Source organism: Bos indicus x Bos taurus, chromosome 16 (assembly GCF_003369695.1).
Source record: "Bos indicus x Bos taurus breed Angus x Brahman F1 hybrid chromosome 16, Bos_hybrid_MaternalHap_v2.0, whole genome shotgun sequence".
Classification (NCBI taxonomy): domain Eukaryota; kingdom Metazoa; phylum Chordata; class Mammalia; order Artiodactyla; family Bovidae; genus Bos; species Bos indicus x Bos taurus.
In genome coordinates, this window is record NC_040091.1 from 21,986,851 (window position 1) to 22,058,939 (window position 72,089).

Here is a 72,089-nt window from a genome sequence, read left to right on the forward strand (position 1 = left end):
AACGAATGGCTTAAAGACAATGATGAGATTTGAGTCTGTGTGTGTGTGTGTTGAAGGAAACTCAGAATTTACTTTCTCTAGCCCCATTCTACCAAGTTTTCCCTGAATAAGCAACAAATTGGTGGTAGCTATTACCCCAAGTGGTTTCCAGATGTTAACCATGTGACTGAGCAGAAATGTTCTCTGACTAGAGAGGTAAGTGATGGGAATTGTTAGTATATGTGATGATTTTCATAACCATGAAGCACACTTTTTTGTCTATCAACTCCACCTGCATGATGTAAAAAACCTACATAAATGGGATACTTTTCGTGGAGAAGAGGAAGATTTAAATCTATATAGCATATGTGAATCTTTTTTTAAAACAGGAAATAAACAATGAAAGCTGGTTATTCCTTATCTTTTAAATTTTAGATTTAAAATTTTATGTTTGTGCTCTATACAAAGGGATATACATTCTTACAGTCTATGTTATGACAAGCCTTTTTGATGTCTTTCATAGTCTAGTTAAAATTTGCTGCTAAATTGTTTTCAGCTAACGTTGAACACTGATGTGCTTTATATTTTTTTTGTTAAGAAAAATAAATAATTCACACTTTTGCAAGTGGAAGGTATGTACTTTTTTCTGGCTTTCATGAAATTATATTATTATTAGAAGCAAGTGCCAGCTAACTTTATGGGTGGCATTTCTCACAGAGAAGGAAGACATGAATCAATATTTTTATTAGAGTCAACCCACTTGTGTTCATAAACAGAATATTATTAATGTTTTTCCATTTAGACTTCCATGCTAGTAAGAAGAATATACAAATTGTTAGAAGAAAGAAATAAACTACCCGGATAAACAGTTTTTCAAAGACCATCACTGTTGCAAATTGAAGCAAGAAGTTGTGATTTTTGCCAGTGAAAGTTCCAAAAGCTAGTGTTCAGTGTTTTTAAAAATGGAAATTATTAAGTAGATTGCTTATTTCTCTCTTATGCTTTTCCTAATGACACAGCTGTAGTGAATGATATTTGCGAACATCCTTTGTCTATTACACATTCTATAATAATTGCGTAAATATAAACTAATGGGGAGAATGGGAAAAAAACTTAAACAACAGTTCTATCCCCACATGTGCGGATGCGTGTGCACATGCCCACACGCGCGCGCACACACACACACACACACACAAATACACAACTGCAGCCTGCCTTCAAGTGAAGAATCATTGCACAGGTTTTAGCACAGTGGCAACATTAAATGGAAGCTCTTTATTTTTTGACTTAAAAATTACAGCCATTTATTAAGTCAGAAGTCTAGGCACAGCATGGCTCAGCTGGCTCTTTGCTCTATGATTCAAAAATCAAGGTTTTCTCAAGGTTTTGAGGATAAACCTACTTTGAAGCTCATTCAGGCTGTGGGGCAGAGTTCAGTTCCACGTGTTTGTAAGACTGAGTTTCCCAGTTTCTTGTCAGCTATTTTCACATTCTGGCGGCTGCCTGCATTCTCTGGCTTACAGTCCCCTGCCTCCAGCTTGAAAGCCAGCAACGGGGAGTCAAGTCATTCTCAAGGTTTGCATCATCCCTTCTGCATCATCCATCCACCGGGTCTTTTGCCTTCCTCGTCTGTTTTCGAAGGCTCCGGTGATCACACAGCAACCAGGCTAGACAAGATCTTTATTTTCATCGGTATTTTAGGGCCATCATGGGGGAGTGGGAAGTGGGAGACAGGAAAGTAAATGGTCTAATGTGTAAATGTGGGGTTTGTGGTGGCCATGCGTACCAGAGGAGCAGGTAGGTGGGGCATTTGGGCTCCATAAGGATCAGACAAAGGAAGAGAAGATAGATTTGAGATTTGAAGAATGAATGAGCAAGTAAAGGAGGGGAGAGATATCCCTGGCTGAGAGATTAGAAGGGGAAAAGGGGAAGGGGCGCAGCGTGGGCACAGCACATCGGGAGAACTCTTCCTGTTCAACACGATGAAAAGAGTAGGACAGACTGGTTGTCTCCAGGAATAAACAGGGAAATAAATAGAGAGTGTTCCTGAAGAGTGTTTTGAAAACTCCTTTTGTAAAAGCAAACTTTATATTAGATGTAAAAGCACCTCTGAAAGAAAGAATTGTGAGGAATCTTTTTACTATCGAGGCACTGGGAAGAGAAAGATGGAAAAAACCCAATGTGTCTTCCAAAAGGTCAAAGAAACAGACACTCATTGAAATACAAATTATACCATATTTAATTTGTCTGATATATATAGACTTGAAGATGTATATCACGCTTTCTTAAAATGAAGCATTCCCATAAAAATGACCTCATTTCCTTGTTCTTGCTATGCTCAGATATGCAAGTATCATCTTCCAGAAAAAGAGTTTTCTAAATAGGGTAACTTGATCTCAAGAGTTTACAGGATAGTCCTTTGGATTGCAGAAAGAAGATATTAAAATTGTTTATATCTTATTTTTATCCCAAGCTTTCAGATTTCTACTTTTATTTATGTTGCATATGCATATACTGAAGTACTAAATAATACATTATATAACATACATAAATATAAGAGATATGCTAAAATCTTTTTAGTGATAGAGTACATATAATGAAAAAATTCTGGAGACAATCTCTATAGAAGTTAATCATGTTTCTCCTACCAATGAAGCTGGATGATATGGTAGCTAGCGCGAGGTGGACAGTGCTAAGGTTTAGCTGAGGATTTAAGCAGAGGCTTCTCATAAGCCCTGCTTGTTGGGAACAGGATGGATATTGTCAACATTAATCTCATAATTAAACACAGAAGAGCATGGAGCACCTGAGGTCCACACTTTTCTAGGGAGTCGTTTGGTGGATTCAGAAAACCCCCAAAGTGCACTGGGGTATGTTTGTCTCCCTTTCACTTGAGGTGGCCCATAACTTTAAGCTGAATCACAATCTCTTAAAAGAGACCATGACCATCCCCTCTCCAACATGACCATCAATTTAACAGCCTTGTCACAGGACAACGTCCTATCTTCACAGGCTGGTTGACCTGTGTGCTCCAATCACATATGCCACATTTTAAGCAACCACCCTTTCTGGATTATGGCTCATTCTTTTCCTTGTCCTTATGACCTAGTTCTTCTTTTCACTCAGGTTCATATCTTAGGTTTGCTTTATTCCCACTACAGAATTTCTTGACAAGGCATTTTGTGATTTTTCAAAAAGTTCTGCTTTCCAAGTGAAGCTGGAGACTGGTCTTTATTGTGATCCTGGCTTCGGCCTTGTCTGGTTGTCCACATTTCTGGCTCTTCCTGGCTACTGCCAATATGACCAACACCAGGTATATTTCTACTGGGTTGTTGAGTTTTACCCCTCCTTCATACTTTTTCTTCAAAATATAACTCAATTAAAAGTATAATTCAATTCCAACAAGTAATATTTAGGATTCCATTCTAGGCATCTCAGGAAGATGAGTAAAATAGGTCTCGCAAGTAAAATAGGTCTTGCACCTAAGGAAATTATGGTTTAGCAGGTAACAGGGTTGGAGAAGGAAATGGCAACCCACTCCAGTGTTCTTGCCTGGAGAATCCCAGGAATGGGGGAGCCTGGTGGGCTGCCGTCTATGGGGTTGCACAGAGTCGGACACGACTTAAGCCACTTAGCAGCGGCAGGTAACAGGGCTGAGAGGAAAACTATTTAAATTTAGGTTTTGTACCTCAAACCAAATGCACCTTTCACCACACAACACTGACAATTTGGTCTAAATTAGTTGAAACTGTGTGTGGATTTGTAGATTTTCAACACTGTTTAATAAAAATGTATCTTTTCACATAAACTCTTAGATTCTCTTAAACTCTGTGAAGGCAAATGAAACAAAATCATACAAATGAAAATACATAATGAGTGCCAAATTAACTTTCTGAATAATCACTGCCTAAAACTCCTGTTTTGTCCCTTGTCTATTTACCTAAATAATGACAGTAGCACATAACATAACATTTACCCTCTTACCCATTTTTAAGTGTACAGTTCAGAAGTGCTAAGTATAGTCACATTGCTGTGAAGTAAGTCTCCAGAGCTTTCTCATCTTTTAAATGTGAAATTCTATACACATTAAGGGTTCCCAGGTGGCGCTACTGGTAAAGAACCTGCCTGCCAATGCAGGAGACATAAGAACTGCAAGTTCCATCCCTGGGTTGGGAAGATCCCCTGGAGAAGGAAACGGCACCCCACACCAGTAATCTTGCCTGGAGAAGTCCATGGTCAGAGAGGCCTGGCAGGCTATGTCTGTGGGGTCACAAAGAGTCGGACACGACTGAAGCGACTTAGCACAGCACAGCACGCTTAAGCAGCAATGCTTCTTTTCTCACTTGCCCTGGCCCCTGGCAACCATCATTCTAATCTCTGTTTCTATGAATTTGACCACTCTAGGTACTTCATATGTGAAATCATAGAGTATGTGTCCCCTTGTAACTGGCTTATTTCACTCACCGTAATGTCCTCAAGGTCCTCTCATGTTATAGCATGTAACAGGATTTCTTTCCTTTTTAAGGCTGAATAATATTCCATTGTATTATATACATTACTTTGTCTTCACTCATCTCTTGATGGACATTTGGGCTGCTTCCATCTCTTGACCATTTTGAATATTACTACTATAAACATAGGAGTACAACTATCTCTTCAAGACCCTGCTTTCAGTTTTTTTTTTTAATATATTTACTTGTATCCATTTTTAACCTATACAAAGAAAATTTTCCCTTAAAGGCTCACATTTTGCCAGCATTTTGTTAAAAAATTCTCTGAAAGTATAATTAGACAAAGGAATGGTATTTGCCTTTAGAATATGAATTAAAGAGGAATTTACAGTTTCTGTATATTCTAATAAAATATAGATATGACAATAGAAAATCCATTGTCATACTTTTACATAAATATTTTCCATTGATCAATGATAGAGATATATAGATAACTAGAAAGTAGTTCACTTCAGAATAAATTGCACTTACTTTATAAATTGCAAAGATGGATTGGTATGATCTGATTGTTTTTTTAAAAGATCCTTTAAACTCTCTTTTTCCTGGTTTTTAGAAACCATCAGGAAGAAAGTAGAGACTAAAGGTACTAAAATCAGCCACACAAGGAAGAAGGAAAATTATATTTGCTGATATTTCTGACACTACTCAACAAAAGTATGTGCAGTATAATAAAGAGTTTTGAGCCATAATATTAAAAGCATAATTAAATATATTTATAGAAGTGGCATGTGTCACAAATTTAAATTCCTTCATGATCATAGAATCACAGAACTTGAGAGCTTACCAAGCCCTACTCCTTGATTTCATAGTTGGAAAAATTGGTCCAAAGAGACTAAATGGCCTGTATAATGTTACATAGCTTGTTACTCCTGAAGTTGGAATATCACTTCAATACTCTGCTCATTGCATGCTATTATGATTACATCTATATTTCATCTGTTCTTAAATGAATGTGCAGGATATAAACGTTCAGACTGTATTAATAGGGAAATTGCTCTTTTTACTTTCCTTTTTTTTTTTCTCAAAAAATATACATGTATGGCATGCATCATCTTCCCCCCCAGCCCATGGGACAGTCTGAAGACTGAGCCTTCCCTGCCCTCAAGGGAGTAGTATCTGGCTAGGCATTGCTAATAACTCTTTCTCTGAAATTGAGGAGCCATCAGGATCTGTCATGCAAGAGTAAAGAATGGATGGGAGAGTCCACAGACATTATGAAGATCAATAGAGGGATTCCCAAGAGGAGTATAAGGACTTAGAGGAAGTTGACTAGGAGGTGTTTCCAGAAAGTAGCCTAGAAATACGGAAACTCATCACAGAAAGAGCTCAAAAGAGAGATGATCCCTTTCCTAAAGAAGAGTCATATGGCAATGCAGAGAACACTGTTCCAGTGTCCAGTCACATAGACTGACACCTAGCCTATGTTTGAGGCAGAAACTTCCACTGTCCTCACCCAAGGCCTAGACACTGCTTTGATGTGAATCACTCTGACTGTCAACAATACAGCAGGAGAGGTAAGTGCCCATACTCCAGGACTGTATTTAGTCCACATTTGAGTAAGTCATGTATCATCCCCACCATGCTGCCTCAGCCCAATAGACAATGCCCCCGCTGACCTCCTGGTCTGCAAAGACCCCATGTATGTATGCCATGTATATCTAGCAGGAATAGTGGGGTAAAGTAGGAGGACTCCTCACATCTATATCCAGAAGCACTAAACTGAAAAAATTTAAGGTCCCTAGAATTGAGAAGATAACTATACTAAAGTTTATAATCTCATATAGCCATTCATTTAAAAGTTCAGTTTTATTGTTTAATAAGAATTCAAGACCTTTAAGTGTTTTCTAGTTTTTCTTTCATAAAACATAAGGAGAAAGTATAAAGGAATTTACTTTGCTAACTTACAAAATTTACAAAGTTACCTAATGTTGAGACATTCTGTCCACTATGTATCAGTTATATATGTGTGTGTGTGTGTGTGTGTGTGTGTGTGTGTGTGTGTATGTGTTTCTCTGTCCCTTGGAATAATGCAACAGATAAAAACCAACCAATGGAGAGGGTAAGATTTGATGCTCTAGAATGATGAAAGCAAATATAAAAACTGTCTTGTCTTCATGACTAAAGTGATTCCATTTAACTGTCATCATTTGAAACTACCAAATGGAAATACAAAAAACCTCAAATAGCCAAGCTATCTTGAGAAAGAAGAATGGAACTGGAGGAATCAACCTACCTGACTTCAGGCTCTACTACAAAGCCACAGTCATCAAGACAGTATGGCACTGGCACAAAGACAGAAATATAGATCAATGGAACAAAACAGAAAGCCCAGAGATAAATCCACGCACATATGGACACCTTATCTTTGACAAAGGAGGCAAGAACATACAATAGATTAAAGACAATCTCTTTAACAAGTGGTGCTGGGAAAACTGGTCAACCACTTGTAAAAGAATGAAACTAGAACACTTTCTAACACCATACACAAAAATAAATTCAAAATGGATTAAAGATCTCAACGTAAGACCAGAAACTATAAAGAGGAGAACATAGGCAAAACACTCTCTGACAAACATCACAGCAGGATCCTCTAAGACCCACCTCCCAGAATATTGGAAATAAAAGCAAAAATAAACAAATGGGACCTAATTAAACTTAAAAGCTTCTGCACAACAAAGGAAACTATTAGCAAGGTGAAAAGACAGCCTTCAGAATTGGATAAAATAACAGCAAATGAAGCAACTGACAAACAATTATACTCAAAAATATACAAGCAACTCCTACAGCTCAACTCCAGAAAAATAAATGACCCAATCAAAAAATGGGCCAAAGAACTAAATAGACATTTCTCCAAAGAAGACATACAGATGGCTAACAAACACATGGAAAGATGCTCAACATCACTCATTATCAGAGAAATGCAAATCAAAACCACTATGAGGTACCATTTCACACCAGTCAGAATAGCTGCGATCCAAAAGTCTACAAGCAATAAATGCTGGAGAGGGTGTGGAGAAAAGGGAACCCTCTTACGCTGTTGGTGGGAATGCAAAGTAGTACAGCCACTATGGAGAACAGTGTGGAGATTCCTTAAAAAACTGGAAATAAAACTACCTTATGATCCAGCAATCCCACTGCTGGGCATACACACTGAGGAAACCAGAAGGGAAAGAGACACATGTACCCCAATGTTCATCGCAGCACTGTTTATAATAGCCAGGACATGGAAGCAACCTAGATGTCCATCAGCAGATGAATGGATAAGAAAGCTGTGGTACATATACACAATGGAGTATTACTCAGCCATTAAAAAGAATACATTTGAATCAGTTCTAATGAGGTGGATGAAACTGGAGCCTATTATACAGAGTGAAGTAAGCCAGAAAGAAAAACACCAATACAGTATACTAATGCATATATATGGAATTTAGAAAGATGGTAACAGACAGCAAAAGAGACACTGATGTATAGAACAGTCTTATGGACTCTGTGGGAGAGGGAGAGGGTGGGAAGATTTGGGAGAATGGCATTGAAGCATGTATAATATCATGTATGAAACGAGTCGCCAGTCCAGGTTCGATGCACGATACTGGATGCTTGGGGCTGGTGCACTGGGACGACCCAGAGGGATGGTATGGGGAGGGAGAAGGGAGGAGGGTTCAGGATGGGGAACACATGTATACCTATGGCAGATTCATTTCGATATTTGGCAAAACTAATACTGTAAAGTTTAAAAATAAAATAAAATTTAAAAAAAATGAAACTACCAAATATACTACTCTAAATGGCTAATTTTTCAATCTATTTTTTTAAAACTAATAAATATGTTCTTAAGGATTTCTAAATATATAGCAGCAAACTAAATTCCAACACTACCATTTATATCTTTAGATCCAAATTGGGCTTAAAACCCTGCAAAAAGGGAGGGTTGGTTATTGGTTTTTTGTTTTTACTTTGTTTTTGCTTTTATTTACCTGTTCTTCTGAGTTTAAGCAATGAAGTTACCAAAAGGGTATCAGCAAAAGGCATATAGATCAGCTGAGAGGAAATGAGTAACAACAACAACGAAAAGAAGAGATCCACAAAGAGTAAAAGAGTGTATGAACAAAAATCTCCCAAGGATAACTCTTCCCCCAAGTTCAAAAGGGCAAAAGATCCACCATAAAAAGAAGCAAACAACCATCCTGAAACTTAATTACATTTCAAAGTAATGGATGAAAAGACCATGAAAGTTACAAAACAAAGTTACATGAAAGGCACAAAACATTATTTTTTTTCAGTAGTTGCCTACCAGATGGCATTTCTAAATACAGTAATCTAAAACCTTCTGTTTGTTCTATAAATAAAGATGAAAGGAATAGCAACAATAGCTAAGCATTGAAATCACTGGAAACAAAGGGGTATTTTGATTAGGTTTGGAAAAATCTGGCTTATTCCAATAATGATCCTAAATCTGGGAAGGCTCAAGTTTTAGGTGAAACTCAGAATCCCAGCACATTCAGGTACCTGCTTAAACTAATGCTCCTTCAAGGTGAACTGATGCTCATTCAAGGTATACGAGCAAATCAGGAATTAAAACCAGGACATTTGGGGATATCTGAAGAAACACAGGAACTCCTAATTGATTAAGACTCTGAAGAGCTATAGTTTAATTCCCAGAAGCACTTTTTTTTTTCTAAAATAAAATAGTTGGAACATACACTGATTTTTGTGAACTCATGTATAAAATGTATGTAACAGTTAAAGTCCCGGACTTTGGAGTCAGGTCGGGAAGATCTTCTAGAGAAGGAAATGGCAACCCACTCTGTCCATGGGATCCTGGAGAATCCCATGGACAGAGGAGCCTGCTGGGCTACAGTCCATGGGGTCGCAAAGAGTTGGACACGACTGAGCGACTTCACTATCTATCTAGAACCAATATATGAATTCAGGCTCTACAAATGACTAGCAGTATGACCTTGAGCCAAGTTCTTTAGCCCTCTGAGCCTCACTGGCCAAAACAGATAGTAATAGTACGCAGTTTTGTTACCAACCAGGTTTTGTGGGCTCCTTAATCAACAGGAACTGATAAGAGGCTGGACAAAAAATTCAGACAAGGCTTTATTGGAGGCCCTGCTGCAGCAGAGGGGAGGAAGAACAAGCAACAGGTTTCCTTACTCCCTTGCTCACCTGGGGGTAGGGGGAGGGTCGGTGGAGGTGAACTAGCTCATTATATATGGAGAGGGTAGGGGTGTGCCCAGGGGTTGGGCTGGAGGCGTGGCTTAACTGGTTCGCCTACTGCTTTGATAGTGCTATGTGCAGGAAGCATATGCAATCCCCTGCTTTAACTCCTAGCTCTTCATAAGTGGCAGTTGGTCTTTCTTTATCTTGTTTTCCATAATTTTCCCCAACTGCACATGCACACAGTTATTTTTAGTCCCTTATAGTTTCTTTGTATTAATATTTTGCTGCTGGAGGAGGTATCTATCCAGGTGCAAGCACTGCAGCAAAGGGTCCCAGGCTCCAGGTTCCAGCTTGTCACAGTTTTACAGGAATTTACTTATGATAGTGCTTCACGCTTAGTAAGTCCCAATGAATTTCAGGAGTTTATTACTATCATTAGCAACAATAATCATCATAATTATGTTTCTGATTTTTCTTGTCATTTCAAAAGCATGGGGGTAGGGCACAGCAAAGTTTTTCAGGCAGTAAATGGAGTTCTAAGAGTAGAGCTCAAAGCCTTACCTGGCATATATCCAGTGGTCTCTCCTATAACACCACCCTTTTCTCACCTGGCTCTTGAAAGTTATTCAGAATTCAAGTGGGGAAGGCAGTTCTAGAGACAGAAGCAATTTCTGAGAATTGGCTATCAGAGCTCTGTCCATCCCAGCCTGTCCTCCTTGATTACTTTGTTCTCAGTATTCTCTGCTGAAGATCTAGAGACTTGAGAAATGACTCAGCTTCTTTTTGATCTGCTTAACTAATGGCATTTAGGGCCATTCCCATGGACAGCATTGGTATAACACTGTGATAGCTTAGAGCTTACTTGGCATCTGATCCATGAAGATAAGCAGTTTAGTCAACTGGGAGTAACAAAATTACCTTGAGCAAATAAAAGTGGCAATTGCTTAAATATGGTGCAGTCCACAGTGAATGGAAGGCTAGTGTTTAAGGGCACTGATGCTAAAGCTGAAACTCCAGTACTTTGGCCACCTCATGCGAAGAGTTGACTCATTGGAAAAGACTCTCATGCTGGGAGGGATTGGGGGCAGGAGGAGAAGGGGATGACAGAGGATGAGATGGCTGGATGGCATCACTGACTCGATGGACGTGAGTCTGAGTGAACTCCGGGAGTTGGTGAGGGACAGGGAGGCCTGGCGTGCTTCGATTCATGGGGTCGCAAAGAGTCGGACACGACTGAGCGACTGATTTGATCTGATCTGAAAAGTTCTACAGTTTCTTGTTGAATTTTACAGGAGGCAGGAGCCACCTGCCGGGGCTGCATACAAGTCTACTCAGTCATGTTTGACTGTGTGGGTCCTGGACCGTAGCCTGCCAGGATCGTCTGTCCATGGGATTTCCCAGGCAAGAATACTGGAGTGGGCTGCCATTTCCTACTTCAGGGGATCTTCCCAACACAGGGATTGAACCTACATCTCTTGAGTCTCCTGCATTGCAGGCAGATTCCTTACCCCTGGCACCTCCTGGGAAGCCCCTTCTGGGGGTGTAGCCATCAGTATTAAAAGATCTCTACTGTTAGGCCTTGATATGGAAAGCTTTTAAGCTTTTTTTTTTTTTGGTATTTTAAAAACTGTGATAAAATCTACACAACAAAATATTTACCATTTTTAAGTGATAAGTTTCAGTGTCATTAAATACAATACATTCACCATGTAGTATAACCATCACCACTATTTCCAGAAAATTTTCATCATTCCAAGCAAAAACTCTATCCATTAAACGATATCTTCTCATTCCCTGCTCCCCTGAGCCCTTGGTAACCACTACTCTACTCGTCTTGATGAATCTGCCTATTTCAGATACTCTCACAGGGCTTCCCAGGTGGCCCAGTGGTAAATCCTAACACCTATATGTCTCCAAATGAAAAAGCAACCTTGAGTTTTAGGACTGCAGTTGAAAAATCCTACAGCAAATAAGTATATCCATTAGCCTTACCAAAGGAGTCACCTGTATGACACCAGTCTTAGAAAATCCAAACCCTCAGTACAGCCTAACCGGCCTCAGACTTCACCCAGGGGCGGGGCTGCGCAACCCCGCTGCGCAAGCGCGTCTCCAGGCGCGCCCCTTGCGCGCTTACGTGCGCGTGCCCGCAGGACGGCGTAGGGGCGGGGCCCGCGCAGCTCTGGTCCAGGCGGCAGTCATGGCGGCCCCGTCGGGCTCAGCACGCCTGCGACGCTGCATGGTTTCGCCGGCTGGGAGGCACAGCGCCTCGCTGATCTTTCTGCATGGCTCAGGTGGATTACAGTTTTCTGTCCAGGTTACTGCAGCATGGGAAATGCCCCCCTCTTCGGTTCCCCCAGTGTTGCCCTCGTGGAGGCACGCGTGACTTTGCCTCCTTGCTAACCCCCGCGGATACACCCAGGGGCTGGTAACCTGTCCGCAGCCGTATCCGCTTGTCTTCCTTTTTCTTGTCTTGCGGCCACTGCCCCGCGGTCCTCGCTTCTGGTCTTTGTGCCCCGTCACTTGGCCAGCCCTCAGTTCACATTCTCCATTGCAGCCCTTGGCCACACACATCCTTACCTTTCACCCCGCCTCTTCCCTTCCCCCAAGTTTAAACAGAGCAAGTTAGATACGTTTTCTCCTAGAGACAGATACATTATCTAGTACTTTTCAGTCAGCTATTAGTGATTTGAGTTTTGGCCGCAGTGGATTAGTACTCCTTTCTGTGAGGCATTGTGCCACTGCTTAAATGCACCCGCCCCCGCCCCCCGCCCATTTCGCCTTCCCCTTCCTTCCTTCTCCTCTTTACCCCTCTTGTCATTCAGCCCCCAAAATAAAGCGGAGCCCCAGGGGCAGGTTCTCCTTCCACTGCCTGCCTTTCATAAAGGTACTCAAATTCTGTATAGCGTTTCTTAAACTCACCGGTAGTTACTCCTGTCTTCCCCGCTTCCCTTCTTTCTCTTTCTCTTAAGAGATTGAAACTCTTGTTTCAATTTTTGCATCCCTAGTGCGGCCTCGGGTAAGTTTTGGGGGAATGTTTTTTAAAGAAATGAAACGCAGCCTGTGTCCTCAGGGGGCCCACCGAAAGGTAGAAACAATTCATTTAGTTGGACTCAGCAGTGGAGAGCCCAAGATGGCATGATTTACTGCCAAGTGAATTTTAAGGGGAAAGAAAAAATGGTTAGGCGTTATCAAACCTTTTGGAAGATGAAGAGCTTGTTAGGTTTGACAGAGGAATGGTCTTTGAGCCAAAATTGTGTAGGCTTAAAGAGGACAGTGATTGGATGGTGGAGGGGATTGCAAAGGTACAGGATGGAAACCTGGAATTACTCTCATTTTAAAAATGAGTCTTGGTAGATTAAATAGTTTGTCCAAGGTTACTTGGCTATTACTATCAGTGGTGGTAGAATTGGAATTTGAACCCAAATCTCTGAGTCCAAAATCAGTGCTCTGGAGAGGTAAAGTGAAAAAATTGTGATCTAGTGTATATCATTTTGGAAATAGAAAAGAAAAGGGCCAAGATATATTTCATACTTGACTGATGAAATATACTTAGAAGATGAGAGGCCTAAGATGACAGCGATGCCTATAACTCAGAGACTAATAGGATGTGGGGCTGCAAGGGTGTTTATAAACACCCAGAAATTCCCCAGTGCTACAGTCCTTTTAACAAATAAATTATTTCACAATATCTTTAGGAAAAACTCTTGAGACTTTTCTTTGTTTCCACCTGGACCACTGTGCTTAAAGTTACTTTCCTTACTCCTTTCAGGTTCAAATTACTGACATTTTTAAATTTGTGACTGTATGTATCTGAAACCCAGACTTATACCTGCTATTTTTTTTTCCCTTTGTACTTTCAACAAAGAGTTTATCCAAAGAATCCTGCCACTTATGCAAGTATAATGCAATTCCTATGTATTTTGTGCTCCAAGTTACTGGGAATATGATTTTACATTAGACAATGATATATGTGGTTGTGTTACAGTGTATGCTTGACTTCTGATTGATACAAATGTGGCAAACCAGTTTTAACAATTTCTATACTCTTAGAATCAGGTGCTGGCTTTTTAAGGATTGGCCTTTGTGAATGGATGGATCCATGCTCTTTTGTAGCATTTAGTTTTGCTTTTCAAGGTAGAAAAGTGTTTAGAGGCAGATTTTTTTTTTTTTAATCTTAAAAACTTGAGGTTCTCTTATAGGATATGACAACCATAGAACATCATGTGGGAATGTGTTATATATAGCCAACTTAATTTGAGCATTTCCAGTTACTACAATACCAATACCTTCTTTTAAGATGATGAAAGCATGATAACTTAATTAGCTTTATTCACTTCTCAGGTTAGATTAATTCACGCTGTTATATGCTTCACCTAATTTAATGTCTGTAGGCCCAAACCCTATATGACTTGCTTTCTCCCCCTATAGTAAGTCTTACTGAATTGACTGAGTTGGCTCTTACTGAAGTCACCAGTAACCTCTGTGTTGCTAAATATAATGGGGATTTTTCAAGTCATCCTTTTATTTGAACTGTCAGCAGCATTCAGCTTTCTTCTTGAAACCCTCCTGGTTCTTTCTGCTGCTGTTTGCTCTTTGTGGCTTATTTTGCACGTTCATTTTCCTCTCCCTGGCCATTGATGTTGACTTCCTCAAAATTCAGTCCTCGCTCCTCTTCTGTTATTCCCTCTACATTTTTCTCCCCGGGCTAAATTCCATGCAAGCCCACAGATTCTATTTTTATCTCCATTCATGTGAAACAAATATGTGTCTTCATTTTAGATCTCCTTTGAGCTCTAGACCTGTTTATCCAATTGCCTAATAGTCATGCATGCATGAGTTCATTCACTGAAGAAATACCTATTATGTGGTCACTGTGCAAAGCACTGTTCCTGATTCTGGGCATACAACAATGAACAAAACAACAGAAACCCTTGCTCTCAAGGGCCTTTCATTCTACTGGAAGAAGTATTAATGGTAAACGATAGTACATTCTTCGGAAAGAAAGAAACCAAGATTAGGAGAATGAGATGTATGATGGGATTACAGTTTTAAGTAAGGTAATCAGAGTAAATTTCACCGTATAGAAGATATTTTAGCTGCTAGACTTGAGTGAATCATGTGAATATTGGGTTAGACTGTACAGACAAGGGAAAGACCAGGAACAGTCAAGGAATGGCCATAAGGCTAGGATGCCTACAGTGATAGGAGCAGGAAAAGATACCTGAGGAGGATTCTGGCGGCAGATAGTGTGGGGCAGTGATCAGCAGACTTATGTAAAGGGTCAGGTAGTAACCATTTTAAGTTTTGTAGGTTGCACAAATTCTCCTTCACATATTTTTCTTTTTCTCTTCTGTTTTCTCCATTTTCTTTCTTTCTTTTCTTTTTTTTTAATTCTTTAAAAAGCCTTAGCTCTCAGCCCTTAGGGACCTGGGTTTTGTCCTCCAGCTGGCTGTGGTTTGCTCAGCCCTTGGTACCTCATACTCGGCATCTACACACCTGCTGCTTCCTGTGTTTCCTTTCTGGCCAAACACTTCTGCTGTCCCCCTCGAAACCTGTCACGATTGACCCCTCGTAACTAATCTGTTTCCAGGTTCTGTTAATTTCACCGACTTCCCTGGTGGCTCAGTGGTAAAATCCACCTGCCAATGCAGGAGATGTTAGTTCCATCTCTTTATTGTGTCTGGTATCTATTTACTCCACAGTCTAAGCAACTGTCATCTGAACAGCAGCCACCTGACGGATCCTTCCACATGTCTGTCCTCCTTCAGGCCTGTCTTCACACAGCTTGCAGAATAAGGATTCCAGAATAATCCTTAGAAGTGTGCCTCCTTTCTGCAAAAAATTACCATCTTGGCTTCTCCATGTTCTCACTGCTCTTCCTCTCATTTTCTGCCTTTCAGTTCTTCGATGCCATACTGCTCCTTCCTGTAAAGGGTTCAGCATCTGCCTTACTCTGTCTGAGCTGCTTTTCCTTCTGCACGTGACTCTTTACCATCCCATAGATCTCAGTTCCAGCCATTCCACAACTATCTACTGGATGCCTAGTTTGTGTCAGTCCGGTTCTAGGCATCAGATGAACAAATAACTCACGGGCTAAACACAAAATGAACCTTTCCTTGTGGAGCTTATATTCTAGTGAAGTTATCTGTGAATCTTGTTGGGGGTAATTCTGAATATAAGAAGTCCTTGAAGCACCAAGTGTCTTTCTTTTGCAGTGGTTACATTTGCAGCCACTTTCTTTCACATTTCTGTATATGGTTATTTGACTGATGTCTGTTTCTCACAATAAACTATACACTCTGTGAGCGCAGGAACTCTTTCTCCCCATCACCTTTCTGTCACTGCCCCTCTAGCAGTAAGCATAGTGTCTCACACATTAACAGGTATTCAGTAGATATTTTTTAAATTGCTGTCTTAATGAATTGATTGATTACAATCTAAGAGTTGTTAACTTGAAATTTTTCTCTTTAAGACTACACAAAATGAACCTATAGTTTAATTTTTTTTATGGAAATACATGTATATCCATTCTTGCATGAGGCTTGGTTATTTTTCATCCATGGGATGTACGATCATTATTTTAGATTATGTAAACATATTGTCAAAATTAAATTTTCATTTCTTCAAGTTCAAAAATAAAAGTATGCTGAATACGTCTTTTGAAGAAATTTATTGTTTTAACGAAGAAAATTGTTTTAGACTGTTCCAATTACAAAAGTTGATAAGCACTTTAGGAATTTACTATTTTTAAGAATAAAATAAGAAATGACAGTGTTTAAAATCAGATATGTAAATTTTTTTTAGAAAAATCAATTTAATTTATTTATTCCTATTATATCCTGTAAACAGATGGGGAAACTTAAAAACTCAAGCTTAAAGAGGGCTTTAAAGTGATAAGTGGGTGGAGTCAGGAGTAAAATAATCAGAATTATTTCTAACTATTGATGCTTGGTCAGTCAGTCCACATTGATAAATTGGCTTCTGTACAGTTTATTTATGAAGAGTTTTTTTATTTCTTGTTCCAGCTTATGTGACCTGAAAGTTATAGACTGCTTTTAAATACACTGTTCTGTCAAAACACTGTGCTGGCAAAATGCTTTAACTTAATCTCGATTTTGTGATTCATCAGGTGATTCTGGACAAGGATTGAGAACGTGGATCAAGCAAGTTTTAAACCAAGATTTAACATTCCAGCACATAAAAGTTATCTATCCAACAGCTCCTCCAAGGTATGCAGTCATTTAAATCATTACTAAGTGTAACTCTGTGGCATTATACACACACACACACACAGCAGCTGGATGTTTTTTCAGCTTAATTCTGTATTTATATTTTAAATTGAGGTCCTCTTTTTCCAGAACAATTTTTTAATTCATTCTTTATCTGAAATTAAAATGTAATTGGTGTCCTGTATTTTAGCTACAATTCCACCTACTTGTTACCCCCAGGGTTTGACTCAATTAATTTGGGATGTGGCCACAACAGAAAGACTTTTTTTATATTTTAAAAGCTTCATTCTAGTATGAGCTCTAGTACACAGCCAAAAGTGAGATGTGATAGTCTAGCCATCATGAAAGCCTCATCCAGGACATTTGTGAAAATGTAAGACAAGCAGTCAATTCACTGTAGATATATAGAGCAGATACTGGGAGAAACTGAAAATAAGGGGGAATGGGAAGGTGGTGATGTTGAGACAGGAAACCTAAAAGATTGATTGTACATACAGTGATTATGCAGTGTTTTATATGAGGCCTTTTTAATTTAGCACACTGGCACGATGTTTATGAAGTAGCATCAATTAGAAGGACTTTACAGAATTTGATATAATTAAGGATACTGTTCTAGTAATGTGTAACTATGGATATTTATATCAGTACTGATATTTTCACTGTGTAATGACTTAACTGCTGACATGAGTTTTTTAAAAGTATGTTTTGTTGCAGTAAATGACGTAAAAGTGTAGTTCCTAAGAGTTTTCAGTTGTTCATTCTAGGACCTGACCAGTAATAGGATTAATCTAGAGTGAGCATGAGGTCAGTGACTTGCTGTCTGTAAAGCATCATGGACCACTTTTCACCAACAAGTCCCAAATTGAGGAAGCCTATAGTGCTACTAAGTTTGTAGTTTTTAGTTTGGATTCCACACCTTAGAAGGCTGTTTGACTGTATGTTATTAGAAGAATCTGATGTTTATAGTGTACTCTGCTGTTTCAAGGTCTCTGACTGATACTCCAAACAGTCTACTCTGTTTAGGCAGGGAGTTTGGGCACAGATTTATTGACCTTGCTTTTGTAGCATAATATGGCTTCATTTGGTAACACAAAGTAGCTGCTGCTTTACATCTATTGTAACACTTTTCTTAAGCTGCCCATAGAAAGTCCTGTGTCATCTCCTTTGTTTACTATCTTTTCAGATAGCATCAGGAGGCAGTGTTAGATGCATGCCTTTCTTAACTCTCTTTTTTAATGTAATTTGTACATGGTGAAAGTTAATTTTAATAAACTTTAAAACTGCAGCAAATTTTCAAGCTTTGACATTTTCCTGCACACTTTCTGACATTGTCCAAATTTTATAGTATTTATTTTCTCTCCTGTTTTGCCTTCCATCACCTGCAAACCTGTAAGTTTTTCTCGACTGTAGTATTTTGTTGACTAAGTTATTCTTACCAGAGTATGCTGAAAATATGATCTGGCTTTTTAAATCTTTCCATTGATGCCACCTAATTGGTATGCGGGGTTAAATGACCTGTTCACCACAGTTTTGTCCTAGAATGGATCTAGTCTCCCACCTTTGAAATGATGCTTCCTGTTATGTAACTTCACCCAAGCTAGATATTTATGGAAATGAGTAAGAATGAAATGTTGAAGCAGGTTTAGCTGTGTTGGCTCTGGTTCGGAATGCCAAACATATTTCCACAGAGGTTAGAGCAGTTTACACTGTTACCAGCAATGCTTGACAGTCCCATTCATTTCACATCCACATAAACAGTTTCCACTGTCAGTCTTTTTAACTTTAGCCAGTCTAGCAGCTGTGTAGTAGTATCTTCTGCTTTTCATTTGTAGTTCTCTAATGCTAATGCTACTGATATTATTTCTTATATTTATTGAGCATTTGTATATCCTCAAAAGAAACATCCACTCATATTGTTTGCCCATTTTTTTGTTTGTCTTTTATTTATTAATTTCTTAAAGCTTTTTTTAAAACACAGATTCAAACATCTTGTCTCTGTCTGGTTTGCGTTTTCACTCTCTTAATGACATCTTATGACCAGAAGTCCTAGTATGTTTTTTACAAGTAAAATTTACAGTGAAATGCAAATGCCTTAATCATACAGGTCAATCAGTTTTTATGAATATATGCTCTTGTTGAGTTGCTTCAATTACAGGAACGTTTCCATCACCCCAGTGCCTCCTTCCAATCCATTCCTACTGCACATAGGTTACCATTGTTCTGATTTCTATCACCGTAGGATAGTTTTGCCAGTTGCTGAATTTCAACTAAATGGGGATAATTTAACCTGCTGTGTCTGTCTTCTTTCACTCAACATAGTGTTTATGTGCCTATCAGTAGTTCATTTAAAAATTTTTGAGTAGATGTTATGTGTGAATATACATTTATTTATGCATTCTACTGTTGATAGACATCTGGATTATTTCCAGTTTTTAAAAACAATGATTATCATTGCTATAAGCTCTTTTGTGTAACATTTTGTGAACATATTTTAATGACTTCTTATCTAGAGTGTTCTGTTTCATTGGTCTGTTTATCTAGTTTTATGCCAATACAAAACTGTTTTGATTAATACAGCTTTATAGCAAAATGTTGAAATCAAGTGATATAAGTTCATTTTCAGCATTCTTTCATTCTAGGTTCTTTGCATTTATATGTAAATTTTAGAATCCACTTACCAATTTTACAGAACACCTGTTTGGATTTTTATTAGAATTGCATGTAATCCATAGCAGGTTTATTTACAGGAAATTAACATGGTATGTCACCATTTTAGATTTTTGTTCATTTCTATCAGCAGTGATATAGAATTTTCAGTAGAGAGATCTTTTGCTGAGTTTAGTCACAAATATTTCATGTTTTTTCATTGTATTGTAAATAGAATTTTTAAAAAGTTTAGACTTCTAATTTGATTGTTACAAGTACATAGAAACACCTTTTAAATTTTCTTTTATTAAAGTATAGTTGATTTACAGCATTGTAACAGTCTCTGCTGTACAGCATGGTGACTCGGTTATATACATAAATACATTCTTTTTCTATAATTTTTTCCATTCTGGTTTATCACATGATATTGAATACAGTTCTGTGTACTCTACATAAGAAACACATTTTTGGATCTTACTCTTATATCTTGCTGTCTTCCTAAATTCACTTATTTCTAGTAGTTATCTAGTAGATTCTTTATGTTTTTTGTGTAAACGTTAATACTGTCTGTAAATAAAGGCAGTGTTCCTTTTTCCTTCCCAATCTTCCGTTTACTTTATTGTCTTCTTGCTTTATTGTGCTTATTTGAACGTCTGGATAAAGTGTTTAATAGAATCAAGGAATGCCTTCTTGTGTAGTCTTAGAAGGGAAGAATTCAGTATTTCACCGTTAAGTATGATGTTGTTACAGGTTTTTTTCTGCACACCTTTTATTAAGGAAATTTATTTCTTTGCCTAATTAGCTGAGTTTTTTTTTCTTAATTGGTTAAATCATTTTTCTGTATTTTTTGAGATAATCATGGTTTTTATCTTTAGTTACATTGGTGGACATTCAAATGTTAAACCAACCTTTCATTCCTGGCTTAAACTCCACTTGGTTATAATGTATTATTTGTTTTATGTATAGCTGAATTTGATTTGCTAGGATTTTGTTGAGAAATTTTAATCTGCATTCATGAGGGCTGTTGATCTGTAGTTTTCTCTTATAAAGTTTTTTTATCTAGATTATACTGTCTCTTTTTATTTTATTTATTTTTTGGCCATGCCATATAACTTGCAGGATCTTAGTTTCCCAACCAGAGATTAAACCCAGGCTCTCGACAGTGAAAGCACTGAGTCCTAACGGCTGGACTGCCAGGGAATTCCCTGCTGCTGCTGCTAAGTCGCTTCAGTCGTGTCCGACTCTGTGCGACCCCATAGACGGCAGCCCACCAGGCTCCCCTGTCCCTGGGATTCTCCAGGCAAGAACACTGGAGTGGGTTGCCATTTCCTCCTCCAGCATGAAAGTTTTCCCTAGATCCCTTAAAATGTGTTAGAAAATGTTACCTTCCCGTTTTCTGAGTTTGTATTATTTTTTTCCTTCAGTGTTCAGTAAAATTCACTAGTGAAATTATTTGGACATGAAGTTTTCTTCTGTGAAGGTTTTGATAATAAATTCAGTTTCTTTCATATAATGAGAATATTCAGATTTTCTGTTTCTTTCTGTATCAGTTTTGATCATTTGTGTTTCTCATAGAGTTTGTATCTTTTATCTAATTTACCAGATTCATTGATATAAAGTTGTTCATGATATTCTCTTTTAATGCCTTTAGGATTTATGCTGATATTTTTTAATTTCATTACCAATATCAATAATTTATATCTTTTTTCTTGCTTTATCTTGTCAAAGGTTATTAATTTTGTTAATCTTTTCATAGAGACAGTTTTGGCTTGGTTATTTTGTGCTCTTTTTCTGTTATTTATATTTGCTTTTACATTTGTTATTTCCTTCCTTCTATTTATATTAAAGCTCTAAATTTCTCACTAATCACTGCCTTAGGTAATTCCCACTAATTTCCTCTTTTGTATTTTTAATATATTGAAATCTTTTCTAAGCTCTCATGAAAGCAAAAGTGTTACTTGCTCAATAGTGTCTGACTCTTTGCAACCCCATGGTCTGTAGCCCATCAGGTTCCTCTGTCCATGGAACTCTCTAGGCAAGAATACTAGAGTGGGGTGCCATTTCCTTCTCTGAAAGAATACTGGAGTCAGTTGCCATGCCCTCCTCCAGGAGAATCTTAAAGCACCCCAAACTACAGTTTTAGTATGGTCATCCATCCGTGGGTTAGAAATTCAGAAAAGACACAGTGCTAATGTCTTGATTCTGTTCTGTGATAACTGGGGCCTCTGCTGGGAAAACTTGAAGTCTGGGCATGACTAAAATCATCTGAAGATTCGCTCGTATCTGGCACTTAATACTCGATAATAGCTGGGATCTTCCTTTGATCTTTTGGTCTTGTTACCATAACAACTACATGAGTTTTTACTATCTGATGTCTTGGACATCCTGGCCACATGGAAGCTGATGTCCAAGAGCAGATACACTAAGGAGAACCAGAAGGAAGCTGTATTGCCTTTTAAGACCTAGTCTTAGAAGAAGTTGCATAGTGCTATTTCCTCTCTAGTCAGAGGACCACTCAGAGTCAAGGAGAGAGACACTGACTCTACCTCTTGACGGGAGTATCTGAGTCACATTGTAAGGAGAGCAGGTGGGATGAAAGATACTTTTCTGGGCAGATATGGAAAACAAGAGTTCTGCAAGCTTCTTTAACCCATAAATTATTTAGAAATACCTTGTTATTGTCCCAATATTTGGGGTCTTTCTAGGTGTTTTATTGCTATTGATTCCTGATTTCATTTCTGTTGCTGCCAGTATTCTGGCAGCAATTTGATTCTTTTGATACTCACTGGCTTGTGTTATGGTTGTGCATGAGGTCCCTCTTGGTGACTCTTATTGTGTATAGAGTTCTATAGATGTCAGTAGTTCAAGGTGATTATACTAACTTTTATATTTTTATTTTAAATGTTTATGTTTCCTTAGTGATTCCAAGTCATTTTATTAGTTACCGCAGAATGGGTGTTGTCATCTCCAACTGGGATTTTAGATTGTTCTCTTCCTCCCTGTCCTCCTGCCAGTTTTTCTCTCTTGGTTTTAAGCTGTATGAGGTACATTCCCAGGCAGGCTTACTGTCTTCCTCATTAAAAGCCATCTTATATCTTTTATCTTACAGCTTTATCTTATAAAATGCTCATTTCTCAATCTCTGGTAATTCCTTGAACTGTACTTTGTTTAATAATCATACAGGATTTATCAGCTTTTCTATGTTTACTGTTTGTATAGCATATCTTTTTTTAATTTTTTTTACTTTTAACATCTGTGCCATTATTTTTAAGATGTATTTCTTATATATAACCTCATTTGGGCTTTGTTTTTTCCTTAGTCTAGCAGTTTCTGTCTTTTAAGTGATTTATGTACATCATTTCTATTTATTGTAAATATTGCTATGTTTGCATTTAAATTTATTGCTTTTTATTTCTCTTTTTCCCTTTTCCATGTTTTTTTTGATTTAAGAAAATTAATACTTTATTATTATTTATTGTTTGTTTTTTCTGATTGTTCTAAAGACTATATAGCATATATATCACATCTTTTACCTACTTAGAGTTAGTTGTTTACCACTTTACACAAAATGTAGATGCCTTATAACCATATAGATTCCTTTATCTTCCCCTCCTTAATGTTATACATGCTGCTTGTTGTATGTGTTTTATCAACATACATTGAAAACTCTGTCAAACAAGGTTGTAATTTTTGCTTCTAACAGTCATACATGCTTTAAAGAACTTAAGAGAACAGTAGTCTATTTTGCTTATACCCAGTTGTGGCTTATTACAGCAAATTAGTATGTTTGATTAAACTGTGACTTGTCACTTTGGCTATAAGGTATTCCTTTTCTCAGCCCTATTTAATATATGTTTTTAATCAGCTGAGCTAGGGCATATTCAGTAAAAGTCAGCATTTACCTTCTGTGTTAATTTAAATGGAAAATGTTGCTTCATTGTTTTATTATGTTAATTTAGACTATATTTAATTGAAGTGCTCAATAAAGATTTTTATTTCTGTGACATACTTTAGCTGTATTTGTAATTAGAGATTCTGTTAGTTTGAGTTTACTAGTACAATTTCCATTTTAAAAATAATATTTAATAAGCTATTAATAATTTATATGATATAGTTTCTTAGAGTTTTGAAAAATTCTAAAAGTAGTAAGATTCAGTCAGTAGTGCCTGTACTGTTTTTCCACGTGAAGTGTATGTTTATATTTTTCAGTAAACTTATATTCTGAAACAAGGTTAGGCGCTTTTGATTTAGGTTTAGTAGTAATGGGTTCATCTTTACTCCATCACTTAGGATTCATACCTGAAGCATGATATTAGGAGATCTGTCTCCTGATAACAGTGGATCTGTACTGCATGTACACTTCACTGGCAAGGAACTGTCCTAAAAGAATGCTATTTTGAAGAAGTAGTTTACTTCTTTGTAAGTATTTTAAGTATGTTATTAAGTATCTATTAGTATGTTATTGGGCCTCCCTCATAGCTCAGTTGGTAAAGAATCTGCCTGCAATGCAGGAGACCTGGGTTCGATTCCTGGGTTGGGAAGATCCCCTGGAGAAGGAAATGGCAACCCATTCCAGTATTCTTGCCTGGAGAATCCCATGGACAGAGAGGAGCCTGGCAGGCCTCAGTCCATGGAATCGTAAGAGTTAGACACGTGTTCTAAGTATGTTATTCCTTAGAAATACGTCCTTTTAAAAAACAAAAGAAAAATTTGACCTTTTTCTAGAAATCACAGAGTGGATTTTTACAAGAATTAAAGTCAAAAGATATTCAGAGCAAAGCTAAATAATTTTAGGTATCCTTATTATTTCTGACAAAAATTATTCCCAAATCACAAATGCTTATCGACATGCATCATTCAACAAATACTTGTTCTTGGCACTGGGGGTAATCACTGTGGAAAAGGGCATTCCAGGGAGAGGAAATGTCAGGTGCTAAGTCCTTGGATCAGTAGCAAGGCGGTTCTGAAGAAAACCAAGGGGAGTGTGACTGGAACCTAGGGAATCCCGGGGGAGGAGCAGTGAAATGAGGAGAGAGGAAGCCTGGAACCTAGTGACGGCATCTGAAAGGTTGTGAATGACCTTTTGATTTTATGACTTTGAGGGAACAAAACTTGGTGACAAGCTGAATGGCAGCTTCTTTTCTTTTCATAGACCTTGAACATTTATTCCTGCTTAATATTTTACCAGTGTGTAATGGTTTGATTGATCGATTGATTGAGAAGCCACACAGACATTCTTTGCCAAATATACTTATTTATGGTAATAATGTCTCAGCTGTCTTATGCCAGCTAATGAAGTGATTTATTTGAGGAAGAAGGCGAATGAGTATAACATATGTGCCAGTTTGTTTAGCTGCTTTAAAAAAACAATCTTACTTTCATGCTTTACTGAAAGGCTCTTCTACCATCTTAGGAGAATTATGCATTCTTGATTGTTTTCTTAACAAAAAGATCGAAATTATTCTTTGACTCATCACATTTTCCCTATTATCTTCCTTTGGACAGAATTAGTTTTGTTAGAGAACTGAGAGAACAAAAAGCTGCTAAATTGGTAAAACTTACATTCTATGGAGCATCTATCTCTAATTAAGTAAGGCACTGTCAAGACAAAAAGTTAAGTAAGTGTCATTTTTTTCTATTAATGGCTGAGTTCCCAGAATGATTCATATTTTAGCCTATGATATCATCCTTTTTTAAGTGCTTAGACAGACAAGTAAACACTTAAGAGAAATAGAATAAAATGAAAAGGGAAGTGGAAATAAGTCACAAGAGTACCAGTCTAATTCAGGCTGTAGCCTGAGTGTTGTATATTGTTTTCATTCAGAAGATCATTGTGGTTTTAGTGGCAATTTCATTGGTTTGGGATTTAATCTTGTCTCACAGTGGCATTAATGCTGTATGGAAAGCACCTGCTTTCACTTTCTGAGTCCTGTTAAGAAAGTTAATCCTGAGAGGGGGTTCTGGGAGGAGGGGTGAATGGAATGCTTTCTCCCCTTCTGATTCCAATTTATCTCCCTGTCTTGAGCCAAGCAGCTTCTGAAATCAGAAGGCCCACAGGAATGAGGGAGAATTTAGGCTCTGTAGGAGTCCCCATACAGAGCTTAGGCAGGATTTTATCTCACCCACTGAGAGCCCAGGGGATGATGCAGGAGAAGCCTTAGGTAAGGCCCAGAGTGTGGCAGATCCTGGAAAGAGTGCAGTCTGCAAAATCTTCATTCCTCCCAGATTCATGTCATAAAATGTTAATTCTCAGGCAGTAATACAATATTAGTTTAAATCCCACAAAGGATTTTTAAGGGGGAGTATTTGAAATTATTTTAAAATTTACTAAATATTGAATTAATATTTCTTAGAGAGAGAAAGAAGATTAGATACTTAAGAATAGGCAGGACAAGTCTGAGAGACACATGGTGGTGATGGTAGGGAGAGGGGGACCACCTGACTCAACCTCAGAACTTACTCTAAAACCACTGTGATGTAGTCAGTGTGATCCTAACACAGGAGTAGATCAATAAATCAGTGGAACAAAATAGAGCCTTTCTCAACCAGGATTCTTCCAGTGAGACAAAAACAGAGAAAATGACTTGTCATTTTTTTGATTTTTGCCAGGAATAGAACTAGTACCATTCTAGATGCTTTGGAGAGAAGTCCATTCATTATATGTAGTAAATATATTAGGCATTATGGTTTAGTTCTCTTATAGAACCTACGGCGAGAGATACTAGATTCTTCAGAACTATAATATGGCAGAGGTAAATCCTCGTAAAGGTGAACTTCACCTTTATGAGAAAAGGTGTTTTTGTTTTTGTAGCAGTGCAGGCACAATTGACACATAGGGGAGAAAATGAATTTCAACCCTTAGGTCACACCATGCAGAAAATAAATTCCAGAAAAATTCAAAACTTAGATGTAAAAATGAAAGCAAAAATCTTAGAAGATAATCTTGGATTCTACATGTAATAATGTATGAATTGTGAATAAAATAAATCAGAATACCCCAAAGTTTAGTTTAAATTAGTTTAAGTTAAAATTATACCTCTCAGAGTACATCCAATGTAAAGTCTTGATTTGGCTTAAAAAAAGATACTTTATATATATATGTCAATATGCAGAAATCTGTTTGGAAAAAATACTTGAAATACAAATGAACAGTATTTAGGTGACTAATATACAGATACACTTTGAAACTAGTGAGAAAAAAATCAAAATTCCAATAGGAAAAATATAGCCAATGATATGAATAAGTAATTCCTTCACGTAGAGTTCTGAAAAGGCAGCTTTAATCTTTAGTGGCTGTGTTGGAAGTGAGTGGGATTTGCTTGCAAGTGGACAGGATGGAATTTTCTGAAGTAAAGAAAATATTCTGTATCACTATGGAAATAGTTTGTCAAAAGTCTTTGAACTGTGTATTTAAAAGGTGTACATTTATATATGTAAATTACATCTCAGCAAAGTTGATTTTAAAGCTGTAGTTACTACCTTTCAGTGGTAATGTTTTAAAGTATGTTACTATCATAATTAGAGCTGTTGGGCCAAAAGATGTTCTCTGACTTTTCTTGTAGAAAGGTGAATTTTTATAGCCTTCATGGAAGCAACTCTGAAACCTCTATTAAGATAAAATTATCAGATTATACCTTTCAGTCCAGTAGGCCTATTCCACAAACTCTGTTCCATAGAATAAAAGTCTAAGTACGTAAAAACATGTATGCAAATATGTTTAATGCAGAACTGTCCTTAGTGGCTAAAACTTGGGTACCAAATAAATGCCCATTTGTAAGCAAATGGCCAATTAAATTATGGAGCATCTTAATTACAAGATACTATATAGTCTAGTCAAGGCTACGGGTTTTCCAGTGGTCATGTATGGATGTGAGAGTTGGACTGTGAAGAAAGCTGAGCGCTGAAGAATTGATGCTTTTGAACTGTGGTGTTGGAGAAGACTCTTGAGAGTCCCTTGGACTGCAAGGAGATCCAACCAGTCCATTCTGAAGGAGATCAGCCCTGGGATGTCTTTGGAAGGAATGATGCTAAAGCTGAAACTCCAGTACTTGGGCCACCTCATGCGAAGAGTTGACTTATTGGAAAGACTGATGCTGGGAGAGATTGGGAGCAGGAGGAAAAGGGGACGACAGAGGATGAGATGGCTGGATGGCATCATTGACTCGATGGACATGAGTCTCAGTGAACTCCAGGAGTTGGTGATGGACAGGGAGGCCTGCTGTGCTGCGATTCATGAGGTCGCAAAGAGTTGGACACAACTGAGCAACTGAACTGAACTGAACTGATATAGCTATTTAAAAAGATGGGTAAGAACTACATCACATGAAAGGGTTTCCATGAGGTATTGTTAAAGGAGAAAAGTATAATGCACATAAGAAAACCAAATAGGCTTATTTCATTTTTGAAAAGCATAGAGTGCTGTTAAAAAACAAATATAATGTAAAGAAACATCTTTTAATGTATGTGCAGGAAAAACACTGAGGGATATATTCGAGAAGGTTGACATAGTTTACCTAGAGTGAAGGGCAAGATATGTGAGGGGGTAGGAGAGGAGAAGAGGAATGGAGAGATAAGCAAAAACAAACAAAAAAAAAAGTAAGACAGTCAACATCAAAGCAATCCGCATGCAGACAAAGTATCCGATATTTGCAACATTTCACATACGTGCATAAATTAGGCCTCTGTGGCTCAGTGGATGAAGAATCCACCTGCAGTGCCGGAGACACAGGAGCTGCGGTTTTGTTCCCTGGAAAGGAAATGGCAACCCACTCCTGTATTCTTGCCTGAAAAATCCCATGGACAGAAGAGCCTGGTGGGCTATATAGTCCATGGGGCTGCAAAGAGTTGGACACCACTTAAGCAACTGAGCACAGCACAGCATAAACTAGGAGAGAATGTTAGGGTTTTATGTACTGGCATATAGATACTGGTAATATACATTCAAATTTTAGAAAGTGTGTTACAGAGTAAAGTTTATAACACAGTTATATTTTAGTAAATGAAAGAATCTCTTCAGATGAGTTCTTGTTAAATCTGAGTCGGAGCAACTTTTTTTTTTTTTTTTCAATTATTAAGTGAAATTTAATTTTCACATGCACTGAAACAGTTGTACTTATAGAACCAGTGTACTCTTTTTTCTAGAGGTAGTCCTAAAGTGGAAAAACAAATCTGAATCAGAAGGGGGCTTTTGGAGTACAGAATCGAGAAAGGGGATCAAACCTACAAATCAAATGGCTGGGACCAAGGAACTTACAGGCTGCTGAGGGTTTTTTTGTGGATAGTGCTTCAGCTGGCACTAACAATGTTCCTCTAGCCCCCAATTCCAGGCTTTCAGGTCTCCAGACACCATTTGGAGGCATCTCATTGGGAAACACTCAAGTCCTCCCATCTGGAAAGTTCTGTTATTTTAGGTAATGTCCAGACCTTTGAGTTTATCCTACAGTCTAATCACAAGGAGAGGATCATGTTTTTCATTTCCATGTTCCTGGTGGTGAGTTGGCTGCTCGGTGTTCTCCAAGTTCTGAAAACTGATATAGATATTTTTTAATCACTTGTTTTTCTTCTACTGAAATTCCTGTAAGTAATGTATTTTAATTTTTTTTTTTTTTTGCATTGAACCTGGACTGGCATCTCGTTTCATACATGACATTTCACATGTTTCAATGCCATTCTCCCAAATCTTCCCACCCTCTCCCTCTCCCACAGAGTCCATAAGCCTGTTCTATACATCAGTGTCTCTTTTGCTGTCTCGTATACAGGGTTATCGTTACCATCTTTCTAGATTCCATATATATGCGTTAGTATACTGTATTGGTGTTTTTCCTTCTGGCTTACTTCACTCTGCAACTTTCTTGTTTCTAGACTTCTTTGGCTTTCTCTGAGAAAGTTTCCAGAATATTTCTCTTGACTTTTAGGTTCCTCGAGTGGATATCCATTTATTTTGGAGAGGTAAGACTTAAACAGAAAAACAGTTGTATAGTTCTCCTGTTTTCCTTCTACACCACACGTTGATAGTATTAACTGGCTGTTTCCCACAGTCAGATCTGCATAGACTGCAGAGTTCTTTTGCTACCGTGGATGACAGAATGAAAATTGAGTAGCTTTAGCTCCATGGTTTGCAGGGATTCCACTTGGTTTTTCATTAAAGAATATGCAAGGGAGCACAATCAGATCTCACCTGGTGCCTTTTAGCTCTCCATTTTTTTGTTCTGGTTGTACATTTTATGCTTTTATTTCACTGACTCTGGAGGGTGAGAATATATAGCTAATTTGAGATGGGGCTAACCCTTATGGCAGAAAGTGAAGAGGAACTAAAAAGCCTCTTGATGAAAGTGGAAGAGGAAAGTGAAAAAGTTGGCTTAAAGCTCAACATTCAGAAAACGAAGATCATGGCATCTGGTCCCATCACTTCATGGGAAATAGATGAGGAAACAGTGGAAACAGTGTCAGACTATTTTGGGGGGCTCCAAAATCACTGCAGATGGTGACTGCAGCCATGAAATTAAAAGACGCTTACTCCTTGGGAGGAAAGTTATGACCAACCTAGACAGCATATTCAAAAGCAGAGACATTACTTTGCCAACAAAGGTCCATCTAGTCAAGGCTATGGTTTTTCCATTGGTCATGTATGGATGTGAGAGTTGGACTGTGAAGAAAGTTGAGCACCGAAGAATTGATGCTTTTGAACTGTGGTGTTGGAGAAGACTCTTGAGAGTCCCTTGGACTGCAAGGAGATCCAACCAGTCCATCCTAAAGGAGATCAGTCCTGGGTGTTCATTGGAAGGACTGATGCTGAGGCTGAAACTCCAATACTTTGGCCACCTGATGTGAAGAGCTGACTCATTGGAAAAGACCCTGATTCTTGGAGGGATTGGGGGCAGGAGGAGAAGGGGACGACAGAGGATGAGGTGGCTGGGTGGCATCACTGACTCAATGGACATGAGTTTGGGTAGACTCCGGGAGTTTGTGATGGACAGGGAGGCCTGGCGTGCTGCGATTCTTGGGGTCACAAAGAGCTGGACACGACTGAGTGACTGAACTGAGCTGAACTGAACTGAAAGCAATAGAAGTGTTGATCTAGAAGAAACCTTGCATCTGTGGTCAGCATTGCTTTAGATTTCTTTCAAATTATAATGTATACTTCTGTCACTGAATTTTCTGTGGCCTTTCTTAGCACATAAAACCCATTTTTCACTGTCTCATAAATAGAAAGCAAGATTTGCTAAGTGAAGAGCTGTATCTTTTGTTGAACTGTCCTGTTCCTCATCTTTGAGAAACCATTGGTTCTCCATGTGTGTCTCATGGAGACATATATATATGGAAATACATATATATCTCCCCATAAACCTCTCTGTTTGCTACAGGAGACTAAAAGAGCGTTTCAGTTCCCTTCATTTACCATTACCAACATAGGACTTGTCACCAGACCCCTTAACCCCTTTGTAATTGATTAAAACAGAGTATTGGGAATACCTTGGGACACACATGCATGTGCGTGCACACCCACACGCACACACACACACGTATACTTAAAAGAATCTAAAGCAAGATTCACTGATACTGTGGCCATCCTACCTGATATTTAAATGTAAAGCATCTTATAAGATCAATCTTGTTCAACAAGACACCCAGCTCAGGGAATCTTATCACATAGAGTGTTTCGTAAGTCCAACAAAGCACTCAATTTGAGACCCAGATTGAGTGTTGCAGACAGTGCTGGGATATCTGTATGAAGAGCACTTCCAGTGAATATTTGTATCCCATTAAATTCTTTCATTTCAAGGTTTCTGAGAAGATTTAAAAATAAAATAGCTCTAAGTCCTGATTTAACAGTCTTATAGACTCTGTGGGAGAGGGAGAGGGTGGGAAGATTTGGGAGAATGACATTGAAACATGTAAAATATCATGTAAGAAACGAGTTGCCAGTCCAGGTTCGATGCACGATACTAGATGCTTGGGGCTAGTGCACTTGGACGACCCAGAGGGATGGTATGGGGAGGGAGGAGGGAGGAGGGTTCAGGGTGGGGAACACATGTATACCTGTGGCGGATTCATTTTGATATTTGGCAAAACTAATACAATTATGTAAAGTTTAAAAATAAAATAAAATTTAAAAAAATGAATTGGACTAACTGTAAAAAAAATAATAAAATAAAATAAAATTAAAGATAGATATATTAAACAAAAAAATAAAAATAAAAAACAACCTGAAGACCCCTATTCTAAAGATAATCTGCCTGGATGTAATCAAGAAACCTTTAAATATTAACTCAGCGTTCAGACTTCTGTGCTACAAACTAACCATCATTTAAAAGCATTTTGGTGAATCATATTTTCTGCTCTTGAGGCCTGACTTTTCGCATGGACAGCCATTATTTATTTAGCTGTGAATGCTTAAATATTGATCCTTACACTTTTAAAGTATATCAAGGCAGAAGTTTAAAGAAATAGTAGACCTGATTAATCATTTAAATTGAGTGGAAAAAATAGCATGCACACACAATATACCAAATATAATTATCCTTTTTTCTTTGGGACTTTCTGGAGAGTATGAAACTCAAAAGATGGAGAAACTATGGTGAACTGGCATTAATAAATGTTAATAGAACCAATGTAAGTATAGGAGAGTTAAGATATGCTTGGAAATGTCTTTAATATGAATTCTTTAACTTTTAAAACATTAAAGAAATTGTAATTCAAAGCACTAATATTTTAGAAATTAAAAAATGTTTTAATTTTTTTTTCTTTTTTGATTTTAAACAGGCCATATACTCCTTTGAGAGGAGGAATCTCCAATGTATGGTTTGACAGACTTAAAATATCAAATGACTGCCCAGAGCACCTTGAATCAATTGATGTAATGTGTCAGGTGCTTACAGATTTGATTGATGATGAAGTAAAAACTGGCATCAAGAAGAACAGAATATTAGTAGGTAAGATTTTTAGATGTTGGCAATTTAAATATTTTGATTCACTTTTTTAATTTTATACTTTGAATTTTACTTGGAACATTATTTGGGAGCACTTTATATATCATATGAGACCTATTCATAGTTTCCCAGATAGTGCAGTGGTTAAGAATCTACCTGCCATTGCAGAAGATGCAAGAGATATGGGTTTCATTCCTGGGTTGGGAAGGTTCCCTGAAGGAGGAAATGGCAACCCACTCCAGTATTCTTGCCTAGGAAATTCCATGGACAGAGGAGCCTGGCGGGCTATAGTCTGTGGGCTTGCAAGAGTCAGCATGACTTAATGACTAAACCACCACCATCATGTTGTAAATAAGTTTAGAATGCACTTTGAAATCCTGTATAGATAGGATCTGAGCAAATTAATAAACTGCCTTTGTGTTTATTGAAGTACTAAGCTATCCTTTGAGTTAAGAAGCAATGTGACATAATGGATGGAATCCATTCTTTCCTGTCTTGGCTTCAGTATTCACTTCTGTTAGTTGAAAGCAACTGGCCCTCTGGCCCAGTAACATCACCTTGCTGGGCCTTTGTTTCCTCATCGGTGTTTAACTGTTTGTGTGTTTAGCACCATGTCACAGAGATGGATATAGAACATTATAGGAGTACTGCGAAGAACCTAGTAAAGGGGTACCAGCTCAGTCTAGGGCATCATGAAACAGTTACAAGATAGAACTCAAGATACATGAGTATATAACAGATTCTGTCATTCGATCATTTAGCAAACATTTTCTAAGTACTGTGTGTCAGGCATTAAGTCGAATGCTCAAAGAGACACAGGTAACAGGATCTATGTGCCCCAATTGCTTACAACCTAGAAGAGCCCATGAGGTACTTGTAATAACTGTCCTGCCAACTAGCCTCGACAAGTGCCCTAAAGATACATAACTGGCCGCTCTTCAAAGGGAATGATCATGTATATTTATTTTTATTTCTCAGCACCCACTGCAATGCCTGGCACAGAACTGAACATTTATTATAATCAGTGGCATGATCTGCAGTAAACTGATGATTTAAGTAATTGGAATTTAGATGAAGAAGTCATAAGTATTTGGAGCTATTAGGGAATAATTTAAGAAAAAAGTGCCAAAGATATATGAGATTTTAGGATGTGCAAATACAATTTTAACTATTGTAGTATGGATGTCTGGATATAGAGAGTGATATGAATGGTAAAATCGAAGTAGAAAAAGTAGTGCTTGTTGTTGTCTGGATGTTAGACAATTTTAGCAGAAAGTTTGTTGTGTGACTGGAAAACGCCTGTTGATGTCATAGTGTGACTAACAGCTGGAAGAGCATGATGGCATAGTGACAAAAATAGTTCAAATCGGAAGCCCACCGTTGCCTAGCAGGTTCATCACTTAATAACCTGCACTGATTTTCTGCTGCCTCATGTGTAAAGTGGGAATAATGATACAGTATCTATTTTACTGGGAGACTGAGTGAGTGAGTAAAGTTGCTTAGTGGTGTCTGACTCTTTGCGACCTATGGACTGTAGCCTGCCAGGCTCCTCCATCCATGAGATTTCCAGGCAAGAATACTGGAGTGGGGTGCCATTTGCTTCTCCAGGAGATCTTCCCAACCCAGGAATCGAACCCGGGTCTCCCACATTGCAGGCAGACTCCTTACTGTCTGAGCCACCAGGGAAGTCCCTTACTGGAAGATGGTGTCTGTCAAATACTTGGCTCATTTTACAATCTCAATAAATTCTTTCTGAGTCCCCTTTTATCCTTTATTCTATAGATGATTGAGGAGCAATGACTTAAGTATGTCTTTGAGTCATATAGTTAATTAAAACTGTGCTTTAGGGAAATTAATCCACAGAAGGGGTAAGGGAGGAGATAAAAAGTTGGGTATGGAAGAACCAGTTCCTGAATTTATGTTTATAGGATAGTAAGATACTGAAGTACTGCGAGGACAGTGTGAATAAGTAGAAAATACACTTAGTGCTCTTAATGTGCGTGTGTTAAAGAATGTATCCCTTGAATTGTAACTGTTGATACTTATCTGCTTGTCCTTTCCCCCATCCCTATTCCTTGCCCTTCCTCGTATCCATCAGTTATTTTGTCTTACTCATTTTTGAAAAGAGACTATGTATGGATTGTTATAGGGTCAGAGAGTTGATAAGAATTTTGAATCTAGGTTTACTTCATTTTAAAGCCCATGATTCTTCTGTTTAACTGAACATTTATATGAATATTTGTAAAACTCTTAATACATGCTGTCAAATTCCTTTCACGAAAACACTGTACCTGTTGATGCTTCTCCCACCTCTATTAGAATATCCATCTTATTATACCTTGCTGAATGATACTGTCTTGAAAAATCTTTGCTAAAAATAAGTAAAAAGTGGCAATTAATTTACACTTAATTTATTTTCCTTTTAATTCTGTTTTTTATGTTCTGACATGAGAAAGCTGTTTTTAGTTATCTGGTTTTTCCAAATAACTTCTCAGATTAAGAAGTTATTCTTCTAGAATTTGAGTAAATATTCAAATAGATTTTCTACTGACTTTTCCATAATGTTTTTTAAATTTGTAATTCTTTGATTCATCTAGAATTTATTTTAGTTTCTTTCTACTATATCATGAAAGGTTTTAATTATTTTCTGAAGTTCCAAGAAAACTTTGTTAAAAGATGATCTTATTTATTAAGCAGTTAGTAATATGATCGATATTTTATCATAACTCCATTGAATTTTTAACAACAAATTTCATTTTAGAAGAGTTATAAACTACTAAAGTATAAAATTTGAAATTCATTACAAAATATATATGTAATAGGAAATTTATATGCACTTATATGAATATAAGAAAAAATTTTTTAGAATTTGTGAGGTGAGTCTATCAAGCGCTATAAAGCCTCTTTGATAGCTTGAGATATGAAAGAGACACAGAAGTGTGGATCCAAGGTTGTTGGTCTTTGTTACCTGTACTGTTAGTTATTTAACCATTCAATGAAAATAAATCTTTGAGGCATTTCTATAGAGTTAAACATGTGTGTCAAAATATATGTAATTCTTAACTTTTATTAAAACAAAACACCTGTTATACTGCCTTCTTTTCATATGCTGGATTCTTCACATGAGTTGGCTGTTGATGCTTAGAGAAATGGCATTCTAGTCGTGTCAGATTTTCTCTTGTAGTTATTATTATTTTTCTTTTTGTCTTATTTATCTGACTGAACTCTGAATTCATTTCAAAATGTGGTACATGAGGCAATATCGTTATGTATTTGAATGTTTGTACATGCATTTCCCAAGTTATAAATATCATAATTGCGAACACACTAATGCAGCTGACAGCAGTTTAACATGGTTAGGAACTTGGGCTGTGCACTCAAATTGCAAGTTTCTAATCCTAGATCCAGTGCCTGTTTTTGTGGTTATGTGAGTGTCCTTAACCTCTGGCTTGGTTGATCATAATAGTACTTACAGAGTTGTGATAATTCAATTAATCAGTTCCTGTGAAGTACTTAGAGACATGCCTGGGGTGTGGTGATGATGCTGTTGTTAGCCACTCTATCCCACCTGCCCTGCTGTCTCTCCACACAGCAGGAAGAATGTACTGGCCCGCTGCTGCCCTTGGGAGACTCTCAAGGAGCTCCGTGTCCCTTCCCTACCAGCTGTTTTCTTTTTCCCTAATGGTATACATGCTGGTTTTCATTGCTCATAGATTGTTTAAGATTTAAATGCTATTTTTAACATTTTATCTAGGAGGTATTCAATGAGAAGTCAAAAGTGCATTTGAGATGCTGAGTCATTTTTATTAAAAAGAACAATGCATTTGAGACACGGGAAACACATATATGAACAACACAGTGAGGTTAGGTTATTTTTTTTAATGAATTCTAAGAGAACTTGAAAATTAAAGGATTAAAGAGGAAAACATGAAGATAATAAGTACAAAATTATTACCCTTATTAATTTTGTTTAGTATGTGATAAAACTTCAGATTTAATATCATACACTGTGTCCTCATGGAACCCTTGTCTCTGAGATTGTGGTTTTAACCAGTATAGTTTTGTAAACAACACTGTTCTCTATATTTGAATAAGTGGCAGCCCATTCTTTTTTTCTGGTTTTATTTTGATTAGTGGTATTTTACTATATTAAATTTAGTTTAAAAACAATGTTTTTATGGTATATGATATACCCCTTTTCCAGTAGTTTACACAGCTTAGTCAGGTCAAAAATGATGCTTCTCATACTAAATTTAATTTCCAAATTATTCATAGAATTTTTAAGTGCTGGAGTACCAAAAAAAAAAAAAGAATCAAAAACTTTACATTATAATGAGGGAGATAACAAAAGTAAAGTGTTTTATACAATCCAAGTATTATGAACAGTGAGGAATGAACACAAAAACTTGCTTCTTAGAAGAGAGAATTTCCAACCGAGTTTTAAAAAATGAATGAGAATATGGCTGGTAAACAAGAAGGGAAACACATTCATGAAGGAAAACAAGGGACACGTTAAAATGTCTCAGGAACTACTAGTCTGGTGTACACTTCAACTGCTAGGATTACTGAGTTACATACAGAGAATGACTCAGTCGGATGAGCATTTTAAGAGGAACACACTGACAACAGTGGGCAGGCTGAAGGCCTGGGGAAGAGGCCTCAGATCCAGTAGAATGAGAGACCAGCACAGTGTTTCAAGACTTCGGAAACACAAGGCTGTAAGGTTACACTTGAGGACCCTGCACTCAACTGCAGGTTTTAGCTGAGAAAAGAAATTCTTTGTTTGCTTATTTTCATCAGTGGGAATATATTTCTTTCTTAATGGAAAGAATAAACTTTGGTTTGATAGGAGGATCTGCGCCAAATCTTTAAATGTGTTCCTTGGAGACACTCATGAATCCTCACCCTGCACATTAAGAATATCAGATACAAGAAACTGTATTTTTATATATTTATACCACATATAATTCTTCAGAGTGTGTGGTGAAAATTAGGGGAAACACAAGCAGTAATTAGTGACTTTTAAATTACTTTCTGAATTTGGCATCATAGTTGTTCCTGGATTCAGGAAACCTGGATTCAGATCCTGCATTCTGAGAAAATTATTAAAATTCAGTTTAACACTAAAAAGTATTTAAATAATACACATTTTCATATAGTATCTTTCTTGATCCTTCTAATAGGTAAGATATAAAATGATTACTCACCCTTCAGATAAGAAGAAAGTAAAATTTAAAGAGATTACTGGCTAAAATGGAGTTGGGACTAGAACCCAGATCTATTGACTTAGTCAGAAACTTTGTCCCATAATGAGATTCCTTTTTTAGCCACTAGGTGGTGATAATTTGTTAAGAGAAAATTGACATAATTTAGGTTTAAATTTGATCTAGGATGTATAGAATCTGACAAATGATAATGACCAGATTATAAGAATTTTTATAATATGAGCGTATTAGCAGAATTGAAGCATGGATAATCATATGCTTCTGGAATTACACCTAAATATTTTACATGGATGCTGTAAAAGCCCATTATGAGGAAAGTAGTTAAGGCAATAATGGTTAGTTAATACAATTGAATGTTATGTAACTGATATATACTGTATATACACATTTAGAAGGCACTTGGTATATTTAGTATGTGCTCAATGAATAAAAAAAATAATTATAGAATTTCATAACTCTGTTTAAAGACATTCAAATCAGTATTACAAGAAAGTAAGGTATAAAATTTACATATAGAGTGAGTTTAACTGCTAAAATAAATTTTTAAAACATGTCAGAATTATATATGAGTAATGATATTTTGGGTAACCCATTTTCTTTATTTTGATATGATGGAAATACTTTATTCAGTGGGCATGTATTAGCATATTAATTTAAAAAAAGATTTAAAACTAAAATGAAGGATTGGTTGCAGTTACCAAGATGAAACCTAGCCCTACAATTTCCAGGCTCACTTTCCTGACATTATATATGTTTCTTCTGATGATCTTAGAGGTAAAACTGGAAAGTGGTAGCATCTTTCTACCTTCTTTCAACATATATATGTCTTGAATGACTTCCCTGGTGGCTCAGACGGTAAAGCATCTGCCTACAATGCGGGAGACCCGGGTTCAATCCCTGGGTTGGGAAGATCTGGAGAAAGAAATGGCAACCCATTCCAGTATTCTTGCCTGGGAAATCCTTACTTGTGTTTCTTCAACAACAATCTTCAGAACTTTTAAGACTTGGGATTGCTGTTTTAATAGCTTTCCATAGAAGATGATAAATATTCTATTTATCCTATAAACTTTATATAAGAGAAAATATACAAATATGATTGGCATAATTTATATGTTCCCAAATTTTTGAAACTTTATCACAGTTCAGTCTGAAGAATAATTATATATAAATCAAATGGGAAAATTGTTGAAATTTCAATGTAGGGTGGATTTTACTGCATTTTAAAAATCCTGTTCAACTGATGATAAACTTGAATTGTAAGTTCCCCATCCCCTTGCCCCCAACTTTGTTTTCAGATAGGTTAGCTTGGTTTTCCCAGTGTAGTTTTTATATATTGTTACTGTTTTATTTCATTTAAAGAGTTCATAAAAGCTAGGTTTATTATTTTTTAACATGTTTTATTCAGCCTGTTAATCTTAAATGTATGTTGAAATGTTAACTCTTGACATTTTAATACTTTGCCAGCAACTATAAATATACATTATAAGTATTACTTACAATGAGTTTACTATTTCGTATTTACTCATTGAACAGTATATTTTATATTGCATTTTAGACACTTAGATGGAAAATGAATTCAAATAACTAGTCCTTTGTGTTAAGTTTTCTTCTATCAGAAGAAAAAAATGCACAAAGTCCCTTTTCACACTGGTGTCCACAATGTTAAAAGTGACTATTGTCAGAGATCACTGGTGAGGAATTGCAGACTACCTCACAAGATTATAAATGGATAAGGGACTTAGATTGAATCTTAAAATAATAAATTTTCAGTGAGTACATTTTTCTTCATTATAAATTGTGAGAATTGAACTTGAGGTTAAATGTCTTTGGATGCCTTTGATAATGACATTTCATATGTGAGGAAGTGTTTTCTTTTTAGTTTTTGTTGTTATTGCTGTTAGATTGGACCCATCAAGGAACTCTGAAATCACATAAGTGATTAGTTAATAAAAATGGGCTGGGTGCATTTAAGGTGTAAAATTTTCTCAGTAGGTGTTCTTTTACAATAATTTTTAAATATATTTTTGCTTACCAACCTATTTTGTCTTTGTATGACTTTTTAAAGATCTTTACCACTTTAGATTTAAATATCAAATTTAATTATCTTAGGGTACATTATTTTCTTAATGAAACATTAGTTTCATTTTTGCTCAATTTATGAATTTTGAAGCTTTTTTTCTAATCATTGGTATGCAGCTTAGGTTATCTAGAACGTCATTGTCCAATAGCATAGCCCCTAGCCATATGTGAGTATTTAAACTCCAAATTTAACTAGGTAAAATTAAATTAACATTTAGTTCCTCAGTCACACTAGTCACATTCAATATTTTGCTTAGGTACATTTGGCAAAAGTATTATTTACGCTCTTGAATTTCTCCAAAAATAAAAACTATGTTCCTGCAGGCTTGCTGTCTATAACATGCAGATTTCTTTTAAATCATGAGATGTCTTTTTAATTCTCAGTCAAGCTAGGGAATATCACACTACATCTCTAAGTTGGGCCACTCTCTCTGCTGTGTCATGTCATGTCCCCATCTCCACATTTTGTGATGTATCTCTTTTCTCCTCGTACAGAAGGATCCATGTATTTTAATTTGTATTATCTCCAGTGACTAGTGTCACTCCAATGACAGTGATTGGCTCATAAAAGACAATAAAATTTTGTTAAGTGAATAAGTTTTTTCCAAGCTTTTTTAAAAGTACATATAAGTATATATGTTTTAATTGTACCATCACAAGTTAGTTCCCAAAATAATATGATAATACAAAGATACTTTAACTAGCTCACCAAATTTTTGATCATCCTTCCTAATTCAAAGATCACTAAGCATCTGTTATATGAAAAACTCTAGCTTATAGTTTGACAACTAAGACAAAAAGGGGCATGTTATTAATTGTAGTGTGAGTACTCCTATAAGTATTAACAAAATATAAGTACACATTAGATGTTTAAGTAAATAACACTTGTGTTATGACTCATATATTTTTAATTATGATAAATATTTTTACTTGATGACCCAGATTTATTTATTTATTTGTGCAATTCTAGTTCCTTTTATAACAAATTATTTTACTAGTGATGACGTAGATGGAATAGTGTTATTTACTCATGGCAGGTCTTTTTTGGTAAGATGTAAAGTAGACTAAATTTTTCTTTTGCATTGTATCTCTTTTAGGTCTCCAGATATTTATGGAAGATTGGCATAGCTATATCTTGTTCCAAATTAGCATTATTCTGATTTTACTGATAAGTGAATTTTTGCTTCTTGTAGGAGGATTTTCTATGGGAGGGTGCATGGCAATGCATTTAGCATATAGAAATCATCAAGATGTGGCAGGAGTATTTGCTCTGTCTAGTTTTCTGAATAAAGCATCTGCTGTTTACCAGGTAAGTTTCAGATTTTAAAAGCAAAACAGAAGAAAAAAAATAAGGCACTCACACATTGAAACTAAAACAACATTGATAATTACACAATAACGGTTGCTTCACAGAGCATTCCTGGGAATTCATGGGCAAATGAGCTATATTGATTAATCCCACCTGGTCATTCTTGTTTAGGAAATGCCTTGTACAAAGAGTATTGTTAATCAAAGTCTCAAAGGGGAAAGGATAAAAAATATGTATATAATATATATGCATCCTGTATACATATTAAAAATGTAGATGATTATAGCTAGGTTTGCTAATTATGACTTAATCAAACCAAAGGATAAGTTACATGGCTGACACCTATTTTGCAGCATTATTCCTAATTTATGAATGGAATATAATAGTGATACACCCTCATTACCAGGAGTAGAACCAGCAGGTACAGAAACGAGAACAAGAATGCCATTTTTCCCTTGTGTTCCTCCCTCTCTCCACTCTATGTGAAAAGGGTTGTCTTCCCAAGACACAAGGTTTCTTCAGGAAATGCTTTGACTGTTTTTGAAACAGCCCTCTTCAGAGTAAATGCAGGTCCCACACAACTGCAGTTCCTGCAGTGCTATCAACCAGCTAAGTTCCTGAGCTTAGTCCATCAATATATACCTCGGACATCACTGCCACTACTGCTTTTTCCCCTGAAGCTTTGGTTAAATTGACATTTTTCTGCCCTCCCTGACTTCCAAGAACATACACTGTTCTTAAATGAATTTCTTAAACTTCTTCATGTTTATATCCTCTTCTCTAGGCTCTTCAGAAAAGTGACGGTGTTCTTCCTGAATTATTTCAGTGTCATGGTACTGCAGATGAGTTAGTTCTTCATTCTTGGGGTGAAGAGACAAATTCAATGTTAAAATCTCTAGGAGTGAGCACAAAGTTTCATAGTTTCCCAGGTGTTTACCATGAGTTAAGCAAAGCGGAACTAGAGAAACTAAAGTCATGGATTCTTACAAAGCTACCGGACTAAATCAAGATTGATGTGTTAATATGCAAGTAATGTCTTTATAAAAAGTGTTTTTTACTGTCTAGTTCTGATTTGATGAATAATTATTAAAATATTAAGAAATATCAACAGTTTACTGACTTACTTGTTTTTGACATACTGAGCACCATAGATAGTAGTGTGATCTTATTAATGGTCAACATTAATTTAGTCAAACATCTGTGTATTATTTTTTAAATTCTTTGTAAATATTTGTAGGCCTTGTAAGTAATTGAATATTGAAATTTTACAATAATTAAACTAGCTTAACAGCAATGAGAAATCATGAAAATATTTTAGCATGATATTTTCATTATTGTTTTCTTTAAATTGCCTTTTTAAAAATATGTTTATGTATGTATTCACATTAATTTTATTTTTGAAAGAATAACATTAGTGCGTGTGTGCTCAGTCAATCAGTTGTGTCCAGCTCTTTGTCATGCTTATGGGATTCTCCAGGCAAGAATACTGGAGCGAGTTGCCATTTCTTCCTCCAGGGACTCTTCCCAACCCAGGGATTGAACCCATAGCTCCTGCATTGGCAGGCAGATTTTTTACCACTGAGCCAACAGGAAAGCCCAAATAACCTTGTACCCCATGTTTACAAAATGGTTTCCCATTATCTCACCTGATCATCACTAGAGCTTGATGAAGTAAACAGAACCAGTTTTTACTGGTATTTGATAATAGTGACAGAAGGAATACAGACTTTCCCAAAGCCTCAAGAGTGAAGACTAAAATCCAGGCTGTCTGGTCCCAGCAGAGCTCCCATTCTATGAACCCAGACTGCTACTCTGCTCCAATTTTAGGGTTCCAGTTGCTCTCCGGATCCTAGTCAGTACTCAGCATGGCCAGTCTTTTTTTAAAAATTTTGTCCATTCTAGTGGGTATATAGTATAACACTTTGTGTTTCTAATTTGCTTTTTCTTAAAGCAATTTTTATATGCTCATTTGCAATCTATATAAATTCTTTGATGATATCTTTGTTCAAATATTTCATGTGTGTTTTATTAGGCTGTTTTTCTTATTGCATTGTAAGAGCTGTTTATATATGCTGGGTAAAAATCCTTTGTTAGATAGATGTTCTACCAATATTTTCTTAATCCATGGCTTGCCTTATTTTCTTTAGAGTGTAATTCAAAGAGCAGAAGTTTTTAATTTGATGAAGTCCAGTTTATTCATTTTTTTAAATTTATACTCTGCTTTTGAAGTCATATTTAAGCAATCTTAAGAAAGCCAAGGTCATTAAAATTTTCTCATATTTTCTTCAACTAAAACACTCCTTTAGTGCTATAAATCTTCCAAGTTTTATATTAGAAGCATCCCACAATTTTTATATTTTGTCTTTTCACTTTCATTCAGGTCAAATCTTTCTAAATTCCCTTTTGATTTCTTCTTTAACCTTTGGGTTGTTCAAAATTGTATTATTTTGTTTCAATATACTGGGAATTTTCTAAAGATCTTTGCTGTTCATTTCTAATGTATGGTTAATAAAGTATTCTTTATATGAATTGAAACCTTTTAAATTTATTGTGACTTTAAAAAATGTTTTGTGTACCCCTGAAAACCACGCATGCTGCTCATGTTAGGTGGCATGTGCTATACATATCAGTCAGGTCAAGTTGGTTGATATTTTTGTTCAAATATACTGTATCCTTACCTATTTTCTGCCTCTTTATTTTATAAATTATTGAGAGAGGAGGATTGAAAGTTCCAACTGTAACTGTGAATTTGTTTCACTTGGCAATTGCTTCAGGTTTTGCTTTATGTATTTTGAGACTGTGTTATTAAATGCATAAACATGTAAGACGATTATGTTCCTCTGATGAATTGGCCTCTTTTTCTTTATGAAATGATCGTCTTTATCCCTGATAGATTTTTTTGAGGGGGAGGGGGCTCTGAAATATTCACTGTGTGATATTGTTATAGCCCCTCTAGCTTCCTTTAGACCCTAGCTGATACTGGATTGTGAGGTTTACACACTGACTAGTGGGAACTCAGCCTTTTCCCAGCCCTCTCTGCGCCCCAGTGCTTGTTCCTTTTAGGTGGCTCTTACTTTTCCTACACATATCTGATGGTAAACACTCTGCTAAAGATTTGAGAGGGCCTTCTGCAGAGCCCTGGCAATCTGGGAACTCTCTAATACTCTGTCCTGTAACTCTAAGCCTCTCCATCTTCTGGACTCCCTCAGCTCCCTCTGAGTCTCCTCTCCACGCTGTGGCCTAAAAAACTCTTCACATTAATCTGGGCACTTAATCCTTCCTAAAAGATGACTGTTCTGTAGTACCAGTGCCCAGTATCTGAAAATACAAATGTGGCCCCACTTCTTAGTTGTTTCAGGTCAAAAACTAAACCTGGTCCCTCTTACTCCATCTTGGCTATCTTAGTTATAAGCAGAAGTCCCTTATTCTCCTTATATTTGAAGCTATAAACTGTACATTTGAAGAGGGAGGGATCGAGGAAGAAACGGAAGGAGAGAAGGGAGACTGAGACTGAGAAGTCCAAAATCCCCTCAGAGAAGACTCTGCAGTGTTTTAATTATCTTAAGCCTTTAATGAACTTCAGCTTCTTGAAATTTTAAATGGTCTGCCTTGAATATACATGGTATCACTCATGTTCTCATGTTGAAAGCCCTTATGGCTGCAGTTTGCCCTAAGAGTAACGTATGTACCTGTCATAGATAAGGGTGTCAGGCTTATATATGTTGAGTATATACATACCAAATACAGTATAAAAGAAAGGAATCTAGATTTTTTTTTTGGTGAATGTTTGTCCTAGAACTTAATTATGTGCATGTGTACTAAGTCGCTTCAGTTGTGTTGACTCTTTGCAGCCCTATGAACTGTGGCCCACCAGGTTCCTCTGTCCAAGGGATTTACCAGGCAAAAATACTGGAGTGGGTTGCTGTGCCCTCCTCCAGAGGATCTTCCCGACTCAGGTATTGAACCCACGTATCTTTACGTCTCCTGCGTTGGCAGGCGGGTTCTTTACCTCCTGTACCACCTGGGAAACCCTTATTAATTATATATTCTGGAATAAATCTCAGCCTCTGCCACAGTATACTCCTTTGTAAAAGTGTTTGAGGATCAAGTTTTATAGCGTATGTAAAAACCTTTAAAAAAGTTAGAGAAAGAAGGTATTGCTAGACTTGTTTTACCAGAGGTAGAGGGATGTGTGCATGTAATGGTTATAAATCTGTCTTCACAGTTTGATCTACACGTAGAAGATATATCTAAATATTTTATATAGATAGTCTTCCATCCAGTTCTATTCCCCTGCCCATTAGGCTGATAGGATATTCAGCCTTAGTTATCTTTTACTGTTTCACCTCATTCCAAATTATGCCAGTCTGGGGCCCCTTGCATAGAGCAGTATCTTCAGGGGAGTCCTCCAGTATCCAGTGCTCACCCACCTTGAGATAACTATTACCCATACGGTGGTCTCTTAAAGCCAAGTGGTCTCTTAAAACTACTCAGCCATTTTCTTCCTGTTCTGCTGCTTCACCCACATAAACATCCCCTAAGGCGAGAGAGTTGAAATAGTCTTGATACTTTCTTACCTGGGAGAGGAAGAATGGCAGCAAGAGGAAAGCATAAATCAGTATCAAAGTAAATTATATGTGTTTATCTGTTGGAGAGATTGGAATTCTGCAAAAGAGGAGAGAGAAAGCTAGTATGTAAGTGAAGGAAGACATTCACTTTTTACTCTGTATTTCTTATGTTTGAATTTTTATAATGGGCTTTATTGGTTTTTTAATCCTTGAAGTGAAATGTTTATTAATGGCATTTTTTCTCAACTAAAGACTGAACAGGAAGGCTCGCCATCAGTGGTTAGAAAGTTAAATATTTTCTTTCTAGGAAGTTAATTACTTCAGTTAAAATATGGCAAAATGTACTAAGAACAAAATATGAAGCATGAAGCATACCAGCAATTTGGCTGTTGACAGTTTATGGTACTTTGATATGTAAAATAAAATATCCAGATATCACTCAGCCAGAATTTGCCTAAACCATAAGTCTTTATCATATAAAAGGAATTTCTTGATACACAAAAGGAGAACAGAATTACCAAAGCCATCCAACCATTTCAAGAAAACTCAGTTTATATAATACACAAAGACAGCTGCTTCACAAAACTTTGTATACAATTTTAACATGAGAAAAGCTAAAATTATATTTACAGAGAACAAATGTACTGTTAATGTATATTTTGATTATACTTTATAATTTACCCTTTAGAAATAGTTTCTGTGGGTATACACGGGTATAGTCTTCTGAAGGGAAGTGTAGCTTCAGCATATTCCTACACTGAGGATAAGATGCACACCCCCACATGTGTTATCTGTGTCATTTTTGTTAAATTCTGCCACTTAGCTGCAACCACATCAGCTCAGTGAGTTTCATACAGCATTGCATTAAGACTACTGTGAACAGGATTCCAAATACCAGAATGAAGTCAACCTGCAGCACTGCTCTCAGCTGTGCATCCCAGGGCTGTGGTCCAATCCAGCCAGACAAATCATGTGACATAGTAAGGATGTGCCTCAGGAGGCCAGCTGTCCTTATGGTTCTGCATTAACCCTCCTACTCAGACTGAAGCATTCACCCAGGCATTCCAGGAGCAATTGCACAGACTCCACCTTGGCCTGTGAGGCCACAATCTCGGACAGTGTATCCTCCACGTGAATTTAAGTGGACCTGAAACTTGCAGGAAAGAAATAGTATCATTGATCATTTTAGCTCAAGATAGGCACAAATTTCATACCAGTTTTTCAAGGTGGATGGTTTCCATTGTAAGGTCACATCCCTTAGGCTGTATGTAAATAACAAATTGGTTATCATCTCTCTAGTAAGCACACCCAAATAATCACGGTAGCTTCATCTTGGAGCAAGCTCCAATCATCCTAGACCTGCATGAGCTATTTGTGGTATTTCCTAATGCACTTGAAAGCCTATTATGCCAGGTGAAAGTCACTCTGTTTTCCAGCAATACAAGTTAATACCTACATTACAATTGTTAGGCCTTTCAAATGGGACCTCCATCAGCCAACGGCACAGATAACAGTGTCTCCAGCATGACCTTCTGGGCAGCTGAGAAGCCTGAGTTCTCAGTTCAGTTTAACAATTGAGTTTAGTCCTTGTTTTTGCAGAAAATGCCCCGAGGGAAGTCACCCAGCCTGTGCCCTTTATCCACACCACCGGGTGTGTGGCATTTGTCCATACCACAAATGAAAAAGGGACAGTTAGGAGAAGGGGTGTAGGAGAGAGAACTTGAAGCCTGGGGTATGCTGACAGGTGTTTTTTGTTAAGGAAGGATTTCTTCAGGATCTGGGGGCCATCCTTTGCTGTTTTCACAGACTTAGTAAGGTTAAGAAGTTGTTCAGTCACTGAGTCATGTCCAGCTCTTTGTGACCCCATGGACTGCAGCATGCCAGTCCCCTCTCTCCTTCACTGTCTCCCAGAGTTTGCTCAGATTCATGACCATTGAGTCAGCGATGCTATCTAATCTAATCCTCTGCTGCCCCTTTCTCCTTTTGCCTTCAGTCTTAGCCAGTATCGGGGTCTTTTTCAATGAATTGGCTCTTTGCATCAGGTGCCCAAAGTATTGGAATTTCAACATCAGTCCTTCCAGTGAATATTCAGGGTTGATTTCCTTTAGGATTGACTGGTAAAGAAGACTGGTAAGCAAGTCTTGAATCTTCTGTGAGGTTCAAGAAGGTGGCAGGAGATAGACAGGTGGCAGGCCCAGCAGTCAGTTGAATTTGAGATGCTTGTAACAGTTTGGGAAACCTCACCAGGGTGTTTTTAAGCTTGAGGAAAGCTCCAGGGGTAGTCCTGAAAGACAACAATCAATGTCCCTTTCATCCCCATAAGTTCCTGGAGTTAAACATGCTCTTTCCTGTTGCTTTCTCTCCATGTATTCATAATATATATCCTATTCCAGCAGCTGTAACTTCATCTTTTCGCTAGCTGACCATTACTTGCACCCAGACCTTTCATCCAGGCAGGTTGGGTACAAGCAGGACAAAGGTATTTTTATAAAACCTACGGAGACCCGTCATGCCCCCCTCTTTGGCTCCCCACTACAGAGGGACTCAGCAAACACTGTGCTCAGCCAATTAGTCATATTTATCTAAGATCATGTCATCGAAATAAACCCATTTTTGTAAACCAGAGTAATTTGAATTCCCTGTCTGCTTTTACATGCTGCCTCCAGAAGGTTTACCAACCAGACTTGCCTGATTGCCAATAGGGAAAAGAGGAAGCATCACACTCAGTGGTCAAGAAGAACTTCAGAATCTCAAAAGAGCTTTATATAATCTCCCAACACTTTTGTTCTGACCCTTTATTCTTTACCCAGGAAACAGCTGAGAGGAGATGGTCCCTTTTTGAGGACAACTGTGTTCCTTGACCAGACTGCCTTACCAAGGTGTATGGACCAGAAGAAAATGAAGGAGGCAGAGCCAGACATCTTTTGAGTCAATTTTTGACAAGAAAGAATCCCTGAATTCTCAACAGTACCAAATCCCACTGAACTGCAGGGAGTGTTCAAAGCCTGCCGAATACCTGACTACCAGCCCATTGTTGAATTGTTTTGCAACAAAAGGCACCCCATTGCCAGACTGAAAGTCATCCAGAAATATAAGCCAAAATAAAACAAATTAGTTTCATGACCCACTGAAACGGTAACACATAGGCTAAAGAAGTATTAGTAAGCAGTGAGGCACCACCGATAACCCCAAGAAGAGGTCAAAGGTCAGCTATAATCAGTGTGTCAGGACCAAGTTTGGGCGATGCCCTGGCCATGTGGTTGCCTCTGCTGTCAGATAACTAGGTCAGCTTTAGTCAGGACTCAGAAGTTTGGCATGCAAGGGTAGCCTGTGGATCAAAAACATAAGTTCTTTTACTTTGTGTCCAACATAATGGTTGATGTGTCACCTGTCTCGTCTAATGACGGTTCAAGTAAGCAACGCTGACAGTCTGGCAGTGCAGGCTCAACCAGCAGCTTGATTCCAGTCAGTTTCAGCAGCAAATGGGTCCCCCTACATGCATGACTCAGACAGTTCAATCAGCAGGCACTATTTGTTTCCTAGGTTAGCAGTGCCAAAGGGGTTTGTCTTGAATCTTCCAGTCTGTGGTTTTTCCAAGTGACAGTCCAAATAATCAGGCCATGGCCACAACCCAAGAATCAGTAAAAATATAATGAGATTTATCAAGTGTCATATTTGCCAGAGCTATAATCATGACCTTGAGTTTCTTGAGCAGAATGACCCTGTCCACTTTGAATTCTGAATAAGCTGGCCCTGAGCCTGACCGTTTGCAGCTGCCCAGTGGACATCACCACATGTCAGCTTAGCCAAACCATCAGTGAAGCAGGCCCAGACATTATGGGGAACCTCTGTGAATCAAGGGTGCTGTTGAGCCAGCAACTTTGCTACAGGTGGGGAGTGGAATAGCTGCCATTTTTTCATGTCGTGCCAAGATGCTTCTGGGGCCAGGCTGGCTGCATGTTCGAAGGTACCATTTCCATTACTGGATCCTTTTCACTTTGTTAGTCACCGAGTCTGTCGATCTATCCCAAAATGGAAATACCAGGACAGAGAATCACAGTTCCTCCAGGGGTCAGGCACTCAGTTTCAATAAGAGCTCAACAGTAAGCTGGCAGTTGCTTTCAGAAGAGATAAAGCTGGTAGCTGTGTCTGGGAGGCAATGAATCTCACCCCTAAGGGGCACCTCCACGTGGAGGCCACCTCCCTTTGCTGGAAGCTCCTGTTAGCAGCAGCATCAGTCACAGAGACTTGTAGCTCAAAGGGATCATTGAAGATGTAGGGCCCTGGAAGTATCAGCACCTCTCAACATGGAGCTCTTCCCAAACAGGAAGAACCCCTTTTGAATCTTATCGGCATTTACAATATAAGCATGTAAAACATAAATACCAATTACACATTCAGCAGTGGAAGCCAGATAATAATACATTGAATACATTCAATAATACATTGAATCAACACAGAGGACTCCACTCTGTGGGTCATATTAACTTCCCTTTGTTACTGTGAACTCTGTCCAAACCCCAGCAGTTGAATTTGGCCATACACTCACTGATGGGACCCAGTTGAATGGTAAGGTAGTTGCCAGTATCCACTAGAGCCACAAAAGTTTGAATTGCTTCTCTTCCTGACATTCCCTAACCTATTTGATAGATTGTGACTTCTCATCCTTTTTGGGAACACAGCAATGTTACCTAGCCCCTAACCGTCTTGCTCCTTAAATCAGCTGAGTGAAAGGAGATAGGAGGGTCACAGGGGTGTGATGAGGGAGACTGACTCCACGCAGTAGCAGTCAAGAAGTCACGTTTCAGTTTTGGGAGGCGTGCAATAATTAATTTAGATTGTTGGAGTCTGTTTCTTGGTCTTTAGGGGATCACCCTCATTAGCATTGTCAACCAAGTGTAAGACAATAGAAGCCTGAATAGCAGTCAATGACCTATCTGTGGTTTCCAATGGGAAATAGTCTCAGAGAAATTTTCCCAGAGGGCCAAAGCTCCCTGAAAGCAGGCAGGGCCCACTGCAAAAAAGTAAAACAAAGCTCCAAGGCCTTTTACTCCTTTCTTCAAATAGATCTAAGTTTGGCATAAGAGACTGCAAGACGGTCTGAGCCATAAGCCAGCCCAGCTGTTCTCTTCCTCCCTAGGGAGCATCCGTGCAGGATCCTCCCCATCTACCAGATGAACCAGAGAACATTCTAAAGACTTGCCTGAAATCTCCTCAAAGGAACTGTGAATTTCACTCCTTTTATATTCAAGGCAGGTACTTGTCTCTGTAACTGTTATCTGAAAGAGAAAAGATCCTTCTGCTCGTACAGAATGAATGTTAGTATCAGTTATTCTAAAGGGGTGGGCCCACGACTGAGATTGACCAAGGTCCTTCCACTGGAGGAGAATTAGCGATGAACAGGGTACCAATTGGATAGTTGTCTGGATCCCATTCGTTATTGCAGAGCCATGCAAGGAGACAGGTGGCTTGTGGCCAAAGAACTCCAAACTCTTTGAAGGGTTTCAGCAAAACACTTTTAAAGGCAAGGTGAGGGAGGGGTGTGGTTAGTTGTGGCAAACTTCTTGGTGTAGGAATCCTCTGTTCTTGCAGCTGCCCATGTAGGTCAGGTCAGTATGTTCCTATAAATCTCCAACAAGACAACTGTTACTCTCTGCTCTGCAACTTTTTTATCTCTGTAAACAGAGGTCAGAGCCCTGAGAATAGACTGTCCTCTATAGTTCAGGGTATAGGCAACAGTGGTGCAGAGCCAGCATGACTCGGCACAGGAAGAAGACTAGATCCAATATGGAGTCAGGTTTGTTCCTCTCTATTATGTAATTTCTCCTTGTCCAGAGCAACTAAACTGGAAGACCATTTGACCATACAATTTGTTCAGTGTGTTTGCTGCCATTTCCCTTGGACTTCCCTCAAATTCTGCTCACCACCCTGCAAAGCTTTGTTCTTTCCTTTCTAGAAAATGAGTGAAATTTGATTTGAAATATTGGGTGGATATTTTACTAAAATGTAAAATATTTTAAAATACACTTTCTTTGTGCTTATATACATTACCTTTGTGATATGATTTGGACCTTTTAGTCCTGGATTGGTTGCAAAGCCATATGTGATTTTTATATTGGGAATAGAATTAATGGGTCTATGATGAATAGTGGACATCCTGTTTTGAAGAAATCATATTTTGGGCAAAATGCCCATAAGAGACATGTTTTTGCCAATAGTTTAGTTCAGAGCCTCTGGGATCTTTCTTTCGTTTTTTTTTTTTTTTTTAAGAAATGATGAGAAAGTTTGATGCTTTTTTATTCTATTTTGAATTCACTTTAGAGCTGATTTCAAAACAGCTTGTTATTTCAGTTTTTGTTATTATAAAAAAATTCATACTTATTTGTTTGTTTTATTTTGGCATTTCACTACCTACTCTTAAGGCCATAGTATTATTTTAACTAAAAATTCACTCTGTTTTCATTTTCTGTTTCTTTCTTCCCACTTCAATTTTTTTCTAGTCAGTTGATGGTTTGTCCAATAGAAATTATAGAAACATTTGACATATTAGTTACTTGACATATTAATTTTGGCCACTTCTGGTATGCTTTCTTTTGCCAATGAAATTATTTAAAAATTGGGTGCGGGTGTTTCTGAGCAACAGAAGTCTTTCCCTTGGGCATTAAGTATTAAGCCATTTTCTCTATCATATAGCAAGAGAGAAGTTTTAAAACCTAAGTTCACAGCATGCAATTTGTAGAAGCAAATAAATGGTTCTCTTTAAAAATTTCACTTCAACAGCAATAAATCTCTAGTCAAATTTCAAACCAGAATTTTTAAATGACAAATGAAAAAATATACTGATTTCAAGTAGTAGCTAAAATTCTTTTTTTTCCTTAATTAACATTTAATTAATTAAGTTTCACTTAATTAACATTTAATTAATTAAGTTTAACTTAATTAATTAACATTTCTTAATTATCCTATAAAACATCAAGTGAGTTTTAAGGCAGCCAGTTAACATTGTCTTGGTTCTGCCATAGCCTCAAGGAGTTTTTACTGTGCTGGAGGGAATTCAGAGATGATGGTTTTACACATACTGAAACAGATCCAGAGACAGTCAGTGATGTACACATAGTCCTGAATAAGCAGGACCGAAACTTTCATTATGCCACATTATATCCAGAAGGTATAGCTAAATATTCACATAAATTTCAAACAGTTTAGCTTCAGAGTCATTTTCCTTCCTTTGTAGACATTTCCTATTCAGGCTCCTTTTGGCCCCATTTCTACCATTTTGCTAAATGAATGTAGTGGTCTCTGCCTCAGTGTAATAGCAGACTCAGCCTCATTTTAAGTACTGGCACAGGTTTAAGACTTTGTAATGACTTCTATCTTTACATCAGAGCCATTTCTATCAGAGTTCTAATTTCCGAATCCCATAACTGACTCCAGTCTTTATCTTATTTGATATCTTCATAGAACGTGACACTTTGATTAACCCCTGATTCTGGTGACTCAAGTCTTCCAGCCTGAAGACTGTATTCTCTCTCTGGGTGATCTTCTACTTTTATGGCTTTGAAAAGCTGGCTCCATAGCTACACCTCTGGTCCCAGGCTCTCATTGTCACTCCACATCTGTGTTTTACACTTCCTGCTGGAGTTTCCCACCTGGTTGTCAGACAGCCAAGATACATCTTGTATTTTCAAAACATTGCAAAATTTTCACACTTTCCAAATGTGATTTGAATTAAAAAAAAAATATCTCCAAGTTTCTGTTCCCTCACCTGTAAATGGATTTGTTAGATTATATGTAAAGAGCCCAGCACAGCAAGTGGAAAATTATTACTTTGTTGTCCACTCTAGAACCTACTTCTGTCGTGATCTGCTTTCCATGACCTTCCTTCTGCATAATAATATCTTTGTGTCATCCCTACTCTTCCCCCTCTCTCATCTTTTCATCAAGTCAATTAACAAAGCCTTCTGATGTTATATCAATGAGAGATGTTTCCGTTTTGGCCTCTAAACCAACCTCATCATCTCTGCCTTAGTTCTGGTGATCAGTCTGCCTCTGGTCTCTTTTGTCTGTTCATTCTCCAGCATGCCGTCGGAGTTAATGGCCACCTCTTCTACCTAACAACCCCGCTGTTTGGGCAGGCTTCCCACTGTATTTAGAGAAAAATTAAAGTTTTTTTTTTTTTTTTTATCTAAGCAGTAAATCCCTTTACAACATCAGATCAGATCAGTCACTCAGTCGTGTCCGACTCTTTGCAACCCCATGAATCGCAGCATGCCAGGCCTCCCTGTCCATCACCAACTCCTGGAGTTCACTGAGACTCACTTCCATCGAGTCAGTGATGCCATCCAGCCATCTCATCCTCTGTCGTCCCCTTCTCCTCCAGCACCCAATCCCTCCCAGCATCAGGGTCTTTTCCAATGAGTCAACTCTTTGCATGAGGTGGCCAAAGTACTGGAGTTTCAGCTTTAGCATCAGTCCTTCCAAAGAAATCCCAGAGCTGATCTCCTTCAGAATGGACTGGTTGGATCTCCTTGCAGTCCAAGGGACTCTCAAGAGTCTTCTCCAACACCACAGTTCAAAGGCATCAATTCTTCGGTGCTCAGCCTTCTTCACAGTCCAACTCTCACATCCATACATGACCACAGGAAAAACCATAGCCTTGACTAGATGAACCTTTGTTGGCAAAGTAATGTCTCTGCTTTTGAATATGCTATCTAGGTTGGTCATAACTTTCCTTCCAAGGAGTAAGTGTCTTTTAATTTCATGGCTGCAGTCACCACCTGCAGTGATTTTGGAGCCCAAAAAAATAAAGTCTGACACTGTTTCCACTGTTTCCCCATCTATTTCCCATGAAGTGATGGGACCAGATGCCATGATCTTCATTTTCTGAATGTTGAGCTTTAAGCCAACTTTTTCACTCTCCACTTTCACTTTCATCAAGAGGCTTTTGAGTTCCTCTTCGCTTTCTGCCATAAGGGTGGTGTCATCTGCATATCTGAGGTTATTGATATTTCTCCCGGCAATCTTGATTCCAGCTTGTGTTTCTTCCAGTCCAGTGTTTCTCATGATGTACTCTGCATAGAAGTTAAATAAACAGGGTATAGCAAGAAGAGATAAGAAAGCCTTCTTCAGGGATCAATGCAAAGAAATAGAGGGAAACAACAGAATGGGAAAGACTAGGGATCTCTTCAAGAAAATCAGAGATACCAAAGGAACATTTCATGCAAAGATGGGCTCGATAAAGGACAGAAATGGTATGGACCTAACAGAAGCAGAAGATATTAAGAAGAGATGGCAAGAATACACAGAAGAACTGTACAAAAAAGATCTTCACGACCCAGATAATCTCGATGGTGTGATCACTGACCTAGAGCCAGACATCCTGGAATGTGAAGTCAAGTGGGCCTTAGAAAGCATCACTATGAACAAAGCTAGTGGAGGTGATGGAATTCCAGTTGAGGATATTCCAAATCCTTAAAGATGATGCTGTGAAAATGCTGCACTCAATATGCCAGAAAATTTGGAAAACTCAGCAGTGGCCACAGGACTGCAAAAGTTCAATTTTCATTCCAATCCCAAAGAAAGGCAATGCCAAACAATGCTCAAACTACCGCACAATTGCACTCATCTCACACGCTAGTAAAGTAAAGCTCAAAATTCTCCAAGCCAGGCTTCAGCAATATGTGAACCGTGAACTTCCTGATGTTCAAGCTGGTTTTAGAAAAGGCAGAGGAACCAGAGATCAAATGGCCAACATCCGCTGGATCATGGAAAAAGCAAGAGAGTTCCAGAAAAACATCTATTTCTGCTTTATTGACTATGCCAAAGCCTTTGACTGTGTGGCTCACAATAAACTGTGGAAAATTCTGAAAGAGATGGGAATACCAGACCACCTGACCTGCCTCTTGAGAAATTTGTATGCAGGTCAGGAAGCAACAGTTAGAACTGGACATAGAACAACAGACTGGTTACAAATAGGCAAAGGAGTTCGTCAAGGCTATATATTGTCACCCTGTTCATTTAACTTTACAATATAGTACCTAGCTACTATTTCAGTGTTATCTCCTGCCCTTCCTTTCTCCCAAGTCACAGGGCATGTGAATACACACAGACACAGACACACACACTCACACACGATATTTCTGCCACACCAAAATTCCTTAAACACACCAAACCTTTTCACAACTTTGGTTCAGTTCAGTCGCTCAGTTGTGTTCTACTCTTTGTGACCCCGTGGACTGCAGCATGCCAGGCCTCCCTGTCCATCACCAATACCCGGAGTTTACTCAAACTCAGGTCCATTGAGTCAGTGATGCCATCCAACCATCTCATCTTCTGTCATTCCCTTCTCCTCCCGCCTTCAATCTTTCCCAGCATCAGGGTCTTTTCAAATAAGTCAGTTCTTCACATCAGGTGGCCAGAGTACTGGAGCTTCGGCTTCAGCATCAGTCCTTCCAATGAATATTCAGGACTGATTTTCTTTAGGATGGACTGGTTGGATCTCCCTACAGTCCAAAGGACTTTCAAGAGTCTTCTCCAACACCACAGTTCAACTTTTCCTTTACCTATTACCTTTAGCACAGCTTTACCTTTAGCGTATTCTTACCTCCACTTGGAGTACTCTCTCCTCCTCCTTCAACTGACAAACTCTTAACACTTAAGACACAGATTGTGAGTGGCCCAATCCTTGCCCACTTGTCTTTGATAGAAGAACGTGTTGTGTTCTGCATATTTCTGTATTTATTTGTTGTATGTTGGTCCCACCAACTGTGAATTTTGAACTCAAAGGCAAGGGGTATTTTTTTTTTCCTTCTTCTTCAGTACTTCCCTGGTGGCTCAGACAGTAAAGAATCTGCCTACAATGCAGTAGATCTAAGTTCGATCCCTAGGTCAGGAAGAGCCCTTGGAGAAGGAAATGGCAACCCATTCCAGTATTCTTGCCTGGGAAATCCCATGGACAAAGGAGCCTGGAGGGCTGCAGTCCATGGGGTCACAATGAGTCGGACACAACTGAGTGACTTTCACACCTAGTAAAGTGACTGGCAATAGAAAAAGAACAGACAACAGAAAAGCAATATAAATGGCTGATAACATAATTACCATTTCCTGCTGGCTTCTTTAAGTGTTAGATTTCTTTGGATGTCCTTTTCCATTTATTTATAAGAACTTACTGGGAATTCCCTGGCAGTCCTGTGGTTAAGACTCCCTACTCTCACTGCCGAGAACCTAGGTTTGATTCCTCATCCAGAACTAAGACCGCATAAGGTGCACAGCATGGCCAAAAAGACTAAGGATTCAGGGATATGGTCCTTTCTTTAACATTAGTTTCTCATGAGGTTAGATTTAATTTTTAGGAAGACAACATTTTACAGTCAAAATGTTGGTAAATATATACTGCTTGCATTCTCCTCTCCACCCCACCCCAGCAGACATGGACCATCAGGCGAGGCATTTTTCCCTGAGAAGCCAGGTAGCTTCTTCCCCCTTCTGGACACAGCACTCCGAGGAGCCACTATATCCTGAATATGTTGGCAGCTGATATGGACCTGATATGGAGTTAAAAAATACAGGGTGAAATGAATACAGGTTGAACTGAAATCCTGGTCCAGCTTCGTGGCTAACAACTCCGAAATCCATGTGATATATTTTGTGTGGTGTCTTGCATGACGTAGATATTCAACAGGTATCCTTCTTTTAGTGACTATTCGTTACCGAACTATTTCCCCCTCATTTTATCTATTCAATCATCAAGTAGGCAATTTCCAAACTACTTTGGATGGTTGATATAAGAAAAAAAAAACACACATAAGGAATTGAGTTAACTAGGAAAAACATTTAAGTAATAAATAAGGAAGAGTTTTGTTCAGTTAAAATTTTGTATACGAAGAAGTAGTTAACTTGGAAAACTAATTTAGTGTCTTCTGATTGAGTTATAACAATTAGGAAGGTAGGACAGATCAGTGTATATTAAATTTATATAAAAAACAGTTGCAAGTACCATGCAAATAACTTTTTTCCTGAACTATTTGAGAGTAAGCTGCCAACAAGATGCCCCATCATTTCCAATACTTTGGTGTATATTTTCTACAAACAAAAACATTCTGCAGATCCATAATAATCAAGAATTTCATATAACCATATTAATTGAGAAGTTCAAAATAATACATTACTTCTATTTAATTCTCATTAGATTAGGTACCCATTCAAGTTTCATGAAGTGTTCAATTATATCCTTTATAGTGAAAAAAAAAAATCCACACCAGATAACTCATTACATTTAGTCACTATGTCTTTTTAATTGCCTTTGTCCTGGAGAAGTTCCTATGACTTCCTTGACTTCTGACACTTTGATACTCTTGAAGCTTTTGGTTGGTCTTGGTCTTCAGCCCTGTTCCTGGCTGGTTTAGTTGCTAAGTCTGACTCTGGCTACCCCATGGACTGTAGCCCACCCGTCTCTTCTGTCCATGGGATTTCATAGAACAGAGTGGGTTGCCATAGGCCAGTTATTCTTGTAAACTGAGTTATTCTGATGTTTCCTCACAATTACATTTGGGCTAATTACTCTTATGCAGAAATATACAATTGTCAATGTTTACTCCTCATTGTATCTTATCAAATGGCTAATGGTTTCAATATAGCCCATATTTAGATATGTTTATTTTGATCATTTTATCAGTAGGGTGACTTAAGTATTATTCACTATAAGGTTCAGTTCAGTTCAGTTCAGTCACTCAGTCGTGTCCGACTCTTTGCGACCCCATGAATCGCAGCACGCCAGGCCTCCCTGTCCATCACCAACTCCCGGAGTTCACTCAACTCACGCCCATTGAGTCAGTGATGCCATCCAGCCACCTCATCCTTTGTTGTCCCCTTCTCCTCCTGCCCCCAATCCCTCCCAGCATGAGAGTCTTTTCCAATGAGTCAACTCTTCACATGAGGTGGCCAAAGTACTGGAGTTTCAGCTTTAGCATCAGTCCTTCCAAAGAACACCCAGGACTGATCTCCTTTAGAATGGACTGGTTGGATCTCCTTGCAGTCCAAGGGACTCTCAAGAGTCTTCTCCAACACCACAGTTCAAAAGCATCAATTCTTTGGCACTCAGCTTTCTTCACAGTCCAACGCTTTTGTACATTTTGCAATTAATAAGTATTTTGTGGAAGAGGTAATATGAAACCATGACAATGTATTATTCTTCATCAAAGTTTTAATTTGTTTATTTGCTTATATCAAAATCAAATCATGGCTTCCTATATTATTCGGTGGGTTGTAATATGATGCTGTCATTTCCTTTGGATATTGAAAATTTTCCCAGAATTGGCCAGTGAGTGCCTTTTTGAGTTGGCCTCAATGTTCTTTTCACAAGTTCCTTTCCTTCTTTGAACATTGTGTTATTTTACAGCTCACAAAAGATGTATCAGGCACATCCTGTATTTTTCTTGCCCAAGCCACCAAATCAATTATTTCTCCAAAGACTCCTGGTTCTGATTTAGTGTAACATAAAATCCAGAAACCAAGAAGATCTGAACACTGAGTAGACTCATTCTTTAGGATATTTGTTTTCAGGACCTAGTGGAAAGAACTGGGGATGAATTTATGTATATACATACACACATTAATAACTGTATTTAGGTATATGTATATATACTTATGTATGAGAGTCCCTTGGACTGCAAGGAGATCCAACCAGTCCATTCTGAAGGAAATCAGCCCTGGGATTTCTTTGGAAGGAATGATGCTGAAGCTGAAACTCCAGTACTTTGGCCACCTCATGTGAAGAGTTGACTCATTGGAAAAGACTCTGATGCTGGGAAGGATTGGGAGCAAGAGAAGGGGACAACAGAGGATGAGATCACTGGATGCCATCACTGACTCGATGGATGTGAGTCTCAGTGAACTCCGGGAGTTGATGATGGACAGGGAGGCCTGGCATGCTGCGATTCATGGGGTTGCAAAGAATCAGACACGACTGAGCGACTGACCTGATCTGATCTGATATTCTATATTATCTATATATACATATAAGTATTGTACAATATATTAATACATACATTTGCATATATTTATATTATATAAATACATATATTACATATATGCATATATGGGATGAGTTCATACATACCTCTAATTCCAATAAAAGTGATTATTCTACTCCTGAGTTGTTTTAGAGCCAAATTTTACCATCTCCCAATTGTGAATTTTATAGAAATTTTGAAAGCTGATAGCTTGACATTGGTCATGGTTGGAGTCTTTACACCATGGAAGCTGTCAAACACTCCCCTCTATGTGACTGATCTGTAATTTGCAACTGAAACACCCATCTTGCTTCTGAACACCAGACCAAAATTTCCTTGCCAGATATCTATCTGCTCATTGACTTCATCTCGTGAGCATCAACTCCAGGGTTAGAAGTCTAATCATTTTTTCCCCCCAGTTCTGCTTCTACTCCCGATATTCACCTTATAGCTAAGAAGATAGCTTTATCCCAGCCCCATAAACAAGAAACAATAAAATCATTTTCATTCACTTCTCAATCTAAACCTTCCTAAATCTAGTCCTCAAATTCTGTGGAGTCCATCTCTGAAACATTTCTTATATGTCTCTCTTTATTAACCCCTGTCATCATAAGCACAGCCTTATTTTTTGTCTTTGCTTTTTTCTTGCATGGTCAACTGAATTCATAAACTTGTTACCTTGAATGAGAGATAATGTATGATAATGGAATACCTTTTGACTTTTTTCTGAAATGTGTTAAAGTTTAGAATTATCAGTACAGAGTGACTTTGGCTGCAGAAATCCTGATCAACTGTGACTCAAACAGTTAAAACAGTTATAAATCTCACAAAGAAAAGTTGGGAAAGTGCTCGCTGGTTTGGTATAGCTGTCCAATGCTGTCATTAAGGATCGAGCCTTCTCTATTTGTTCACTCTGTCATGCCTAGCATGTTGGCCTTTTTCCTGACCCTTGTCACCCTATAGTCACAAAATGACTGCCAGAGAACAAGACAGTTTATCCTCACACCACAGCAATATGTGCAAGAAGAAAGAGAAGGAACAGAACAAGAAAGACTTCATCACTTGTCTTTTTACAATCAACGTAATCTCTCCCGGAAATCTCCCAACAGTCTCCTCCTTCCATAGGAGTTTTCAGAACTATGCTACATGGCCCCAGCTCCCTTAGAAATAAAGTCATACTTAGTCAAAGCTCTCTGACTTTGTTAACAATATATATACTTTTAATCAGAAGTTTACAGCAACTCTTTCTGTTGGGTAAATATGTAGAGAAAACCACAGCTGTTCTTTCTAAACTTGTTGACACCCTTATGCAGGGGTCCAATTCCACCAAGATGACAGAATATGTATTTATTAGTTCAAAGAGCATTCAATGGATATTATTGTAAATGCTAGGATATGGTGGTTAACATTACAGACAAAAATTCCTGCCCTGAAGGAGCTTGCATTCTAGTGACCAATCTGTGCTTCATTAGAGGAAATCTGAACCCAGATGATATTAGATCAGAAGATTTCTCAGAATTTCCTTTTCTTACTTCCTATCACTCAGCTTTCCTCTTCCAAACCAGGAGTCAGCTCTGACCTAAATTTGTATATTTGACCCTGACCTAAATTATATTTTTCCTGGCTAATATTTCTTAGTTTGTGAAGTGAATTTGGGCTTCTTCCTACTTTTAAGTACTAACACTTGCAATGCTATTTTTGCATCTTTTTCTTCCTTTTGGTCATTTAGGGTGTTGAGAATTGTGTAGTCTTGCACTTTGAACAGCCACCCTTCCTTAAATTTAGTATGTCCCACTGGGGACGAAACTTATACTTTAAATGGAAACTTTGGCTGTACGATATGGCTTTGGAAAATCGCCACAGGAATGTTTTTTGATTGTATAGGACTTGGCAATGAAAATAATTGGTTAAAGAAGGACATTAAAAAATAATCCTTGGATTTTGACACCTTGGAGAAGAAAAGAGGGAATGTTATTACATCACTCTTTCTCTATGATATGCTTTTCTTACAAAAGAACAGTGTCTATTTAACTAGATAATAACTTACTGCTTGATGTCTATTTTAAGAGGACATTTTATCAGTTTAGATGCTTTGGAACAGCATGTAATAGCAAACACTGACTCTGTCTTTGTCCATCTGGGCTGTTATAACAAAACACCACAGGCTGGGTGGCTTATAAAGAACAGAAATTTATTTCTCCTGGTTCTAAAGCCCAGAAGTCCAAGATCAAGGGGCCATCCTGGTTGCCTTTTGGTGGAGGTCCTCTTCTGGTTTGTGATGACTTTTCACTATGTCCTCATGACAGAAAGGTCAAGGGAGCTCTCTAGGGCCTTTTATAAGGTCATCATTCCCATTCATGAAGGTTCCTCCCTCATGACCTAATCACCCCCAAAGGTCCAGCCTCTTAATAGCATCACATAGGGCATTAGGAGTTTGTTTGCTGCTGGGGGTGGGGTTAGTGCAAACATTTAGCCTGATGTATATAGACTTTTTAGAAAAGATGTTTTAAATTTTCTTTCACTGGCTGTGTTGAGTCTTAGTTGCAGCACATTGAATCTTTGCTGTCTTTCGTTAAGGTGCAAGAACTCTTAAGTTGCGGTGCTCTGACTTAGTTGCCCTGCAGCATGTGGGATTTTAGTTCCCCATCCAGGGGTTGAACACAAGTTCCCTGCATTTCAAGGTGGATTTTTAACCACTGGACCGCCAGGGAAGCCCCCAAACAGACTTATAAACTGAGTAAATAAATACATGTGTTATCTCACATAATAAGAAGTCCAGAGGTTGCACTGGCTCCTCCACCACACAGCTAAGCTGTTAGGGACGCAGGTTCATTCCAACCCATGGCCCTAGCACCCTAAAAGGGCTGACTGTGCTCTCAGGCCAACTCCACTTTGACTGAGTGATGGCCTCAGAAGTGCCAGGAATTCCATTCAGATGCAACATCATCAAGTGAAAGAAGAAAAACCATCTTTTTTTCTTGAGTGAGAAACCTTCCTAAAGGTCCTCCCCTCTCCCCACACCGCAAGGCTCTCTTTTCATGTGTTACTGACTAGATTTGGGTCACGTCCCCATTTCTAAACCAGTTGCTGGCAAGAGAAGAGAAGTGGAGTTGTCAGGATTTGCTTAAATCAAGGTCCATTTCATAGAGCTGCGGATAGGAGCACTTTCTCATGATATGCTGTATGGAAAGCAGATACCTAAACTCAATTGGATTCTGCTAGGAAAGAAGAAGCTGGAAGGAGAGGAAATGGATGCTGAAGAAGCAACCACTAAGTAACTGCCAAGTAGGTTCTTAAGGGCTTCCCTGGTGGCTCAGCAGTAAAGAATCCGCCTGCACTGAAGCAGCCGCAGGAAACGTGGGTTCCGTCCCTGGATCAGGAAGATCCCATGAAGGAGGGCATGGCAATCTACTCCAGTATTCTTGCCTAGAGAATCTCATGGACAGAGAAGCCTGGCGGGCTACAGTCCATGGGGCCACAAAGAATTGAACTTGACTGAACGTGCACCCACAAGTAGATTTTTGCTATTTGCCCCGTTTAGCAATGTCAATCCAGTGGTCAAAAGAAAATTAGTTTAGCTAGGATTTTATTGTCCTGACTAGTTGTTTTCAATAGTGTCTAAAAGCAACATATGAGTGAAATATGTATGAAGTTAATCTCATATCATTAAAAAAATCTTAGGTGCAATTGTAATTAAAGTTTAGCAGACAACCTCTAATCCCCAAATGTAATACTCTGTCTCCATCTGTGTCTCTTTTCACCTTATTCTATTACATCTGTTGGTTTTTAATGCCTGAAGTGTTATCTAAATGTTCAGCTGACATCCACATTTGTTCAGTTTAAATCCCCCCTAATTGGTGCAAAGAAGCTTTCTAGAGTGCTGGTGGGAAGTTGTTTTCACTCAGGCAGCTCTAGAGGAAAAGCTTAATTCTGTGGGCAAACTGTGCCAAGGCAAGTCTTGGTCCAATCTTCATGCCAGGGTCATAGAATCCCACTTGGCCACCCACCCAAACATTGTTCTGATTCAGATGTCACTTTACAGGTTCTTTAAAAAAATTTACTTGTCAAAATTTACTTATATAAATCCCGGAAAATGGCTCATAAAACTACTAACAATGACAGCTAACTTGTAGAAAGGCATTTTAAAAGAAATATAATTCTACTTTTAAATTAGCCCCTCTTGCCAGTATATTGAAATGCTTGGAATTTTAAGTAAATCATCCTTAAGTTCCCTTAACAATTTTGTACAGATGGAGGGCCACGTGGGTGAATATCTTGCATGCATGGGGACGAGATCCAGATGACAAGAATGTAGAAAGGGTTGTTTAATACATTTTAGGGGAGAACACTGAAAACATCAAACAGTGTGATTACAAGCAATGGAAATAACTGTCCTAATGCTATCTGAAACAATGCAAGAATATGAAGCTATCAAAACCTGTGGCGTCTTCATTCAGTCTTTCCCTGATCTAAAAATATTTGTGTTTTCTTTCAAGAAGAGGTTAAGCTTGAATATATAAGTTTATTCAGACAAACATGTATGTTAATACACATAAAATTGTATGTAATGTGTTACATATATTACATACGTCATATACATGTATGTATATATATGCTTGTATGTATTCATATGTATGTAGGGTTTTTTAGAGGATGTATGGCACTGGTAATTGATGGAAAATGTTCCTTATCAAACTTCGTTTTCTTATTTTCTTAACAACACCACCAAAGTGAGAAAATATAAAATTAAAAAGGATCTTCATTTTTAAAACAGATGGGAAAAACACTCTCTGGGGAAATACAGCCAGACTGATGTTTTGTCTGCACCAACTTCTCTGCAGACTATCTGGCATTCCTTGACAAGCTTGGCACACTCCCCTTACTTGTTGAACATCAATATCTATGGGCAACTGCATATATATTCTCATAAGGGTAAAGGTTATGTCAAACAATCACCAATAAATATGTGTATGTAATTATTTCTATGTGCTGTATACCAGCTGCCTTATTTTCACTAAATACTAAGCTGTCTCAGAAATGCAGATTCTTTGATGCCCCATGCATAGAGAATACTTAGCATACACTTTTCATGGCACTGTAGAATTCGTCCATATACATAATTGAAATTCTATATGTCTCTACCACAGTTATTTTCATAAAACGGGCTGTCAGCTTTCAGGAGATAAGTTTTCTCTTAAAATTCTAAATCTTCATTTCTTCTGTGATGATACCTTTTTATTCAGAAATGAAGCTTTCCCTTTTAGATATATCACCTAAAATCTGTGTGAGGTTTTTAAGGAAGTATTTATTACACTGATTTGGAATAGAGTGGTGTTTTTTACTTCAGATGAGTTAGCTCTTCACTAAATAGGAATGCCCAAGCTCAGATAGCCTGATTACAATTCATTTACACATATACACACACTTTAAAAAAAAGTATAGCATGAAGTTGAACTTTTATCTTATGTCATATACAAAAATTAATTCAAAATGGATCAAAGAGCTGAACTATAAAATTCTTAGATGGAAACATGGAGGAAAGCTTCATGACATTTCATGTGGCAGTGATTTCTTGAATATGACACCAAAGGCAGAGGAAAAAAGTAAATTTAGAAAAGTGGACTGTATCAAAATTAAAATCTTCTGTACACTAAAGGACACAATCAACAGACTGAAAATGCAATGTATAGAATGGGAGAAAATATTTGCAAATTATATATCTGATAAGGGGTTAATATTCAGATTATATATAAAGAGCAACAACTCAACAACAATAATAAAATGATTTAATAATGGATAAAGGACTTACTTAAGTAGACATTTCTCCAGGGAAGATATAGAAATGTCCAACAAGCATATGAAGGATGCTCAACGTTGCCAGTCATTAGGAAAATGCAAATCAAAACCATAATGAGAGATCACCTCACACCCATTAGAATGGCTACTATCACAGACACACACACAAAAGGGAGGCAAGTGTTGGGAAGGCTGTGAAGAAACTGGAAGCTCTGTGTACTCTTGGTGTAAATGTAAAATGGTGCAGCTGCTATGGAAAACAGTATGACAGTTCCTCTGAAAATTAAAAATAGAATTGCTGTATGATCCAGCAATTTCCCTTCTGGGTATATGGCCAAAAGAACTGAAAGCAGAGTCTCAAAGAGGTATTTGTGTATTCATGTTCATAGCAGCATTATTCACAATAGCCAAAAAGGTGAAGCAATCAGTTGTCCACTGATGGATGAATAAAATATGGTATGTATATGTACAATGGAATAGTATTCAGCATTGGAAAGGAAGGAAATTCTAACACATGCTATAACATGAATGACCCTTGAAGACATTATACTAAGGAAACGTCAGTCACGGAGCAGTTAATACTGTAGGATTCCTCTTAAGTGAAGGATCTAGGGCAGCCAAACTCCTAGAAACAGAAAACAGGATGGTGGCTTAAAGAAGAATGAGAGAGAGGGGATGGAGGAGCTGTTGTTTAAAGGACATATATTTTCACTTTTGCAAGATGAAGAAGTTTGGGGAATAGGTTTCACAACAATGCAAATATAGTTAATCTGAAGTAATGAAGTGAAGTCGCTCAGTCGTGTCCGACTCTTTGCGACTCCATGGATTGTAGCCTAACAGGCTCCTCTATTCATGGGATTTTCCAGGCCAGAATACTGGAGTGGGTTGCCATTTCCTTCTCCAGGGGATCGTCCCAGCCCGGGGATTGAACCCAGATCTCCCGCACTGTAGGCATACGCTTTACCATCTGAGCCACCAGGGGAAGTCCAGTAGTTAACTCTACTCAACTATAAAATGGCACCCCACTCCAGTGTTCTTGCCTGGAGAATCCCAGAGACATAGGAGCCTGGTGGGCTGCCTTCTATGGGGTCGCACAGAGTCGGACACAACTGAAGCGACTTAGTAGCAGCAGCAGCAACTGAACTATAAAAATAGTTAAGATGGTAGTCATTCTGTTATTTTACCATCATCTAAAAAAAAATACACAGAATAACAAAACGCAATCAGATATAACAATGCAAAATGCTTTCCAAGCCAGTGATAACCTCTGCCTATAATCACTGCCATATAGAAAGGGGACAAGCTGTGCTACGCATTTTGAAGAAGAGATATGACATATTTGTGGGGAAAGACTGTCACACCTAAGGTTAGTCAAACTAGAGTTTAACCATGTTAAGTATTGTTATGTTGGGCCAAGATCGTTAACTGTTCTGGTCCTGAGTTCTCTTATATGTATATGACAAATATAACAAGCTTTATATGATTTTTTGAAGATCAGTTGATATACGTGTGTTTGTTCCAGTTTGGAACAAAGAAAATACTAATATATTGTTGTTTTACTATCATTATAACTGTTCTTCAAATAGAAATGCTTTTGCTTCAAGTCAAAATTATTTTGAACTTTGGAAAATAGCTAACATGCCAGAGCTTATATATAATAGATAGAATTTTAAGCCTAAGTTATTAAACTGATATATTACTAATGAGTCTCAAATGGTCTAAAGTATTAGATAACTTCTTTAAATAAGAGATTCTTTCTCTATAATCAAATCAATAAGACTTGTAGAATTCAGTGTAAAGAGTTTCACATTTACATATGCACAAAGAATTAACTAAAGATAATTGGAAATGTTATGTTTAAAACTAAAGCATATTTTAAATTATAAAAATGATAATGATAATCTACACATTGAACAAGAAAAAAAAGTTGCTTCCATGTAGGCAATGGCACCCCACTCCAGTACTCTTGCCTGGAAAATCCCATGGATGGAGGAGCCTGGTAGGCTGCAGTCCACAGGGTCGCTAAGAGTCGGACACGACTGAGTGACTTCATTTTCGCTTTTCACTTCTATGGATTGGAGAAGGAAATGGCAACCCACTCCAGTGTTCTTGCCTGGAGAATCCCAGGGACGGGGGAGCCTGGTGGGCTGCCGTCTCTGGGGTCGCACAGAGTTGGACATGACTGAAGTGACTTAGCAGCAGCAGCAGGCAAATGTTCATAACTCCATGGGCTTTCTTTCCTCCCTGCTGCTGTAAAACAATTGGGAACAGTAGTCATCCTCTTCCTGTAGAATTCTCACTAATTTTTGGAATATCTTTCATTTAGTTCTTTTATAAAACATAGTATTTAATCACTGCTGATGTGGTATTTTTATCACTTAGAAATATTTATTGATCCTACACTGTGGAGTCCCTAAGACAAGTTCTATCTGCAAACAGATAATGGGTAATGTACATGCATCCTCTAGGTTGAAAGTAGGATAAGGGTTATATCTTTCCTTTAAATGTCAAAGATTGCTCATTTCTTTATCCTTCTAACTGATGAAAATAAGAATGTGAAAAAGATCAAAATCACTCAAAATGATTTAAAAGCCATACTTTTTAAAAATATAACTTTTTCCACACTGGCTTTCTATGTAGTTCTTATTTCATATAAGATCTCTCCTCTGTGTACATCATAATTCACTTTGACCAAGATGCCTTGAGCAAAAAAAAAAAAGATTAATTTAATTAACATGTTATTTGGCTTTGAATGCTGAACATATGGTTTTAGATGGATGACAAGACACTTTACAGAGGTTGACACAGCCACACCTTTAAATCACAGAGTAGCTGGTGTACTTGCTCACGGCCACATCTGTAAGCAAAAATGTAAACATCTGAAACATAAAGGTGACATTCTTGAAACAGAAAACTTCTTTCACGGAGAACATACACTTTCTAAGGTTAATACTGAGGCATCTTTGATTACTACCAGACCACGTTGCAGGAGAAAGTGAGGTTGTCAAGCCAAGCCTTTGTTTACAGAGCATAATCTAATTACCTAAGGATCGGGGTGGGAAAATAGGCCAGAAACTGACTTGATATCAATGCTCTTTTAGTATTTCAGACAATATCTTTTACATTCAGCCTTGAAGTGTGTGACTTGACCAAAAATGTTTTTGCAGAGTAGCACAGAAATCAAGCTTGCCCCTTCTACGAAGCATGTGTACACATAGAGTGTATTCAAAATTAAAATTGCTACTTCCTACATGGTTTTCTAAGACATATTCATTATGTATGTGAGTCTCTGAATTCTAGCATAGTCTTGGCATCAGGAAGACTTCTCAAAGCCAGTATGAAGATTAAGTACACCGTGCTTGTTTTATATGAATTGTATACAAATTGCCATCATTTCATAAAGTTCTTGTCTACCTTGGGCACATTTAGGTAGGGAGCCAAGAGAATAGGTTGACATTGTGAAGTTCCATTTTCAGGGAAAAGACCAAGGACATGGATTTAAGATTTGGCATATGTTCAGAGTTTCAACAATACTGTTTTCATTATAGTTAGCTTAAATAAGTATTAGTGGTCTTTCTATCAAAGAAATTAGTCCTCATGTGAATGGCCTATAAATAAAATTGTTATACAGTGGAATAATAGGAGCATGTAATAAAATGTGATTTCCAGCCAAACAAACATATGGACATTAAAAATTAAAAAAAAGGAAAATGTGCACGATATGAGTCCCATGTGGGATGATTGAAGTCATCCACCAGCATGTCTGGATTCCATCCATTTAGGAGCATAAGATCCTTTCAGGCAGGGGACGGCCTTACTGTCTGGGGGTGTTACAAGTGAGAAGATGCGGTTTCCTGTGGGGAACAAAAAGGGTGGAACCAAGTTTTCAGCAGTTACCACAATTTTGTTTAACACGTTTTATTGGATAATGGCATATTAAGATTCATGGAATAGACAGTATTAGCAATTAGAGCATTCAGTTATCTCAAAGTAATGGTGCCTCTATTATGTATGAAGTTATTGTACAAAAACCTTCATGGTTTTAGTTTTTGTCGGTATCAGACTTCATGTTAATTTTATACATTCACTTATAGTTTCATTCATTCATGTAAAACCTATATCAACCACCCATCAATAAAAGTCTGCTAATAAACAAAAATGTATCACTTTATGTATCTCTATTAAAACAGTCCATTCTGTCATATAATCCTAGTAAAGATCCTTTTTTCTGTACCAGAGCATCCCTAATCTTCTGCGAAAGTGTAAAGTACTAAAATAATGAACTTTATTTCAGTCAAATAATCCATTCGAACTTTTTATGAATGTTCAGGTCAGTTAAATGCCAGTTGAATGTAAGAGAAAAAAATTTTAAATTTTAACACCTTATGACTGTATGGGTTCAGAGAAAATGCCAACAAGAAACTAAATCTGTTAACTAAGTACTTTGATAAGCAAGGAAATTAAAGGCTAGAACAACATAAAAAGTCAGATCAGCACAAACGAATATGTGCACTTGTTGAAAATCCCCTACTACATACTGAGGTTGAGAAATCTTTGAGTAAACTATTACACTAACTCAATCATCAGCAGGATAAAATATGGATTCCATATACTTCAAATTTCATTGTTTGAATGTTTTATACTTTCTTTTCAGTACAACAGAAAATTATCTCTTTTTTTCAGGTAACATTATTTGCTGGATCATATTGACCAAACTGGGCTTCCCTGGTGGCTCAGACAGTAAAGAATCCACCTGCAAAGCAGGAGACCAGGGTTCGATCCCTGGGTTTCGAAGATCCCTCCTGGAGAAGGAAATGGCAATCCACTCCAGTATTCTTGCCTGGAGAATTCCACAGACAGAGGAGCCTGGCAGGCTACAGTCCATGGGGTCGCAAAGAGTCAGACATGACTAAGTGGCTAAAATTTTCATTTTTCACTTTCACATTGACTAAACAATGGCCCTTGACAAAGGTTCAGAACTTCTGTGTGGGAGGATAAAAGTGGTAGGGAGAAGTTTCCAATGGTTAACAAAGATTTTGTCAACACATTTTATTGGGTGATATGATGTTAAGCTTCATGACAGAGGCAGTATTAGTAATTACAACATGTGGCATTATGTCAGAGCAGCAATGATGTCTTCATTTTGAATAAAGAGTTATATCAGTTATCTTACTGCTGGGTCCAGTTTGATCATACTTTCTACTATTCTTATCTGTTTTCTCTCTTCTGTCTGGTTTTCGTCTGTTCTTTTCTTCAGTTTTCAGTTTAGACTTCTCTCTCTCCAGGAAGCTTTCTGGGAGCATCAAGGCTGAGTTGGACCTCCCCTGGTTTTTCTCATGACTCCCTATATTATGGCTCTTGTGTTTCCCCTATATTGTAACTCCTCGTATAATAGTCTGCCCACCTGCTTGGCCACTCCCTTCCCAGTGTATGCTCTACTAGGGCAGGACTATCTCATTTACCACCTTATCCTCAGCATCTGTGCTTCCCTTGTGGCTTGGTGGTAAAGAATCTCCCTGCGATGCAAGAAATGGCCACCCACTCTAGTACTGTTGCCTGGAGAATTCCATGGACAGAGGAGCCTGGTGTGCTACAGTTCACAAGGTTGCAAAGAGTCGGATACAACTGAGCAACTACGTATGTGTGCGTGCCCCAGCATCTAGCAGAGTCCCTGGCAAATAACAATTGTCCAACATATATGTATTGAATAAATGAACTAATGAGTGAATGAAAAATCAATGAATAAATAGATGAATAATAATTTGAAGACCTGGCTCGTGAACTTGCCATTAACTGTATGGTTTTGGGCAGAGCACTGACATCTCTCTGTCTTAATTTCCACAAGGTCAGAAAGAGAGACATAGGTGGGGGCAAGATCACTTCTAAAAACTTTATGGATCTCAGTGTATACGGTTCTATGATGAACCCTTCATAATAGTCATTTCGTCAGAGTACCATTTCATTTGCCTGAGGAAAACCCAAAAATACTTCATAAGCCATGCTAAAGAAGAATTGCTTCCATGAACAAATTGTAACTAATAATCTAAACACAGAACGTTTGTTTAGCCTTTGAGAAAGTCTTGAATTGTCGCAGACTTTGTACATACCATCTGTTGTATAGTGTTCAGACTATCATAGAAAATCAAATGGGAGACCATAAAGTAAAATAAGGCCTTATTTTACCTATATCAACACAAAGAACAATATAAACCTTATATTCTTAAAATTTTTCATTTAGCCATTTAAACAATAAGCTTAATATAAAATAAGACAAAGTATGAAAATAAACATATAATCTTGTTACCACTATTTAGATAAATGTTTTGGCCATTTTCTATATGAATTCAACCAGAAACTAACCAGAGAAGAGAAAGAAGAGAAGAATATTGTAGACGTTATCTGGGGTAGAGTGAATGACCCAGAGAAGATGTTCAAATCTCTGTAGATGATATACTGACAAGGATTGTCCCAGGAAATCTGTACATCAAGAGAAATTTCTTTAATGATCTTTTTTATTTTTCTGCCTTAACTTCTCTGACCTTGCCCAGCCAAAGAGACTGTCAGATAACAGTAGCTAGGAGAAGGAAATGGCAACCCACTCCAGTGTTCTTGCCTGGAGAATCCCAGGGACGGCGGAGCCTGGTGG

General features: G+C 37.8%; 1 protein-coding gene across 1 annotated transcript; it reads left to right on the forward strand.

Annotated features, from left to right (window-relative positions):
* Window positions 1-11,807: 11,807 nt before the first annotated feature.
* LYPLAL1 (lysophospholipase like 1) lies at window positions 11,808-43,914 on the forward strand. Its single transcript, XM_027564461.1, has 5 exons — window positions 11,808-11,944; window positions 16,783-16,882; window positions 32,291-32,460; window positions 40,955-41,070; window positions 41,855-43,914. Exons 1-5 carry the CDS (start codon window positions 11,851-11,853, stop codon window positions 42,071-42,073), a joined length of 699 nt encoding a protein of 232 aa, XP_027420262.1. The 5' UTR covers window positions 11,808-11,850; the 3' UTR covers window positions 42,074-43,914.
* Window positions 43,915-72,089: the final 28,175 nt, after the last annotated feature.

Excerpts from the sequence above, each read along its gene's own strand:
- LYPLAL1 (XM_027564461.1), top strand. The coding sequence starts at position 11,851 with ATGGCGGCCCCGTCGGGCTCAGCACGCCTGCGACGCTGCATGGTTTCG. Across the intron at positions 11,945-16,782 it reads GATCTTTCTGCATGGCTCAG|GTGATTCTGGACAAGGATTG; the intron begins GTGGATTACAGT and ends GTGATTCATCAG. Across the intron at positions 16,883-32,290 it reads TATCCAACAGCTCCTCCAAG|GCCATATACTCCTTTGAGAG; the intron begins GTATGCAGTCAT and ends GATTTTAAACAG.